At 37.4% G+C, this 72,089-nt stretch overlaps 2 protein-coding genes across 5 annotated transcripts; one reads left to right on the forward strand and one right to left on the reverse strand.

Annotated features, from left to right (window-relative positions):
- Positions 1-26,853: 26,853 nt before the first annotated feature.
- LOC126409886 (uncharacterized) lies at positions 26,854-28,217 on the forward strand. Its single transcript, XM_050076626.1, has 3 exons — positions 26,854-27,477; positions 27,555-27,904; positions 28,077-28,217. Exons 1-3 carry the CDS (start codon positions 27,351-27,353, stop codon positions 28,215-28,217), a joined length of 618 nt encoding a protein of 205 aa, XP_049932583.1. The 5' UTR covers positions 26,854-27,350.
- A 14,323-nt stretch (positions 28,218-42,540) lies between these two features.
- LOC116251528 (uncharacterized) lies at positions 42,541-45,224 on the reverse strand. Of its 4 annotated transcripts, none has more exons than XM_031625853.2 (2): positions 44,760-45,224; positions 42,541-44,641 (listed from the first exon to the last, which is right to left on the reverse strand). In XM_031625853.2, exon 2 carries the CDS (start codon positions 43,656-43,658, stop codon positions 42,882-42,884), a length of 777 nt encoding a protein of 258 aa, XP_031481713.1. In that variant the 5' UTR covers positions 43,659-44,641; positions 44,760-45,224; the 3' UTR covers positions 42,541-42,881. The 4 variants fall into 4 exon arrangements, with proteins under 4 accessions (XP_031481713.1, XP_031481712.1, XP_031481717.1 ...); XM_031625852.2 differs by having other exon boundaries at positions 42,541-44,649; XM_031625857.2 differs by having other exon boundaries at positions 42,541-43,704; positions 44,695-45,224.
- Positions 45,225-72,089: the final 26,865 nt, after the last annotated feature.

Genomic DNA, 72,089 nt, shown 5'->3' on the forward strand with positions numbered 1-72,089 from the left:
GGGCCCTCGACTCTAGTAAGGCGTCTGGCATTGATAGTTTCCCTATTAAGTTTTTTTGCATCTTTTGGGAGATTTGTAGCATTCACATCTTTGTATTTTGTGAGAATTTTTTCTCAAACTCTTTATTTTTAAGGAATTTAAACAAGTTACATATGTGTTGCTATCTAAGCGTCATAACCCTACGAACATCAGCTACTTTCGCCCAATCTCCATCTTAAGCACACCCTGCAAGATTATCACAAAGTTGTTTTCTCTACAGCTTACACCTGTTATACCTTCTATCAATAACCTCTTTCAGGTTGTGTTTATCAAGGGTTGATGTTTGCATGAAGTTGTTGTCCTAGCCAATGAGGTTGTTCATTTCTTCTACTGTCTGTTCCCTCCCTCCTTCATCCTTAAGTTGGATATTTCTAAGGTCTTTGATTTGATTAGTTGGGAGTTCCTATCTGATCTCCTGACTTGCCTTGCATTTGGTCTATCATTTTGGTAGTAGATCATTTCACTTGTCAATGAGGCCCAACTTGCGGTCTCTTTTAATGGGATGTGTGGTGAGTTCTTCTGTATCGGTCACGGCCTGTACGTTATCACATTGCTTTTTAGCTTAGTTTCCGATTGCTTGACTTCCTTATTTGGGTACACTGTTGTGGTTAGTTTCATCACACCTCATTCACTCCCCCACCTACAGGCCTTTTATACCCTATATTATGCTAATGACTTTCTCATGTTTGGCATTACATCTATCTAAAATATTGTAAGAACTTGGCTCATCCTTCAAGTTTTTGAGCTCATCTCATGTCTTTCTATTAATTCCTCCAAATGTTACATTTCTCTCATTCACGTGGATCCGACCACAATACTTTTTGCGGATGCTTGTTTTGGGTGTACAACTGCTGGCCTACCCATGGACTACTTGGGTCTTCAGATTACATTGTCTTATGTTTGTCCCCCTCCATGCTCTCACGGTCATTCTGCCTGCTATGGCCGTCTTGAGAAGGTTTGATAAGATCATCTGTAATTTTCTCTAATATGGTGATCAGTCATTGGATTGCCTTAAGCTTTGGGACATGGTTGCCCTTCCATGTCCTCTTATGGGTGTCAGAGTTACCAACCTTAGTTGAACGAGTGAGTCCTCTCAATGTTCGTGGTGGTGGCGTTTGGCAACTAAGCATTCCCCCTCGCTCTTTTTATATGTTCCAAATATGACCTGTCATCCCCGAGTGATTGACATGTTTTTCTCTCTCACACTTCTCTCTCTCACTTTTGGTGCAGCTTGTTATCTGCCATTCTCTTTTTTCTTTACCTTGCTAACCTCACCATCCTGGCTTCTTTCGCCTTCCTGTGGTTTTACTTTTTCTTCTTGCTACCTGGCCTCCTTTGGTTCTTCCATTACGTGGCTCTCAGCTCAGTCCTTTTGGTCTCCTAGCCCCTCTCCTCGTACCATTGCTTTTGCTTATGTTCTTCTTACTGGCCACATCAACACATTTGACCACTTATAGGCCTTTGGCATTAATTTAGTTAATTTGTGTCCTTTTTGCCTCGTCGCAGTTGAGTTTCGAGTTCATCTTTTTACCTCATTTCTTTCTTCTATAGTGTCTTGCCTCTGTATGACCTTTCATTATGCGTAGCCTTTCAGTTCATCTTTTTTTTTCTTTATTGTCCTTCCCCCCACTACCCTTTTCCTAGGGTTGTGTCTGGAAACAACAGGGTCTTCAGGGGCACCTCCTCATTACCAGATTTTGAGGAACATCTTATGTAGGGTGATGTCCACTTTGCTATTCGACTAGGACACTGTCTTTCACTTGTTACTGTGTGACTCTACTGCTCTGTCTATCTACTCTCCCCCCTCTCTTACTATGTTTTATTGTGTTGTTGTCATGTATATAAATATTTTATTCTTCTGTTTTGCTCTTGCGCTTTGTTCTTGTATTTAGGGGACTTTTTGTCCTCAAATTTTGTTATGCATTCCTATTTTATCAGCTCTTTTTTTTTTCTTTTTCTCTCCCTCAGCAAAAGGAAAGAGGGAGTGTCCTACTATACGTCTCTCTCAATCTCTCTCACTATCTCGCCCAACACAATGAGAGAGGGACTACTCTGCCCATAGATGTCTTCGCTCCTTTCCCATTCTGTCGGGTGGGCGATACGTCACTTTTCGCTCCCTCCCTCTCTGCCAAGCATATCTGATGCCGCTAGTTGTGTCAGGCAACACAACTCCATGTTGCTCCCTCCCTCTCTGTTGGGCATGCTATTATCTTCATCGTCAAGATTTCTTTTTATAAATTTTGGGAGTTTCTTATTTTATGCTAAAGTCAAATAACACCAAACTATTACAAAATGCTAACAAGAATATTTTATTTTTCACCCAGTAGTACTCCACCTGTTTTGAATACTACCACAGTCAAGGATTAGGAACTTCCTCAATTGAATGTCAAAAGTTGTTCATTCATAAAGAGATATATATTCTTTATGATTCAGACTAAGGTCTAGCCACGTCAGATTGACAAGGATTTAATTTGAATGGGGATTTGGAAGGCTCTCAGCCTTGGTTTGCAAGGTAATCACTTTTCTGCTTGCTTACCATTCTTTTTTAATAGGATGACTTATGTAGCATTTGAGGAAAGTTATAATGCTATTTATAGCCATTTACTTAGTGTCAAACAGAGACACATGGACCTTGAATCAACTGCAAATCTGAAACTTTCAAATTTTTTGCTGAAATCTACATGCCCACAAGATGTTGTCAATGAGTTGAAACCACCTGCTCTTTGTGGGCTCCCATCAACAAAAAGAGTCTCAGATGATCCTTTATGAATCATCTCTTAAGCCTGTTCAAACATTTTTTCGAGCCGCGAAATAAAGTTTAGGAAATTTAACATATAAAACATCTCTCTCTTCAAAGAAACTGCTGGTTTTGAACGTAGGGGTCTTCAACTTTATTTTACAACATTTTCAAGAAGAAATCGACTAAGGGATTTCAGGCTGTTGATTACCTCTTTCTAACTTTGTTTTGGTATTTGCCGTAACATAAAAAGGTAATCAAGCTACTAGTGGTGCTGAAGGTGGCAGACTTAAGATAAAATAAAGGCCACCATGTCTATGCAGACACTAGGATTTGAGAAAGCATGCATCCATGGTGAGAGATGAAAATTAATAATAAAAAAATAAAGAAATTGATGGAGCCCCTTTGCTGCATTGGGCACACCCACCTGATTTAGAGGATGGAGCTCCCTTTGCCCCTAGCTGCTGGGGTATGCCCACTGATGGGAGCATCTAGATCTCTCCCCTTCACTGTGACCCACACAGAGGGTGGCCATACCCTCCACAGTGAATGCTTCCTCGATGTGGTTGGTGCAAGAGGGAGAGACATATCTGGAGAAAGCCCAATCTTAGTGTAATCACCCCAAATTTTTTTAAAGGACTATGATGTTTTATCCAAGTGCGAAATTCAAATTTAGGCACAAGATTCAAATACAAAATACAACTCTTAGATCCAAATTAAATCCAAAATACAACTTTCAGATCCAAATTAAATCCAAAATACAACTCTTAGATCCAAATTAAATCCAAAATACAACTTTCAGATCCAAATTAAATCCAAAATACTACTCTTAGATCCAAATTAAATCCAAAATACAACTTTCAGATCCAAATGAAATCCAAAATACTACTTTCAGATCCAAATGAAATCCAAAATACTACTTTCAGATCCAAATTAAATCCAAAATACTATTTTCAGCTCCAAAACCCAAGTTCAGATCCAAATCAATCATTTAAGACTAATTTGTTCTTCCTTTTAACCAAAAAGCCTCCTTTTAACCAAAAAACCTCCTTTTGACCAAAAAACCTCCTTTTAGAGGGTAACTTTAGTCTTTTTGGGTGGACATGACTAATTTGCCCTTCCTTTTGACCAAAAAACCTCCTTTTAGAGGGTAACTTTAGTCTTTTTGGGTGGACAAGACCCATTTGCCCTTCCTTTTGACAAAAAAACATCATTTTAGAGGGTAACTTTAGTCATTTTGGGTGGACAAGACCCATTTGCCCTTTCTTTTGACAAAAAAACCTCCTTTTAAAGGGTAATTTTAGTCCTTTTGGGTGGACAAGATCCATTTGCCATTCCTTTTGACCAAAAAATCTCTTTTTGGAGGGTGATTTTAGTCTTTTTAGGTCAAAAAATTCAAATTTTGGGTTTTGACTTCAAAATCCTCTATAAATACCCCCCATATCCTCCCTCTTGGGCAAGATTGGTCCTTGAGAGAAACTCTAGTGTATTCTCACTTGAAGACTTAGGATTGACAATGGCTCTCTCTCTCTCCCTCTTCCTCTCTCAATTTCCCTCTCCAACTTGGAGCAAGCTACAACCCTCTTGGAGACATCATCTTGGAGTTTCACTCAAAGGGGATTTTCAAGTGAAGGTGTTTATCTTCCTTAGGTCATCTCTCATTAAAGGTATGTAATCATCATCCCTCTCATTTTTTTTTCTTTTCTTATCTTCATCTCCTCATGGCCAAAGGAGATAGCACTCAACCTTTTTTTAGAGACAAGAGGCTATGCCCAAGTGCACCGGTAGCATGAGAAGATGAGATGATATTTTATTTTATGATTAAATCATGCTTCTTTCAAGTATTCTTATTGTTGTTATTTTTCATTAACATGTTCTTATTATTGTGCTATTCCTTTTTTTTGAACATAGTCTTGCTGATTGTTTTCATTTTCTCTTCTCATCTTCATCTCCCCATGGCCAAAGGAGATAGCACTCAACCTCTTTTTAAAGACAAGAAGCTATGCTCAAGTGCACCGGGAGCATGAGAAGATGAGATGATATTTTATTTTATGATTAAATCATGCTCTTTTCAAGTATTCTTGTTGTTGTTGTTCTTTCCCTTCATGAATATATTCTCGTTGTTATTATTATTTCATTTCTTCAATATAGACTTGTTCTTGTTATTTTCTTTTCTCATCTTCATCTTCTCATGGCCAAAGGAGATAGCACTCAATCTCTTTTTAGAGACAAGAGGCTATGCTCAAGTGCATTGAGAGTATGAAAAGATGAGAGGATCTTTCATTTCATGATTGAATCATGCTCTCCTTTATTAAATATAGTATTGTTTTTCTTTCTACATTTTCTCCTCATCTTCATCTCCCCATGGCTAAAGGAGGTAGTACTCAATCTCTTTTTAGAGACAAGAGGCTATGCTCAAGTGCACCGGGAGCGTGGAAAGATGAGTTGATCTTTCATTTTAATCATGTTCTTTCTTTTCATGAATACATTCTTGTTGGTCTTTTGCTTCCTCTTATTTTCCCCTATTTCTTATTTCCCCATGGCCAAAAGAGATAGCTCTCAATCTCTATTTTAGAGTCAAGAGGCTATACTCAAGTGCACCGAGAACATGAGAATATGAGGTGACATATCATTTCATAGTTACATCATGTCGTCCCTTCTAATTAAACCTTGCACTTTCTATCATCCTCTTTCTCTCTTTCCTTCTTTGAATGTTGTCTATATATTATCCATGCATAGTTGCTTGGCTTGCTACTTATATGTGAACATATGGTGAGAATGAGAGTGTGGTTTGAGGACTCTTTATTTTATATTAATTTTTGAGGTTGGGACTTGTCCAACCCGGGATATACCCTCACGAAAATGTACATGTTAATATGCATTTGCATGTCATTTTGCGCTAATTTCCTTCTTAATCATCTCATTAGGAATCCTAACGAGTGTCTCGTTATGTTGCTTGTTTTCTTCCATACCCAACGGTGGAAGAAATATATCCCTTACAACAAACTAAATAATAACATTCTATGCTTATATAAATCATATTTTCCAAAACATTTTCAAAACGAACCTTCTAACATGACCTTAGGGACTTAGCTTAAACTCTTGCATGAGTCCAAGCTCCCCTCCGGTCCACATTAAACTTGAAGTTGGTAATTTTAAGTTGTTCCTTGATTTCTAATCTTGTGAAGGTATGGATGTATATACATGTTATATACATCAATGCCAACATGATGACCCCCCATCTTTCTCTCTCTATGCTTTGACTTTCCATTTTATAAATTTTCATATGTGCATGAATACGTATGTACATGTTCTCCATTTCCTCTCTTTCAAATATTTATTCTTCTTTTTAAGACAAATATCTTCTCTTATAAAATTTCTTATACCCATATATACGTATGATATTTTTCTTTTCCTCTAAAATCTCTTTTTTTTTTCAAATCAATACATCTTTTTCTCTTAAGCTTTCATATATGTGTATATGTTATGGTATGTACACATGTATGCATGTCTTTCTCTATCTCTCTCTTTCTTTTCATAAGAGTGCTTTTATCTCTTGTATTCTTCTTAACATTCTCCTCTGACGAACTTTCTATTTACCAACTTCATTAAGACCACAAACCAAGTAATGACTCAATGTTGGAATCATGCTTAACGGTCTACAATCCCAATCCATTTTCAAAAACTTTTCTTTCATATATATGATATTTACAAAAAACAAAAATCTTAGATATATGTTGTGGTAGGAATGACTTTAGATGAATGTTGTGGTAGAAATGTTTTACATTCTTTCAATCATATAGGGTAAATGAATCCATGCATTCTCACCCACTTTATTTCACTTATGATCACAAGCACCTCTCCAAAAAAACTTAAGCAAGAAGGGATGGAGCTCTAGCTAGGTGGTAATCGAATTAGAGCAAAATCTCAAACCTACTTAAAGTCTTAAGAGAACATTAAAGTAATTTCAAAATGATTTCACAAGCTTCTCAAATGATATTTACTAGTTCCACTTTTTCCTCAAAACATTTCACATTTTCAAACAACTCTTCAAGAACCTTTTCAAAAGTTTGAAACTTCAAACTTTCAATATTTTCTACACCGCATATAGAATCAAAAAGATGTTTAAGTTAAAACGAAATGCATCAATGATAAACATAGCCCTTGGGTTGATTACCCCCGGTAAAGGCGCCGGGAACGGTCGATCCTCGTACCGACGGGCGAGTCCCTTTCTTTCCTCTTTCAAAACAAAAACCTCATTTTTCTGGAGCACTCCAAAACCAACCAATATTTTGGGATGCAAACAGATGGCGACCTACCCGTCATTGTTTGGCTATGATTATAATTGATGCATTTTCACTAATTTGAACATCTCATATATTGCCAATGATAAAGCATGTCCCATATTTTGGCCTCATCCTCATTGGCATTTCATTGCATTGTTTGGTGATTGTGATTGTTTTCTTGCACATAGGACTAATTGAGAAGGATCAATCATGTTCACACATATCTATGATCACATACCACCCTTCTCAATTTAGGAGTTGTTTGAAAACCTTGTTTGCTCTTCTATTTTAATCTTCAAACTTAGGCAACATTGCATTAGAGACAACTCATTTTATATGATTTCTCATATTTCAAAATTCCTCATACCTATTTGTCCTGGTCATCATGTTGCCGGGCTTGGTATTTGGCGGTAGCACAAGACTAAGCTTTACAACTAGACCACACCTGGGGCGGGAAAGCCCCCTCGTTGATGAACTCTACCCTTAGTTGCCTAAGAAAGAATCTATGCTCGTACTAAGCCATTTGGCTAAGGTATATAAGCATAACTTGATATCGGATTATCGTGACACAAAATTATCTCAATTAGGTTCCTATACCCGATTTTCTAAAAAAAAAAAAAAAAGAAAATTATTTCATGATAGATGTTGATGTGCGTGAAACCTTATGTGATGATTTGCAACCTCATTCCACACATCTACCTCATATTGTCTTTGTCAACGTAGTCAATGTTTTCCACTAATTCAATCTTTATCTTTTAGAGTCATCATTCAAGATGTATTCTTTCCAATGTGGTGTCACATTCCCTTATGATCACATCCTCTTTGGGGAAGGTCCCAAACGGTCCACCTACATTTCTGTTGAGTCTAAACCTTTGGCTCCAGAATGGTATCGGACTTGGCATCCCACCTTCTCTCGGATGTTTCCTTCTTACTTTGAAAAATGTGGGCTAGAGACAGTGATAGCTGGAGGAATGCAGTCAGTTGATGGAAATTTGGTACATGCAATCGCTGAGCGTTGGAACCCAAGGACCTCCTCTTTTTGGTTTTCATGGGGAGAAATGATAATATTACTAGATGAATTTGCCGAAATACTAGACCTCCCTACCCCAACTTGTGACTCAAATGATCTATTGGAAAAACAATTCCTTATGAACCCAAACAAGGTCAATGCAAATGACCTCATTGCTCACTTTACTGGACAAAAAACTTGGCCTTTAGTAGAAAACCGTGAAAATCAAAGCATCAACATGAAAAATTTGTATGAAGAATTTGGAACCTATGTTGAACCTTCTACCCTACCTCGAAAAGCCATAGGGAGAATTAAACATTGTATGATGCTCTGCACAGTAGGAGTGACCCTTTTTATCGATGGAAGTGACCTTTTAGATGTCCGTATTGTCCAACTTTTCTGAGTATGGGGGCATAGAGGGACCCGATACTTGTCAGTAGCAATGACAGCCTTAGCCTTCATTTACCGAGGACTCACCCGCTTTACCATTGGAGATATCTACTTCATAGAAGGATGTACATATGCTTTACAATTATGGTTCCAGAAGCATGCGGGACCCCAAGCGAGTCTATTCAGAAACACTGATGGATCATTAATAACCTTGGAGCAATACCGCCGTTTGATCGAGCAATTGAATGAAGGAGAGATCATTTGGGATTATTGTGATCGTCGGCAGAGCCTACCCCGATACACTCACCATCATCATGGGCGTACCACACTCTTGGGCCCTTACTTCATAGTTGATTATTGTGCTGATAGATGTATGCGACAATTCTCTCAAAGGCAGAAGATGGTCTCTATGCATGCACCAATTGGAGCTATTCCCGAATTCGACCTTAGTTCTCCTCAATGGATGACATTGTTTGTAGTAGCTCGACAAGAATGGAAGACACAGATATCATACACTTGGTTCATAGGCCCAGTGGTGAAGACGGAATATGCTGAGTGGTGGGATGCCAACCGACCACCATCCATCCTTCCCTAAAAGTTTTATGTTGTCAACTTTGTATTCCTTCTGTCGTTGTCATCTTTATTAGTATCTTTGGACGTAACTTTTAAAACTTGTAATGCAATACGAACCTTCATTTTGTCATCATTTCCGTCCAATAACTCTATTTTCTTGTGTCATAAGGTGAATACTTGAAAGCCAACAAGATGGTTGAAACTAGATCGCAAACTCCTCAGAATGAGGCTTCATCTTCTGAACTCCGGCCATAAACACTTGGCCTACCAGCAATTGAGCCAGAAGCTTACCATATGTTTCGTTTGTTCATGGAGCGATTCATGAAAGAGCAAGAAGAGCAAAAGGCCTTGATGGTTACTCCAGAACCCGAGAATGAAAAGGCTGCCAAGCAGAAAAGAGAGAAGAAGAAGAAGAAGTCCTCTCCTACAGATCAGGATGAAGATTATTTGAGTTTGGATTCGGCAATTAGTAAGGAAGAAAAACCGGAACTGTTTCCTCTCAAAAAGAAAAAGACAACGAAGAAAAGCAAAAAGGGAAAAGAAATTATGATAGAAAGCAGCTCACCTAGTTCTATCACCACTGAAAGTTCGGAAGAGAAACCCAAAAGGAAGAGAAAGTCTACCAAGAAAGGCAAAAAGACCAAGAAGTACATCCCTAGCAGTAGCTCAGACAGTGATAGTTCTGAAGAAAAAGTAAAGGAGATCAAGGGCAAGAAGAAAAAGACCAAGCCAGAATTGGTCGAATCAAGTGATGATGAAAGTCCAACTAAGCGCAGATTCTATGAAATGGAGAAAAGAATGAACGCTTAGGGGGAAGGAAAAGCGTTCATATTCATGTGAGGACTATTACCTTGGCATTGAAGGGGATGAAGACGTGAAAGTCTTGCCCAGAGAATTCATCAGATATGATGGAACCACTTGCTCACACGTTCATCTTTCAACCTTTTTCAATGATTGCTACAAAATTTGGACAAATAACAGAGCTTTCTTTCGATATTTTCCAAGAAGTCTTGAAGGCATTGCCGCACAATGGTACAAAGAAAATGTCAATCCAATCGCGCTGAAGGAGTTTGACAAGTTGATTAACATGTTTGTTGAAAGATTTGAACAAAATGCTCCCATGGCTCCAACCCTCAGTACCATTTGCAGTCTTCATCAGAAACATGGAGAAAAAGCTCGGGAATTCATCCAAAAATGGAGAATTCAATGCAATAAGATGAAGGAGCCCATTTCTGAGACACAAGCCTTGTCACTTATCAGAAAAAATTTTGCCCAACCCTTGAAAAGTCTCATCCGCAATGCCCCGATCAAAACCTTTGCCGAGTTGATTGAACAAGAAAACTCGATAGAAAAAAGAATTGAGGAAGGAGATTTTGATGGAATTATTGCTCCTAAGTACAAAGAAGATGAAAAGAAAGAAGGAAGGACACAGTTGCCCGCACAATTCATAGCCAATGCTGGCATTAGAAAGGACCATGGCAATAACTACAAGCATGACAAGGAAGTCAGTTTCGAGAAGAACACACAGTTTCTCAAAGGCGACGATGAAAGGAAAAACAAACACCCAGGTTGGAGCTACGACCGGAAATTCACTCCTCTGAGCCAGTCTCGGGAGAAGATCCTGGAATACCTTCTCGCCAAAGGAACTATCGTCTTGCCAAAAGTATCAGAGCCTCCAAAAAATGATGGGAGGAAATAAAGAAAAACTGTGCAAGTTTCATCGTACCCCTGGTCATGACACTGAGGATTGTTTTGTCCTCAAAAATATTATTCAATACTTCATCAACAAAGATCTCAAGATTTGTGATGATAGCACCCCTGAGATACTAAGGAATCCATTCCCTGACCACGGAAAGGCGGCAGCGGCCATGATCACTACAGACACTCCACTTCCGTACCATCCACAAGAGCACATTCGACCTTATATTGAGAGCAGTTCACACAAAGTCATGGTGGTAGACCAAGGTAATGAACCTCTAGATTTTATTGCTATGATGAATGGCAGGATAGAAAGTTTGCCCAAGAAACTTTCCATGTTTCCGAAGACTTTTATCTTACAAGGCGACGAATCATCAAATGACTCCTCAGATGAAGATCCATGCTATTTGGACGTTCTCTCCTTGGAAGAGCATATGGATGAGGGAGACTCGGTTCAAGCTTCTAAAAATCAGTCAATTACCTTTTCAGAAAAAGACCTCTCAAAATGAGGATATTTCCATGAAGATGCACTTTACATCGTTGTTCGGTTCAATGGGATGACGGTGCCACATGTTTTGATTGATGGAGGAAGTGGTCTGAATATTTGTCCTGATCTCACGGCCAAAACATTGGGGTTTCGTGAAGACAAATATCACTTAAATGATATCAAAATCTATGGATATGATGGCCGAACCATGAACAGCAAAGGTACTCTCGATATGAACGTGACCATCGAAAATACTAGCCATCACATTGTGTTCCATGTGGTAGATGTTCCACCATCATATAACTTACTTTTAGGATGACCTTGGGTCCACCAAATACGAGGAGTCCCATCCACTATTCATCAATGTCTCAAATGGAATTTTGGCACATCAGTCATCACTATACGTGCTGAGGATCTAACCGAAAGGCTAGTGCAACCAATACTCCCTAGGCCAATTGATCCAGTGGATGTACCGAGCATAAGAACAACAAAGGACAGACCTTTGGAAATATGGATGCAGAACATGGAGATAGGGGAACCATCCAGGAATGCTTATACTATTTCAAGCAATCGTGCAAGTTACCGAGAACACCCATTGTATGTTTATTTCATGAAAAACCCTAAGGGTTTTCAATTGCTTCTGAAAGGCGGCTACCGTCCATTCACTGGTCTCGGAAAAAATGAAGATGGCATCTTGCAGCCGATTGGCATCCCTTTTCAGATGAACACGAGAGGACTGGGATATCATGAAGGAATTTGAAGAAGATCTTGGGAGCTAATAGTATTCACTTTTATTTCAAATCCTCCCATGAATTTTGTAATTTTTAAACATCTTTTTGTCTGGTCTCATGAGGGGACCCATTCTATGAACTAAGAACTTTTTTTATATGCAATGCAAGTAATCTTTTGTTGTCAATTTTAATTTCATCCAACTCTTTCCTTTATCCTCTTTACAGGATGTCAGAACTCAATATGTCTCAGTTTATTCTTTTTCCGCGGAAGTCCCCCAGAAAGCATTTATCAAACAAGTAGTTGGTGAAAGGGATTCTATGACAATACCCGAGTCAGAATTACCAGAATTCACTCAGATTCAAAAACAAGAACATCCCTCATCCTTGGTTAATGATCCAATTGAAGAAATTAATATTGGAACTAGTGAAGATCCTAAAATTCTTCAAATTGGCACCAGTTTGTCAGTGGATGAGAAAAAAAGATTGGTGGACTTTCTTATAAGTAACCAAAGAAGCTTTTGCTTGGACTTATGAAGATATGCCAGGCTTAGACCCCCAGTTGGTCGAACATCGTTTGCCCTTAAATCCTAACTGCAAGCCGATTAAGCAAAAATTGCGCAAGCTTGACCCTCGACTAGAAGGCCCTGTAAAAGGACTAGAGGACTTGCTAAAGGCAAAATTCATTCGTGCCATTGATTACCCCGAATGGTTGGCGAACATCGTTGTGGTCCCTAAGAAAAATGGTAAAGTCAGGTTGTGCATTGACTTTCGAGACTTGAACAAAGCCACACCGAAGGATGATTATCCTCTTCCAAACATTGATCTGTTGGTAGACAATACTGCGGGCCATGCAATGTTTTCTTTCATGGATGGATATTCGGGATATAATCAGATCAAATTAGCAGTCAAAGATCAACCTAAGACTGCTTTTACTACACCCTGGGGCACTTTTTGTTACACGGTAATGCCATTTGGGTTGAAGAATGCTGGAGCAACCAATCAAAGAGCCATGACCGCCATCTTCCATGACGAGATGCATAAAATCATGGATGCATATATCGATGACATATTGATCAAATCCAAGACAAGAGAAGATCACATTGAAACTCTTGCCCAAGTATTCGAGAGGCTTTTACAGTACAAACTTCGCCTGAATCCTCAAAAATGTGTGTTTGGGGTTGAGTCAGGCAAATTGTTGGGTTTCATGGTCAGTAAGAAGGGAATTAAAATGGATCTTACCAAAGCTAAGGCAATAATCGATATGCCACCACCTACCAATATCAAGGAGTTGCGAAGCTTGCAAGGACGAATCCAATCCATCAGACGATTCATTTCCAATCTGGCCATGAGATGCGAGCCATTCAACCAGCTGCTGAGGAAAGGTGTCAAGTTTGAATGGGGTTTTGAATACCAACAGTCATTTGAAAGGATCAAGAAATACCTTCTAAATCCACCAATTCTAAAACCACCAACGTTGGGTAGACCATTGCTACTTTACATCACAGTGAATGAGTCAGCATGTGACGGCTTTTTGGCACAATATAAGGAAGGAAGTCGCATCGAACATGCAATATATTACATTAGCAAGACTTTTATTCAGTACGAAAAGAAGTACTCTCCAATAGAGAAAACTTGTCTGGCATTGGTTTGGATGTGTCAGAAGTTGAGACATTATTTATTAGCTTGTGAGGTCAAGATACTCTCCAAACTAAATCCTCTCAAGTACATCTTGGAACAACCATTCCTTAACGGCCGTATCGCCAAATAGCAAGTTATGTTGATGCAATATGATCTTGAATATGTGTCTAAAAAGTCAATCAAAGGACAAGCAATTGCGGATCAGTTAGCAGACTTCCCTCAGTACGAAGAAATCAAAACAAATGATGAGTTTCCAGATGAACATGTACTAAGATTGGAAACGGTTCCGACATGGAAGATATATTTTGATGGGTCCAGAAATGTGATGGGAGCAGGCATAGGTATCTTACTCATCACTCCAGAAAGCGAAATGATCTCGTACTCTTTGAAACTTGATTTTCCATGTACCCATAACATGGCTGAATATGAAGCCCTCAAACAAGGACTTCGTTCTTTATTGAGTTTTCAAGTGAAAAGAGTGCATGCATTCGGTGACTCTCAGCTTATTATAAACCAAGTGAATGGAGAATGGCAAGTCAAAGATGAAAAGTTGGTGTCATATCAAGAAATTGCTACCTCCTTAATCTGTCAATTCGAAGAAGTACAATTGGCTCACGTAAAGAGAGAAGGTAACCCTATTGCGGATGGCCTCGTGAGCTTAGGATCGACCATCACTTTTCGAACCAATGAAGCAATCCGTTCTTTTGAGATCGGAAGATTAGAACACCCTACTTTTGAAACGATGGCGCATGTTCATCATATCTAAGGGGGAATACGCCTTGATACCATGACATCAAAAGGTATATTGAAAGCGGAGAATTTCCGGCTGAAATGCCTAAAAATGAACAAAAAGCAATACAACGTATGTCAGCGAGGTACTTTATCCTAGCAGGGGTATTATACAGACGTGGATTTAGCACTGAATACTCTCGGTGCCTTGACGAAGATGAGGTAAAGGAAGTAATCGAAGAATCACATCGAGGAGATTGTGGAGGCCATGTTGGTTACCAAACCCTCACCAAACAAATAATTCGAGCAAGGTATTATTGGCCTACCATGTAAAAAGATTGTCACCAATTTGTCAAAAGATGCAAAGAATGCCAACTGCATGCTCCAATGATTCATGCCCCAGCCTCTCACTTGCATTCTGTGACATCTCCTTGGTCATTTTCAATGTGGGCCTTTGACATAGTCGAACCGATATCCCCTGCAGCTTCTAACGGCCATAAGTATTTTCATGCTGCAACGGATTATTTTACCAAGTGGGTAGAAGTCGTCACACTCAGAACAGTGGAAGGACGTCATGTAGTGTCCTTCATTCACCAAAATCTTCTTTGCAGATTTGGAGTCCCTCATGATATAGTATCAGACAACGGAACTCATTTCAAGAATGAAAAGATGAGGCAATTGTGCAGCAAGTACCACATCACGCATCATTTTTCAGCTCCTTATTATCCCCAAGGCAATGGACAAGCAGAGGCTACCAACAAGATCCTGATCCGCATCTTGGGACAGACAGTAGAAACTGGAAGAGATTGGCATGAAAAGATGCACAACGCTCTATGGGCATATCGCACCACTATGTGAACTCCAACAAATGCCACTCCAGCAGAACTAGTCTATGGAACAGAAGTGGTTCTACCATTACATGTGTTGAAACCTGCTTTGAAGTTCGCTTCTCTCATAGAGCTCCCTCTTACTCAATATCAGCAGCAAAGGCTAATGCACCTCGATTTGCTAGATGAAAAGAGGCTAAAAGCGGCTGAACATGCTGAAGCTTATCGCCAAGGGTAGCCAGACAATTTGCCAAGTCAGTTATCGAGAGACAGTTCAAAGTGAATGATTCGGTCCTACGATCTGCAGTGTACCTGAGAGGGCGACCACGAGGCAAGTGGGCACAAAATTGGGAAGGCCCATATGTCATTAAGGAAGCTAGCTTTGCCCCACAATTCATACCGACTAATTGATGCTGATGGGGTGGAACTTCCTGATCCTGTTAATGCCCTTCACCTCAAGAAATTTTATGTCTAGTTCTCTTGTATTCATTTTCCAATCAATGTCAAACATTTGTGTTTCCACATCGACTATTCAATCTTGATTCTTCCTAGTCGTAAAACATGACAATTACACTGGGGTATTTTTTTTATTATTATTATCGCTTAGGGCTTGAGAGCAACCCGTGCAGGTAAAGGGTTAAACCTGCAATATGAGGGCAACCCATGCAGGCAAGGGGTTAAACCTGCAATGCTAGCCAAAGCAACCCATGCAGACAAAGGGGTTAAACATGTGCTACAAGCTAAAGCAACCCACACAGTTAAAGGGTTTAACTTGTGATGCAAGTCAAGGCAACCCATTCAGGGGGGTTAAACCTGAATTTGAAATCGGCAAACCCATGCAAGTAAGGGGTTAAACCTGTAATTTAAGCTCAAACAACCCATTCAGGTAAGGGGTAAAGCCTGAAAAATCTCTATGAAAATGTCTTGTTTAAAAAATTTGTGGCGTTTATCTTTGTCACTAAGCACGGCTAACACCGGCTTATTAACAAAGAGGGGCATCTGTAATCGCCCCAAATTTTTCTAAAGGACTATGATGTTTTATCCAAGTGCGAATTAAAAGGAAGAACAAATTAGTCTTAAATGATTGATTTGGATCTGAACTTGGGTTTTGGATATGAAAGTAGTATTTTGAATTTAATTTGGATCTGAAAGTAGTATTTTGGATTTCATTTGGATCTGAAAGTTATATTTTGGATTTAATTTGGATCTAAGAGTAGTATTTTGGATTTAATTTGGATCTGAAAGTTGTATTTTGGATTTAATTTGGATCTAAGAGTAGTATTTTGGATTTAATTGGATTAAATCCAAAATACTACTCTTAGATCCAAATTAAATCCAAAATACAACTTTCAGATCCAAATTAAATCCAAAATACTACTCTTAGATCCAAATTAAATCCAAAATATAACTTTCAGATCCAAATGAAATCCAAAATACTACTTTCAGATCCAAATTAAATTCAAAATACTACTTTCATATCCAAAACCCAAGTTCAGATCCAAATCAATCATTTAAGACTAATTTGTTCTTCCTTTTAACCAAAAAACCTCCTTTTAACCAAAAAAACCTCATTTTGACCAAAAAACCTCCTTTTAGTGGGTAACTTTAGTGTTTTTGGGTGGACAAGACTAATTTGCCCTTTCTTTTGACCAAAAAACCTCCTTTTAGAGGGTAACTTTAGTCTTTTTGGGTGAACAAGACCCATTTGCCCTTCCTTTTAACAAAAAAACCTCCTTTTAGAGGGTAACTTTAGTCTTTTTGGGTGGACAAGACCATTTGCCCTTTCTTTTGACAAAAAAACATCCTTTTAAAGGGTAATTTTAGTCTTTTTGGGTGGACAAGACCCATTTGCCCTTCCTTTTGACCAAAAAATCTCCTTTTGGAGGGTGATTTTAGTCTTTTTAGGTCAAAAAATTCAAATTTTGGGTTTTGACTCCAAAATCCTCTATAAATACCCCCATATCCTCTCTCTTGGGCAAGATTGGTCATTGAGAGAAACTCTGGTGTATTCTCACTTGAAGACTTAGAGTTTCTCTTGAGCTTTCTCTCTCTCCCTCTTCCTCTCTCAATTTCTCTCTCCAACTTGGAGCAAGCTACAACCCTCTTGGAGACATTATCTTGGAGCTTCACTTAAAGGGGATTTTCAAGTGAAGGTGTTTATCTTCCTTAGGTCATCTCTCATTAGAGGTATGTAATCATCATCCCTCTCATTTCTTTTTTTTTTCTTATCTTCATCTCCTCATGGCCAAAGGAGATAGCACTCAACCTTTTTTTAGAGACAAGAGGCTATGCTCAAGTGCACCGGTAGCATGAGAAGATGAGATGATATTTAATTTTATGATTAAATCATGCTTCTTTCAAGTATTCTTATTGTTGTTATTTTTCATTAACATGTTCTTATTATTGTGCTATTCCTTTTTCTTGAACATAGTCTTGTTGATTGTTTTCATTTTCTCTTCTCATCTTCATCTCCACATGGCCAAAGGAGATAGCACTCAACCTCTTTTTAGAGACAAGAGGCTATGCTCAAGTGCACCGGGAGCATGAGAAGATGAGATGATATTTTATTTTATGATTAAATCATGCTCTTTTCAAGTATTCTTGTTGTTGTTGTTCTTTCCTTTCATGAATATATTCTCGTTGTTATTATTATTTCATTTCTTCAATATAGACTTGTTCTTGTTATTTTCTTTTCTCATCTTCATCTTCTCATGGCCAAAGGAGATAACACTCAATCTATTTTTAGAGACAAGAGGCTATGCTCAAGTGCATTGGGAGTATGAAAAGATGAGAGGATCTTTCATTTCATGATTGAATCATGCTCTCCTTTATTAAATATAGTATTGTTTTTCTTTCTACATTTTCTCCTCATCTTCATCTCCCCATGGCTAAAGAAGGTAGCACTCAATCTCTTTTTAGAGACAAGAGGCTATGCTCAAGTGCACCGGGAGCATGAAAAGATGAGTTGATCTTTCATTTTAATCATATTCTTTCTTTTCATGCATACATTCTTGTTGTTATTTTGCTTTCTCTTATTTTCCTCTATTTCTTATTTCCCCATGGCCAAAGGAGATAGCTCTCAATCTCTATTTTAGAGTCAAGAGGCTATACTCAAGTGCACTGGGAACATGAGAATATGAGGTGATCATAGTTACATCATGTCGTCCCTTCTAATTGAACCTTGCACTTTCTATCATCCTCTTTCTCTCTTTCCTTCCTTGAATGTTGTCTATATATTATCCATACATGCTTGGCTTGCTACTTATATATGAATGTATGGTGAGAATGAGAGTGTGGTTTGGGGACTCTTTATTTTATATTAATTTTTGAGGTTTGGACTTGTCCAACCCGAGATATACCCTCACGAAAATGTACATATTAATATGCATTTGCATGTCATTTTGCGCTAATTTCCTTCTTAATCATCCCATTAGGAACCCTAACGAGTGTCTCGTTATGTTGCTTGTTTTCTTCCATACCCAACGGTGGAAGAAATATATCCCTTACAACAAACTAAATAATAACATTCTATGCTTATATAAATCATATTTTCCAAAACATTTTCAAAACGAACCTTCTAACATGACCTTAGGGACTTAGCTTAAACTCTTGCATGAGTCCAAGCTCCCCTCCGGTCCACATTAAACTTGAAGTTGGTAATTTTAAGTTGTTCCTTGATTTCTAATCTTGTGAAGGTATGGATGTATATACATGTTATATACATCAATGCCAACATGATGACCCCCATCTTTCTCTCTCTATGCTTTGACTTTCCATTTTATAAATTTTCATATGTGCATGAATAATTATGTACATGTGCTCCATTTCCTCTCTTTCAAATATTTATTCCTCTTTTTAAGACAAATATCTTCTCTTATAAAATTTCTTATACCCATATATACATATGATATTTTTCTTTTCCTCTAAAATCTCTCTTTTTCTTCAAATCAATACATCTTTTTCTCTTAAGCTTTCATATATGTGTATATGTTATGGTATGTACACATGTATGCATGTCTTTCTCTATCTCTCTCTTTCTTTTCATAAGAGTCCTTTTATCTCTTGTATTCTTCTTAACATTCTTCTCTCACGAACTTTCTATTTACCAACTTCATTAAGACCACAAACCAAGTAATGACTCAATGTTGGAATCATGTTTGACGGTCTACAATCCCAATCCATTTTCAAAAACTTTTCTTTCATATATATGATATTTACAAAAAACAAAAATCTTAGATGTATGTTGTGGTAGGAATGACTTTAGATTAATGTTGTGGTAGAAATGTTTTACATTCTTTCAATCATATAGGGTAAATGCATCCATGCATTCTCACCCACTTTATTTCACTTATGATCACAAGCACCTCTCCAAAAAAACTTAAGCAAGAAGGGATGGAGCTCTAGCTAGGCGGTAATCGAATTAGAGCAAAATCTCAAACCTACTTAAAGTCTTAAGAGAACATTAAAGTAATTTCAAAATGATTTCACAAGCTTCTCAAATGATATTTACTAGTTCCACTTTTTCGTCAAAACATTTCACATTTTCAAGCAACTCTTCGAGAACCTTTTCAAAAGTTTGAAACTTCAAACTTTCAATATTTTCTACACCGCATATAGAATAAAAAAGATGTTTAAGTTAAAACGAAATGCATCAATGATAAACATAGCCCTTGGGTTGATTACCCCCGGTAAAGGCGCCGGGAACAGTCGATCCTCGTACCGACGGGCGAGTCTCTTTCTTTCGTCTTTCAAAACAAAAACCTCATTTTTCTGGAGCACTCCAAAACCAACCAATATTTTGGGATGCAAACACTTAGAGAAAGAGAAAACGAGAGAGAAAGGCACTAACTTGCCAGTGAAGATGCCGCCGCCAGTCGGTAATTGCAACAAAAGAAAAGGTCATCTCTGTGTGAAAGATGAGATAGAGAAAGAGAGCAGGAGAGGAGGGAAACCAATGCCTTTACCCATCGGAACCTCTTCTCTTTTACAAGGGTGTATTAGTCAATCTCAAAACGCATCTCTTTCTCTTTTTTTTTTCAGATTAGTCATAATCATTGTTTCTAAACAAAATCAATGAAAGAGTTAATTCCCACCCAGCCTGGATGAATTTAATAAACTATGATGCACTGTGTCTACTCGCTACACTCATAGAACCACATATTTGAACTAACTAATTGTAATGGAGTATCAACATCATTGTCCTTCCAAATAGTTTCCTTATCTTTTTTGCTAAGTAATATTCACAAACAGGTATGTAAGATTTCTTAAGGGACCCTAGTAGTTCCTCATGCACGAGCCTATATCCATCTTTTGTTCAATATGCCCCTGGCAAGCATGTCAAGCATGAATTAAAACCAACATCCAACATAAAGAAACCATTAGATAAAACACTAGAATAGATCCCAAAGTTTTTAAACAGTATCACAATAGAATTGTCTTAACAAACAAGTGTATAACCAAAAGCCATTGAAGCAAAAACTAAAACAAGATTCCATCAAATATCATACACAAGTAGTACACCGTGCAGTAGCATGTATGGATCTAGCTTGTAGGTTCTTATTTCTTGAACCTTTGTACGACTATTGTTCCTTGGGAGCAACCATGTTCTTCCTGATGAGATATTCTCACATTCGACAAACATGCTACAATCATGTTTTACATGATCCACAGCTTCTGAGTGTACAATTATGAAGGATGAGAAATAATTAGAGCACAACTTCTGGGTCATAGAGATACAAACCTTCACTTATTTGTGTATCTTCCTATGTTCACTGCATTCTCTCACAAAATGACTAAGTTGACCACAATTAAAACATTTAATTTTTATTATCTTTTTGTTTGCCATGCTTTTTGCATCATCTTAGTTTTTTTTTTCTGCTTTTCTCTTGCCATGTTCTTTATTTACGATTGCCCATGGACATATTTGGACCAAACCCTCTCTTCTGTGTGCAACTGAGAACATTCCTAAAATTCTTGGCTACATAGGCCTAATTGATGGACTTAGCAGCTTCTAAGCGTTAATATTTTAGCTCTAGTGGGGAGCAATGTCATCAAAGGTTTTTATGCTCTCAATATAAGTCATATTAAGCTTCATGTGTTTTCAACTATTTGGCAATGACCTTATCATAGTCTGAGAATATATCTAACAAGAGATCTCTAATCATGTTATCATATTTCTAAGATGCTGACTAGTGTTGATTTTGCTTTTTTTTTATAAGTTAAATTTAATTGTAAGCTTCCTTAGTTTAGTGGCCAAAGTAGCTCCATACTTGTCTTTTATCTACATATGGTGAGCAATTTCATAATGTTTATATTAACACATGATATCATCTTGCATAGAGTGTACCATTGAGACACAGGCAATAGTGTTCATGTACTTCCACACAATGTAAGCCTCTATTTGCCTAAATGCTTGTAGACCATTTTCTTTGGGTGTAGTTATAGCATAGTTCAGGGCTTGAAGAACTGATACCAAATGTCATAATTATTTCCGCTCAGTTTTTCAATGTGGGTTAGGTTTAGTATGATCTTACTTGGTGTAATCATTTGCTATGCAAATAAGAAAATCAATATTCTTAATATGCTACCTAAGCAATTGCATGACATGTCAATATTCACCTAAGCAATTGCATGACATATCAATATTCAATCAGGGACGTACAATTAGAAAGATAATTTTTTTTCATAAGAGCAAAGGCATCTCCCACTATCCTAATGATCAAAAGCATATAACTAATTGTGAACCCTAATTTTAACACAAAATCAAAGTCATCTCAAAACTTAAATACTCACTCATGATGTCATCCATATGACATTAAAATAAAATAAGCATAACATGCATAAGCAATCTAAAACAAAAAAGAATATTTGTCATGCATCCATATATATGAATTTCATTAGCATCAAGTCGAAAGAAATAAGTCTACCACTATCAACAAAAGCAAAATAATAATAATAAAATCAAATTAGACACATGATCAATAACTAGACAACTATAACTATATCCAAGACATAATGATATAGCTCACATACTAACAAGCATTATCAAGAAAAGTTTGCACGTAAACAAGTACTCTCACAAACACTAGAATTTCTTGCTATTCTTCCTTGTGTAGCATCAACTGTGCCTCCTTGTCATTCCTTGAAGCTAGGTGTTACACCTTTCTGTTCTGAAGAATAGAATAGTGCATATGATCATCTTGAAACTGAGTTCACCAAAATATTTTCTTTATCAAGTGTTCAGGCTCATATTCAGCACTTAACTTCATATTAAACATCGATCAACATCCTGCACAGAGTGATTACTTTCCATGTCTAAACAAACAAGTTTCTTTGAACTCAATCATTTGGAAGACTGTGTAAAATGATTTTTTTTTCCTGCTCTGGGTCAAAAAGATCTCATTCTTGGCCCTCATGCATCCAATTTTGTCATCCATAATAGTAAAGTGATCATACATAGAATGTGTGGCACATTTTTTATAGTTGAAAAAATCGTCAAGCACAAGCTTTGAGAGGGATATATTTTTGATGCAATGAGCTCACTACGCTGTCCATTGATTGCAGTGATGCCAGTGGGTTGGGGATTTTAACATTATTATTTGAGCCATCTATAGTGCTTGACATGATTACTAACACACATATGCCATAAAAAAATGTACGACACAAGGACTATTGCATGCATTTTATTATCATGGTAAAATATAAATTATGCACTATTGTCATTTATTGTGCATGGGTATGTTATAATAAAAATATGTGGATACCCATAGTCAAATACGATATAATATAGTATAATATTGAACACCTTATTTAAGCATGCACTGAGTTCTAAAATATAAGTCCAAATTTTCTTTTTTGCATCCAAGAAGACGTGAACATGGATCTCATATACTATAAAAAAAAAAAAATTATGAAATGGATCCATCAATGCGGATATAAATGATACCCTTTCATGCATTATTTAGTCAAATAAAATGTATATATAAAATCATATCCAAAGAAGGGTCCAATAAGAGTTATCATGGATCTAAAACTTGGAGCCATCATACAATGAATGTATAGAGATCTGAACAAATAGGTCCAAATCAAATTGATGTATAGAAATCTGATCAAAAGCAAATGTAATAATTGGTATCAAACCAAATCTGAATTTGTGTGTGTGCGTCTCTCTCTCTCTCTCTCTCTATATATATATATATATATATATATATATATATATATATATATATATATAAGTTGAAATAGAACCAAATTCAAATCTAAGACTATCATTCATATTTGCCAAATCAGACATGAAATAATATGTGGACCTCAAACCGGATCATTGCAATTCTCTATCATGCCACATAACGAGAAAATAAATCCATCATATTTTCTTTTCTGTGAATGAACTGATAATAATCCAGATGTAAATATATAAGTATATATAATGTTGATTCTAAACATACATAAAAGAAAAGCAGTACAGGTGAAGGATGCTACTATACATGCCTTTTTAATTTATTTTAATAATAATTATATTTAACTCTTGTTAGTGGCTGACAAATTTACTATAAGTGGGACATGTAACTGTTGGATTTTACAATTTGAACAGTCAACTCAATATGAATAGAGAACAGATTATTTCTCAAAAAAAGTCGTTTATAATAAAACAAATATACACATGATATATAAAAAAATGAAAGGAATTAAAATAAAATTAGACAACTTTAAAAGAGAGTTGGAGTCAGCCCAAATGCCTTACGAGGGCATGCGAACTGATTTTCTGCACAAGCAGTGCAGAAATTCCTCATTTTCTATGCTCAAGCTGCAGTCATCTACGCTTGGCTTAGCCAATCGAATGTGGTAGAGCCTTCTTTTTATTTGGTGAACGGTTAAATCTCTTGATCAACCCTCATAAAAAAAAAAAAAAAAATGTCTAGTTTCTCATGGCACCAATGCATTTTCTTTGCTATCAATAATGAAACTGCGACTGTATTCCTGCTTATCTACTCCCTTTGCCATTTGGGACATGCATAGAAGTTAAGGGGGGCATTATACTCATGGGGGTTGGTGCAATAAGCTGGAGGCTGGTAAGTAGTCAGTTTCCTTTTTGAATCATTAGAACATTAACTCTTTGTGCTGTAAAAAGTGGTGCCACTGACATGCAAGTTGAAGCACGGCCAGAGTGGTATTCTAAAGCATTGAATGTTGACCCTATACCCTAAGGGTGCGTTTGATGCAGCGGGTGAACCCCGTTTTTTCGGAAAAATTCGTAAGGGCGGGTGAAATTTCACCCGCCCGACGAAGATTGCATCAAACGGGGTGAATTTCACCCCGTTTAACACATAACTCGAGCGGGTGGAATTCCACCCGCTCGACGCCTTACCCCGTGCTCGACACCCTACCCCCCCCCCCTCCCGACACAACTTCATTTCACCCCATCGCCCTCTCCCGCAGCTCTTCTTCGCTCGAAAGACGCTCGAACGGAATCACCGAAGCTCCTCCTCGCTCTGTCGCCTTCCCACCATTGCAACAGAGGTCGCTCCAACCGTCGCCGCCTTGACCATCACCGCTTCTCTGCTGGTGATCTCTCCCTAGCTTCTCTCTTGCTCTCTGGTGCCCTCTTATTCTCCCAAAATAGTGCCCTAATCACAGCCTTCTCAGAAATCTTGTTCTCGCTCGCAGGTTATATGCAATCTCCCTTTCTCTCTTGCTCTCTGAGGCCCTTCTTTTCTTCCTTTGTCTATTGCCCTAATATATTTTGATATGACATCTTATCGGCAGGGAAGACAGGGCATAGAAGGCTGCATTCTCCGATCGCCGGTCGCTCTGTTGCTATTGCCCTCGTTTTGTCAACTTCTGGTATATCTCAAATCCCCTAAGTTGCGATATTAGCCTCTGTATAGTGAAGACAGCGACGCTACCTGCACATTCCTTTTCTACAACATTTGTATATTTTCTGTAAATGTTTTGGATTTGGAATTTGGGGGTTTGCCTGCAATACATCTAACTCCCCACCTACTTCTGAGCCTGCTGTTGTATTGTTGAAAGAATCCCTTTTCTTTCCGTCATCACTTCTTCACATGGATGAATTTGGGGGAGCGACGCTACCTGCATACTGATGATGCTAGACAACAATACACCCATTGAAATGGCATATTTTTTGTTGGCCTTATTAGTTATGCACAAAAACACTGAATCTACTTTATTCAGATTGCACTCATCCGCTACCTGCATAATCTCTGTGCTATTTCTTTTCCACTTAAGCATGGATCGTTTATATGGCATTATGTACTTCTCATCCTTGATTTTGCTACAGATTCCGATAATTATACTCATCGGACAATTTCATACTATGCCCAGATTGATATGGCATCTTACAGCATTCTGTTTATATGGCATTAAGTAGGCATATGATAGATTGAAAAATTTTATCCCATAGCCTAGTGCTGAAGACCAATCTTCCAAATTTCATGAAGGAGAACATAGAACATGGTTCAAGTCGATTGGTTTTATTGTGTATATTTTCTTTCTTCCACATGCACTTCCTTTTCTTGTTATACATGAACCACAATGTTCTTGATTCTGCTTCTTTTCCATACAATGTTCTTCATTCTGCTTCTTCCCATATTTCATAGGAAATCATCATGGCCAAGAGAAAGGTTGAATCACAACTGCCCACCTTTCAGCCTCAGCCCATGTCATAGTGTCAAACACCTTTGGGGATTATGACTTTCACTTTCAAGCCCCTATAAAGAGTAGTACATCACCCCATTTATGCAGGTCTCCTAAAAGCCACAACAATGTAGATAGCTTGATGTTCATGTATTCTTTTTATTGACCATGTCATGTATGCCGTAAAGAAGTATTCTTGATTCTGTACCTCACGAAGGGGAGAAGGAGCTTTGTCCAATTTCAATTTTTGTGCGTTTTTATCAACTATGAAGAGTATTACTTAATTGTGATTAGTGCATTCCCAAGCTGTCATTAGCAACTAAATTGTGGGGGTTTGCCTGCAATACATCTAACTCCCCATATTGTGTTGTTTCACTAGTAGGTCTAAAAAGCAGAGGGCAAACAATTATGAGGAGTACTATAACTTGTTGAACGGTATTGCTCACAATGTAGATACAATGACACGTACTTCTAAAGGGGTTCAATTTGTAACATGCTGCGAAATCTTGCAAGAGATGGTTCAAACTGGTGATATAGATAGTCAAACACAAGTAAGGAGTATAGATATGATAGCAGAGGGCAGCAATCCCATGATATTTGTCAACCTTCCACCTTCAGAACGGGTGTCATGGTTGACGCGTAAACTTCGGAATTAGTAGGTAAGTTACTATATGTCTTATATTCAATAATTCATCATTTGTATACTTCATGTAATCCTATCTTCATGTGAATGGTTGTGTGTTAATAATGTAATCCTTTCTGTTTCATCATGTTGTTCTTCGTGTACTTCGTTTTATTGCCTTCAATTGCACACACCTTGTTCAACTTGAACGTACTATCGTAACTCTTGTTATACATGTATGCAGTTTATTGAAAATGGTAGATATTATAACAACTGACGAGGAAGATGATTTGCTTTACTTCAATCAGCTAGTTTTTGTCTTCATCTTCTCTTGGTTAGAACAATTTCCTCAATCTATGAGGATGGTTCATCCATTTAGAGAAGCGGGTACAACTTTTGTTCAACTTATGCTGAACGGTCATCCAAGAAATTGTACCGACTTACTCCGTATGGATCAACACACATATCAGACATTATGTAACACTCTTAGAAGTAGAAAATTATTGGAGGATGCTCGTGACATTAGCATCGAAGAACAAGTAGCTATTTTTTTGTTGACAATTGGACACAATGAACGGAATCGTGCCACGCAGAATACTTTTCAGCATTCTGGACAAACAATAAGTAAGTATGTCAGTTGTGTACTACGAGCAATATGTATAATGGGTAAAGATTTTGTCAATCGGCCCAACGATGACGTCCCAACTAAAATTCGGAGATCGAAGCGATTCAATCCATATTTCCAGGTATTTTCGAAATTGTAAAGTAAACAAAATGCATCCCACATCCAACATACAACATGACTAACTTGCACATATGGATCTAGGATTGTTTAGGAGCAATTGATGGCACTCATGTACCTGCATGGGTCACAACATCAGAGCAAGCAAGATTTCGCAATAGAAAAGGTTATATTTCGCAAAATGTCATGGCTGTAGTTGGATTCGACAGTCGATTCCACTACGTTTTGGCAGGATGGGAAGGAAGTGCGACAGACTCAAGGGTATTATACAATGCACTTGATCATCCAACGGACCCATTTGTGGTCCCCGAAGGTACGTACTTCAACCAACCAACCCATTACTTTTTCAAAAAAGGTGCAAATGTTTACGTAATGTGTGTTCAATTGTAGGCAAATACTATCTTGCTGATGGGGGTTATCCGAACATTGTTGGTTTCCTAACACCTTATCGAGGACATCGTTATCATATGTCAGAATTTGACACCCCGGGGGCACGCAGACCTAGAACTCCACAAGAATTATTCAACCATAGGCATTCATCACTTCGAAATACAGTAGAAAGAACTTTTGGCATGTTGAAAGCACGTTTTCCAATATTGAAAATGCAAGTGCCGTATCCATTCAAAAAACAAGCTCAAATTGTGCTTGCTACATGTGTATTGCACAACTTCATACTTGACCACAATCCAAATGACGAACAATTTGGTGATGAGGACGCACCTATAATTGATAATTCTGTCGTAAGCGAACCGGAAATTGCAAGCCAAACACACCAGCGGGGAAGCAACAATCCCTTGAGAACAACTACAACAAATCAAATGTTTGCAGATTATCAATTGAATAGTAAGTTTATTTTATCTATCTTTACCATTGTTGCATGTAGTTGTTTAACAGTTGTTTTGTTTTCGACAGGACAACGAAGATGATTCCTCGTCAAAAGTACTATGTCGTCTTCGAAGGCAGGTCACGAGGAATATACAACAGTTGGGAGCAGTGCCAACCATTAGTGTATCGCTACAAGGGCGCCCTGTTCAGATCATTTCATACCTATGAAGCAGCTCAATATCACATGAATGAATATCTGCACAACAAATACGGTGTGCAATTTTGTAAGCCATTGGATATTGTCGATGTCAACGCAACAGTAGAGGAAGATGTGATGAAGACAAATGGACGGATCTACATTCCACTTTTCTGCATTGCTTTTTTTGTTACTACTTGTTTTCTTTGTTGGATCTTTACTCGTTAAACTTATGTACTGAATGTGACACATATGTTATTTGGTGACTGCTTTAAACTTTATTGGATCTGTACTCGTTAAACTTTCATACAGGTTGTAGTCGTTCAACTTTTGTACTGGATGGGACAACAAGTTGTGGTGAATGTTTTTAATTATAGGTTCCAGTGTTGGATGAATATCAGTTAATCATTGTCAGGTTGATTACTTGTTTATAGGCTGGATTTCCATTACATTGATTGCACATGTTTATGATTTTTTCCCAATATTCTTGAAGGCCGCAATGTTGTCATATAATTTATTTCATTTCTGTCATGTTAAATTATCTATCATATGCATCAAACATGATTAAATTTACCAGGTTAAATTTGTCATTATGCATCAAACACGGTTAAAATTAACAGGTTAAATTCTTCCAGTGAATCAAACATGACATCAAATCGAAAGAGGGTTAAATTTCATCCTGTTTTTTTTTTCAAAAAAATTTGCCAGAAAAATTTACCACGTTAATTTCTTCCCTGTGCATCAAACGCACCCTAAGGGAATGAAGGGTTGGGTGGAAACTTGGGTTCTTCTCTAGGGGGTAAAATGAAATAATTTTTTTGCTCTCCCAATTAAAGACAGCATAAATATCACTTTTTTCCAAGTCATCCATAGATGTTTTTTAGTATAATGTACTCATGCATTTGTTTGCATACCTTTAACTTTTTTATACAAGATCATGAAGGAAAAGTTAGATGTTTGACTATGTACTCGACGGGAACGAGGTTCTCACACCATTTTTGAAAAAACTTCCACATTTGCAGATCCGTGATCACTCAAGGTTTTGTTACCACGTTTCTTGTTTTCTCTTCCAAAAATCGCATATGTACATCCACTGCAGTAACCACGACCTCAGTGGTTGGTCCATGCGGCTAGGCAACTTATTGGAGTTGCTATGTGAGATTGGATCTAGCCCATCATGGGCTGCTCTAGACCGAAAATCCAAGAGAAATAATTTTTAGCCCTAATCAATTTTAAACATATTCTCATGCCAAAATATTTGAGGTCTCATGGCATAAGCAGCATTCGGGCTCCTTTGATGATGACACACCCCAACAAACTTCTTCATGCATGTCGAACTTGCTCGGTTCAGGGTCATAAGCTCAATGAAACTGATGGTGATCGCTTTTGTACTGAAGAGAATGCAGCAAGAATCAAGATTTTCTGCATGAAAATGGCTCCACCGAAACGCCAATTCGGCAACATAAAGAATGCAACTAGTACCTGGTAGAAAGCTATTATTCCTTTTGAGTCTTTTCACTCTTTTTGATTTCCTTTTCTTTTCTTTTGGAAACAAATCAATCAAAATAGGGGCACAGGCATATGAAATTTTATATAACCAGGTTCGTCTTCCGGGAACTCATCTTTGCAAGGTTGGGCTCCACCACCAGCAGCATCATGGAAGTCGTTTCCCAGCCTGCCCGTGAAATCAACGTTAAGGCATAGAAGTGCAGCCCATTATTAAGAACGAGCAAAGCCTTCCAAACTTTACCAAGAGGCTTTTCCACCAAACCATATTTGGGTAATGGGTCAGAAAGTCCGGTGTGATTTCCATCCACCATCCCGAAATCTAAAAAAAAAAAGAAAAAATTACAAACAGGCACTCTTGTTTTGAGCGGCCCCAATCTTTGATTTTGCAGCAGCGTTTTCCAGCCCCTTTTTAGGTAACCATATCTCTCTCTCTCTCTCTCTCTCTCTCTCTCTCTCTCTCTCTCTCTCCATGCCGTATTCTCCTTTTCGATTCTTCAACCATTTTTCCTTATGAAGAGAGACGTTTTCATACTTTTCGAAAATTTACTGATGTATTCCATCCATATCACGTCCATATAAATTGTTGATATGAATATTTTTCAAGTTTGATGTCTTATGATTGTTTCGTTTGAATGCCTCCCATGTGTTCGTTCAAATGCCCTCAAGAACATTCAATATAGCAAACAGTTTCAATGGTTTTAAAACTAATGGCTTTTTCTCCTTTGTTGGGGCCTGTAATTACAACAGCTTTGGTGTTGCTACGGGCAAGAAAATCAACGAAGATGAAATTAACATTTTCTAAGTCGGCAAGTTGAAAATCATAAAATAAATAATTAACTAGGTAAGTTGCTTCAGTTAATGTGGCATAACTGCATCTCACATTTCTCATACTTGGCTACAAAATTATAAATATTTTGAATTTATGTTCAAGAGTTAGTTCAACTTTTCATAACTTCACAACTCTATTAGGATTCTTTTTAGTTACAAAACTTCTCCCTTGAGTCTCCTCCTCTTTGTTTCTTAATAACATTCTAGCATAGAACCGTGAATAAGGCTTGGAAGTGAATGAATTCCCAAAAATGGATGATATATTGGGGAAAATAGGAAATAAATTTTAAGAAAGAGATGGTATTGTTGTGTTATGACTTGTATTAGTGCCACTGCTTAAGAAATGATGTTATTGTATAAAAGGCCTTACGAAAAATGAAACTGAAACCATGGTTTAAAGAATCAACTATTTTTATTTACCACTAAATAGATTTGTTTTTCTCCCATTTTTTTTATATGTAGAAAATCAATGCCTTTGTGTTCAATTACCATCTGCTTTTATCTATACCCTGGTGTGAGGTGGTGGTTTACTCTGTGTGACTCGAACTGATGACTTCCACCACGTCAAGGTGACACTCTACCACTGAGCTATATCCCTTCCTTGCCTCCGTGGAGAAATAGAACTGACTAATCCTAAGTCAAAGGGTCGAGAAACTCAACGCCACTAAACAACCTTGATGTGCTTTTTCCTTCTCTAATGGTATATTATATATATATATATATATATATATATATATATATATATATATATATATATATATATATATATATATATATATATATATATATATGTCTTGTTACTATCATTTGCATGAACAACTTATTAACACCTCTTATTTGGTCATTTTTTCCATGTTTTAGATGACACCATACCAAGTAGTAAAAATGTTCAAAATAGATAGTGAGACTCAAGATACTCTTGAAAACACAAATAATGACTATGATCGTGATAGGAATGCAAGTTGTGATGACACTGATCGTGATGATGCTCATCATGTACTCACACTTTTGTGTAAGGAATTTGAAATGGGGGAGCTTTTTGAATGTAGGGAAGAGTTTAGAAGGCATTTGTGCAAATATGCTCTTGACTGGCGATGTGATCTACAAAATAAACATAATGAATGATCCAACACGAATTATTGCAAACTGTAAGCCTATTCCTAGGAGAAATCATGTTCATGTTTGTAAAGACGGACGTTCATTTGAAGTAATAAAAAAAAAAATGGGTAAGGCACACATGTTATCTTGTGTCATGTAATCACATGATTTCTGAAGAATTTATTGCTGAACTTTTTTTTAGATCAAGTTAGACAAGAGAATGATGTAAAGGTCAAATATATGATCAATGAGCTCTAATCTAAACATGGTGTTGAAGTGCAATATATGAAAACATGGAGAGTATGACTTCAAGCATTGACTCAGGTTTTATATGATTATGATGAATCTTTCAAATGGGTGCCAAATTTTTGTAGAGCTGTATATGAAACCAATCCAAATAGTTTCATCACATGGAGCAAAATTGAGACAAATAACCGATTCAAGAATATGTTTGTGTTTTATGGAGGAAGCGTTCAGGGATACAAAGATGCTCTATGAAAGTTGATTTATGTAGATAGATGCTTCTTATCTGAAAAATATAGGGATCAACTGCTAGTGGTTGTTGCTCAAGATAGAAATGGAGGAAGCTTTCCATTGGCATATGGTGTAGTGGGGGCAGACACACGTGAAAGTTGGATATGGTTTTTAGACTTTTAGACGTAGCATGGCAAATAAATAACGAAGACACTATTATTATGAGCTATCGTCAAAAGGGTTTGTTGTCTGCTGTAGATGAAGTTCTTCTACTTGTACAACAAAGGTATTATTTTGTTAGTTTTTTATTTGTATAACAAATTGTTACAGTAGGTGTTGAGTATTTTAAAATTATTATTTATTTGCATAGATGTTTGGCTTGTATTGACAACTAACGAAGGAACTCTACGTATAGGTTTGGTGTCATTCATTTGTTCAGAAATTTTAAAAGTGAATTTCTTGGTGTTCAACTACATAAACTTTTTAAAGTTGCAGCAAATACCTCAGAAAAGGTAGCACATGATCAAAGAATGGATAATATAAAAAAAAACAATGTTCATGCGTGGATTTGGTTGGATGGTATAGAAAGACATTTTTTAGCAAGGTTGACTGTACTGATGTTAATACTGATAATGTCAGTGAATCTTTCAATAACGTGATGAGAAAATATAGATCACTTCCACTGGTTGAAATGATAGATCGAATTAGGGTATACCACATGATGATGTTGGCGAGAAGGATATCAAAAGCAAGTACTTGGGAAGGTAAAGTTGTGTCAAAAGTAAAAGCAAAATTAGTGAGTGACATGATCGTTGGTGGAACTATGTTATGTTATACTGCTGGTTGACAATTGTTAATTTTATCATTTTTTAATGAGTATTGACTTAAATAGCTATTTTCTTTTGAATTAATATTGTATCATTATGTGAGATGATAATGTCTTTCACTTTTGCTATGCATAATTGTGCTAATGCTAGTTTTTATTTGCCAGTTGTGATTAGTAGCTCAAATACAATGACATGCCACACAAAATTACCTATACGTAAGGCAAGCTAATCAACAAGTGGAAGGCAAGGTTGATCTTATGGCACCCAAGCCTTGCAGCCCTAACACTATAAGTATGAAACGGAAATGGTTTTTTGGAGCAAGGCTTTGTGATCAAGAAAAACAACAATAAATATGAAGAGTTTTTTGGAGCAAAACTATAAATAAAATGTTTTTTTAGGAGATCGCATTGTAAATTATTTCGGTTGAGTAGTAGAATCTATTATTCTTTTGTGAGTTTGCATTGTAAACTTGATTTTTTGAGTGAGATTAAGATACATCATATTATTTTTTTGGAAGTTTACAAATGTGATTTTTTTGTTTTTTTTTTAGAAAAGTCTAAACAAGTTGCAACTTCTCAAATACAATTGCACAATTATGGAGATATGGAATGTCGTCAACGTGATCCATTTTTTTTTTCTCTTTAGTTTTTTCCAAAACTTGGACTTAAAAAATGGGAATAGTAATATGAATAGAGATGGACTTTAGATTAGAATCTATGAACATGTAATTCGTGAGAAGAACTGACCGCACTTGAGTTAGAGCCTTGCCATGCTTACTTGAAAAAATGTTAAAGTGGTTTTCAATTAAAGAGCTTTATACTGACTATAGGATTAACCATAGGCATGTCTACATCTCATCCCAAGAGAAAGGTTTCTGTTGTAAAAAAGTGTGAAAGAAGAAATTACATATGACATCTTTCATGGATCCTCTCAAAAAAGTCTTCATTATCTAAAAAAATGGAATTGCAGAAAATGAATTACCAAAGCAGAGAGGCCCTCTAATGCACTCATATACTAGAACAATGTGTTGAATACTGCGCAAGAAAGACACTACAAAATGGCCATTGGGTGTGAGTTCTCAATTCATGTAATGTTAAGATGTATGTTCGTGAAGCAATGCTGGTAAAAATTTCAAATGTTGAAGGCATAATAAATTGCAGAGATCGATCTTTTTTGTACATGATATAGGTGTTGGTTGGAAAAAAGAAAACCACTTTTGTTCATCTGGCTTCTATCACTTTCCTCTTCCTTCCTTTTAGCAAGGTATTCTCGTCGTTCAAATAAAAAAGCCACCGTCCGTCTGTCTCTGTGAGTATGAGTGGTCATTTGTGAGTATTGGCTAAAAGATAAGTGCCTCATTGTCAGACATCAAAACTTGAGGACTGATTTGTTATAGGTGCAATACATGAGTGCCCATTTGTAATTTTTTCAAAAAATAACATCTACAAGAAAAGTAATTGTGTACTCAATTTCAGCATTTATGTGATCTTATTTACCAGCTAAGAATATTGTCTCATATTATATGTTCATGAAAATCATAACTTGGCAAGTGGGCGTTTTGGCCCTCCATGTTAAGGAGAAAAATAAACAAAACCCACATCTTAAGTTGATGAACTTATAAGACTAGTCTTCATTGGCAGTTCCTGTATTGTATAACCTGAGAACAAGGGCTAAATATCACTTGTACTTCTTATTTTACTATCACTTGTACTTCTTATTTTACAATATAGAAGAGTCTGAAATGAAACAGATGTATCCGTAGCTTCTGAAAAATGTTATAGCTCACTATCAAAAGCACTTACAGGTAAACATAAAACAACTTTCCTTTGCTAAATTCATGTACATGCGTGTGATTGCTTTTCAGAGCATACTCCCCAAAAGAAATAATAGCACATGTGATATTATATGTCTATTTCCTTTTTGATGAGCTAGAGAAGTATTTTATCGTGCCACCAACCTGAGAATGGAAGCTCCTACCCTTACCCCTAAGGCAATAAGTCTGCCTTTAGTGCTTTAGGATACTGCCCCTAGTGCCCTTTTAACTTATGCATTGATGACCTCTTTTATAGCACAGGAGGATGATCCTCTTGATGCTCAAAAATCAGAGATTGGTTGCCTACCAGCCACTGCATCAAAGCCCTCGTGATCTATATTAACTTCTTTCAATTATAACAACCCAAACAACTTTTAAATATTTAAGAAGTTGCTCAATTTTTTGGATAATATATATATATATATATATTCTTTTTTAGAAAACCTACTTAATAATTTCTCACAACTGGTTGCCGAACCATTGAATTGGCTGATTTATTGAATCTTAATCTAATTTCATGTGCATATACATGCGACGCCTGACTTGTTCTCTCGCTTGTCTTCTACTGTAAAAAAGAAAGGGAAAAAAGTCATTGTGCTACTAAACAAGACAATAAAAACGTTTCAGTGAAATACTAGTCGAGGGAAACGATAATTATTTGATGAGATCAATAACCATATGAACGGTGAAATGTAATTAAAAACTACCATAAATGCCAGATACTTTCAGAAAGGTTTAAATGTGTACAATAAAAATGGATTCTACATGTACTAGGATATGAACATTATCGATACCTATGGGGACAATGCAATTAAAGATTCCGGAAATTGAACTCCTGCTAGGCTGTCGACCTTTATTTTCAAAAGTCTTTAATACATACAATAAAAAATGGATCTCAATTGAAGTATGAACATTGAATAATAAAAAATGGATCTCAATTGAAGTATGAACATTGTAAGAAATTCAACGTAAAAATGGACTTTATTTTCCTGGCAGTGCATTTTTAATATATCGGTCTGCTGAATCGGTGTGAATGTCAAAAATATGAAAAAGTCATATAAATAAACGAGAAAATGTCTAAAAGAAATTTAAAATGAGAAAAAAATTGTTGTGAATATTTTAAATAATAGTTAAAAGTTGACAAAATGGCGGCCTTGAATTGGCAAGGAATGGAATTTGTAGTAACGCCGAGTTAATCTGAACCAACAAACCAAGCTGATTCTTACAACTTTGATTCTATAGCAATTTAACTTTTCCCTCGAGAAAAGGAAGTGGAGGTGAGAAAACTGTAGGTTTCGATTTCCATATTCGCATTTTTCTCTCAACTCGTGTATTAAAAAGTCGGATCAGTCAGATTTAATAAATGACATCTAAGTGAATTTGGATCCAAATAAATATTCGATAGCATTCAGATTCAAATTCAAATTTAGATTTAGCTTTAAGTAAACATTTGATTGTTAACATATTGTAATGCGGTTCCGATTGAAATTAAAAATGAACTTTGGATTTGATTGTCAATTTAAAAATCAGATTCATGTCGCATTCAATTTATGAATTCAGATTCAGATGTGATATACGTTTCTTCGTTTGTACTGATAAATTGGATATAGTAACGAGTGAGTGCATTTTATCTTCCTACCATTATTTCATTATTATTTTATTTCCTAAATTATGTTGTCTTTATGAACCATTACTATGCAATTTATAAATTTGACTTCTTATAAACTAAAAAAATTCAAAATATCGTATACGTGAATACCTGATAAATTACATAAATTGGATATAGTAACGAGTGAGTGCATTTTATCGGAATCCGGTCCTTCGATATTTCTACCATTATTTTATTATTATTTTCTTGATTTCTATGCTAAACTCAAAGTATATTGTCTTTATGAAACATTACTATGCAATATATAAATTTGAATTTTTATAAACTAAAAAAACTCAAAATATCGTATTTCTCCTGTCCCATTTCGAAAATTGAATCTGCTCATGTATTATTGTGCAGCTCCCTCTCTTTCTCCAAACACTTTTATTTATTACAAATAAAAAAACATAATTTGACAAGTTCAACTTAATGTTAAGTTTCGTAACATTTTTTTGAAAAGAAAAATGAGAAAGATAAAAGCGTGAAGCTGCACGGAACTTTTATTGCTTCTTCTATGGAGAAGAGCATGATTGTGCTGCAAACAATGGGGAAGAAGTGCCCCCTCTCATGACATGAACAGACATTCTTTCTTTCACCAAGGAGATCCCCGTGACCCTCTTTTCTCGTGTGGGCCCTCATCCCCTGCATGTGGGTCCCACCACATGATGGTCACGTTTGACGACAATGATGATCATCGATAGCGCGACGTATGGATCATTATTGGAGCAGTATTTTTTTCCAATTTTTTTTTTTAATTTTATTACCAACCCCTAACGCGGATATAGGTCGACGTGTTACCTGTTCGTATCGGTTACGCGTTCCTGTCATTATTAAAATAAAAATTATTGTTGTTGTTTTTAATAATTTTTTTTAAAATAAAAGATTATACTATTGAAATTTGGTAAAAATAACCATTCAGTATAAGCACCTACATGTTTATAAATAAATTGACATTTTGCTTATTAAATTACTACATCGTTGAACAAAAAAGTTAAGTCTTAAAAGGCAAGGTTGTTGGGATCGATAAAAGTCGATATCCAGTTTAGATTTCTGATTAATGCGAATTATTTAACTCTAGATAATTGTATTTGTAGCAGTGAAGGAGCACATCTAGCTTAGCTAGGCATTGACTTGTTTCTTATACCGATCTTTGAATGTGTAATAATTAACCTCTAAATATGAATTTCAAATATGGCAATTCATCGGAAAAAAAGGAATTTTTAGATACAGAAATTGAAAGTGGCTACAGGATACACCTCAAGTAGTTTACTTTTAAAAACCCTAAATTTTTAATATATTTAACATTTAAGAATTAGCCAAGCGAATAAACAAAATTTCTTTTTCTTTTGCAATTAAAGGTGCACTTGAAAAATAAAAATATTAATATAGAGTTTCATGAATATACACCTCCTTTTGAAATACTGTGTTATAGTGTTTCATGAATGTATTGAGGTAGACCTGCTGGGGCCTTAACCCCACCTCAAAAAAGTTTTTTTTTAAGTTATATCTAAATTTTAGAAAATTTCATTTGTTTTATATAAAAATTTTAAAAAATGATTTTTGTCTCAAGTCAAAATTTAGAAACTTTAATTCGGCCTCCATCATAAAAAGTTTCTGGCTCTGCCCTTGGTGAGCCCCTATGATCGGTGTTATTAAGATCAGCTAAAGAATCAAATTGGCTAACCGGTTGTCAATCAACTAACTATATTTAAACAATTATGATTTTAGGATTGAGCTTTTCTTATGCCTTCTAAATTTCTAATCACTAGAGGAGAAGCTTATGACCAAATGCTTGGCAAATAGTTCGAAGCTAGGGATGTCAACCAATCGGATTCAAATCACATTCTTCCTTAATTATATTCGTTTTTTTCGGATATTCACATATTTAGATTCAAATTCGAATAAAGAAAAGTCATATCCGAATCCAAATCTGAAATCTAATTTTACAATGAGAACTCCGATCTGAATTCGATCTTTATATTTATACTTGTATCCGAATCTGAATTTTGAGCCGAATTTTACTAATTTTCAAAATTTAATAGCACTAGATACAGGGTATTTGTTTAAAAATAAATCTGATCCAAATCTGTATACAAATTCGATCGAATATTTATGTATATCTGAATCCGAATCCGATCAGATGTCATTTATTAAATCTGGTCTGATTTTTTAATCGGATATTAAACTTTTTTCCATATTTGATTTTTTCGGATTGAATCGATCGGATATTCGATTCAAATCAGATATATTGACATCCCTACTTGAAGCTACCCCTTATGTTTAAAGTCCTGGATTGCATCAGCGTGAGCGGTGGAAGCACTGTGCTCTTTAACTTAAGCATAAATCAAAGTAAAAGCATACCTCCTCGATTGCCCACCCTTACCAATACTTGTTAATAGTTATTTAAATAAACTCCTACTGATTATGCACACACATACAATTTAAAAATAAAAAATCATGAGTCAGAAAAGCTGATATAATGTGGTGATTTGGTATACCGTGAGCGCATGACTCATGAGGTCTACATTTGCTACCCACAGACATTTGAGATGACGTCGTCCTTCCACCTATATTGCACTATGCGCCATAAATGCCCGAAATTGGCTGTTAGTATGAATGCTTGTGCAGATTAATGGAGGCATTGGCTTACAAAGAGAGACACACTTGATTTGTACCGTCACAAGTCCCACATTGCTGTCAGCTTGATTTTGGCAGCAACCAAAGGCGCGGAGTTATGAGACCTCTCTCTTTCCTGGACAAGTCAATGCTACAATGTCCAATAGTTTTTACCACTTGCCAAACTCTTATCATTCAATAGTTTTCCATCAGTTGGGAAAAAAAAATGAAGCATTTTTTTAGTATCAATTCCTAACTTTTTCTCTTTTCATTTCTTGCAACCATTAATTTGGTGACACCCAAAGGCAACAGTAAGGGCTGCATATATATATATATATATATATGCATTGGCGGTAGCTGGCCCTATTGATCATTCTAAATGTACTTTTAAATATAACAATAAAGGGCACTTTTTCCCTTATTTTATTGAATATATCAACCGATACAAGGGCTGATACGGAGGACACGGAAAGATGCATAATGCATTCGGCACAGGACACCATCCGACGATGTTTGCTCGTAGCCGAGTGGGACAAACTGGACACTCCGTGACATATCACGTGGAGCGTACATTCTCCCCGCGTTCCACCGAAACGGGGGGACACGGAAAGATACAGCCCACGGGACCCACAGGATGCACCGGGGGAGTTCCGCAGTTCCTCTGAGTCCCGCGTTTCTATCGCGCGTAGTCCCAATTGGTTTTGGGGTGCGCCGGACAAATTAGCATGTCGATGGATCCAAGTGAACAACGGAAGCTCGATTCATTAAATGTAGGCTCGTGAGCAAGTTCGAGTCAACTTATTTGTTTAACCAGTTAAGCTTAAGTTCACGAGTGAACTCGTTCAAATAATCAAGTCAATTTGGATGCATTTTTAATGCATCTGTTTTTTAGATTACATACTCGAATTCGGATGTGAATGTTAAATTCATAATATATTTAAATCTAATTCGAATCTGATTTTTATATCCACAACCGAATCCAAACTGTGTAAGAAGAGTTAAATAGCCTATTTTGATGTTTATTATCTGACCAAATGCTTGTATTAAATGAAATCCAAATCCATATGGGCTTTGAAAACTAAATGTGATTCAATTTGTGAATTAGATATTAATTTTTTTTTAACCACATATCACTTAATTAAAGCAGTATGGTCTGATATACGATCCAAATCCAATCCATTGAATTCTCACCTAAGATAGGAGGCTCGAGGGGTCTTATAAGAAATCCAAGCTTGTTTAAATGGTAAGTCCTCTAAACCGCATTATGATATCATTAAGAACCAACATCTTCAACGCCTATGGACGTTGAACATAGCCAATTGAATTGGTCATATTGTGCTTATCATCATACTGGATGTTTGTTTAAAACCAAATTGAAATTAGAATCCAATCAGATATCCGTTTTGAAAACCAAATCCACTAATTCAATTTCTTAATCAGATGCTAAGTTTTTTTTACCATATCCGACTTATTTAAAGCAGTCCAATCAAACATCTGATCTAATCCAAACCATTGGCATCCTTACAACGCTATCAAACACCTCTTAATTAAGAAATTTAATTGCTTGACTACATAAGTATGTCTTTAAAAATCTTCCTCCTTTGTTATTTTAACCATAGCAAATTTATGTTGCCAAAGAATCAAACACCTCTTGCAAGGAAAATGTATTATAAGTTATGTGAATATTATTTCTTAAGGGGTGTTTGATTCACTTGGAATGCATTGGAATTCTGGAATCATTATTCTCATTTTTTAAAAATGAAATTTGTATTATGAAATAAAGAATTTTGATTCAGGAATTACAGGCGCCTTCTTGAGTCACAGTTCTAGAATTATGGTCCCCAACCTAAGGGGTGGAATTATGGTTCCAGAATTCTGAAAACTTTTTCATTTTCTTTGAGGCAAAAGGCATGAAAACCTTAATTCATGCATTCTAGAATTTTAAATCTTTTTTGGTCAAACAAGTTATTTTTAACTCTAGAATCAAAATTCCATACTATCAAACTCAAAGGAAAATTGGAATTAGAATGTCATTTCAATTTCATGTTGAGATGATGGAAATTTGATGCTGGAATTTTGATTTCCGAATCAAAATTCTAGTCCACCAAACGCCCCTTAAAAGAAAAATAATTGCTAACACCAGGATTGGAGGCAGCGATTCATCAACCAAATTTGATCTTGCCCCTTTCTTTTGCTTTTTTTATATGGCATAAAAATACTATTTCCAATTGTATGAATTAGTTACAAAATTTCCTTAGTAAATTTGATTTTTTTTTTTGAGAGAATAAAGGGTATAAACTCGAAATACTCCTCTTACTTTGAAAGAATAAATTTGTTTGTAATGCGCTTAAGTCCCGAAACAGCTTTGGATCAGGTAAACTCTATTGCTGACTTTACAGATCACATTTTAAAGTTAAGAACTTGGCGTCGAACTTTTGAAAAAAATTCACAAAGAACCGCTTATCTTCTCACAAAAAAGATTCGTTTTTCGATATAAAATAACAAAACACCCTTTTTGCAAACAAAAACATCTTTGATCAGCCAAGGAAGGAGGGGGGGGGGGGGGGGGTTCTTTGTAAGTAGTAGTTTGTCATTTTAAAGTTAAAAATTAAGGTCTTTTGTCGGTAAGCCGCTGTTCGAAAATTTTCCTTAAAAGTTCAATGTACGTTTGTTAGTTTTTAAATGTTGAGTTGCAGTTTGATATTCATTTAAATGTAAGACACCTTTTTGTAATATTTTAATTATAAAAATCACAACACTAGAAGTGGAGTAGGAGAGAGGGATTAGGTTACAATCTAACCTCCCCACACCGTCCATACTTGGAACGGTTACCAGAACACATTAATTGGAAATTGAAAAAAAATGAAAACAGAAGGAAAAAAAAAGTATGGAGGAGAGATCACTTTACTACGTATAGCCCATTTTCAAGAAACATTTAACTTCTATCATCAAATCAAGTCCAAGAAAATGTGAAATGGCTAAGCAAAGGAAGGGTGTCCAGCAAAGAGTCGCTTGTATCCATTCGCATCTATGAAATGATTTAAACAAAAAAGAGCTTGCGGATTTATTGTCTCTACCGCTATGAATTGGTTACGTTAATGAGAGACGTGGAGTTGTCAATTTCTATCCATAAAACTATTAAACTAAAGAGAGCTGCAGCTTTTTTCAATCTCTGCAAACAACGAGATACTTCTTGAGAAAATCTTTTCCTTTTCTCAGTAACATGGTCGGTTCATGCACGAACTAAAATCCAATTTTGTTCTTTCGTGCCCAACGATTCCAGTTCCATCTCAATAAGGCATATCAATAATTGGCCGTCGAGTAGAGAGTGAACACGTCAACGGCAGCTCAGGATAGGGATGATCAATAAAGCAAAAATAAAAAATAAAAAAAATTCAATCGACGAAATCAACACATGTGCCGAAGAAAGAGAGAAAATTTTTTTAAAATCTAAAGAGACAGAGAGAGAGAGATTGATGATGGTAAGAGAAGAACAGAGATTTCGAGTAAAACTTGTAGAGATTGATGATGGGAGTTGCTAATAGTAAAATGGAAAGTTGATCATTATGTTTCAGAAACCAGAAACAAAGAACAGTTTTCCAACAAAACTTGTCAATCTGAACACCGAACAATCAAATTTTCTCTACACCAATTTGCTCGCCTTGGCACCATCGCCATCTATACAGTGCCAGAGGAAGACGGCTAGGCAGAAGACGTATACATCTACCACCATTCGTTCATGTCGACTGAAAGCGACTGGTCTAAAAAAGGTGAAGGTGGAAAAGAAAAAGAGCCAAAAAAGAGAAGAGGAAGAAGAAGAAGCAGCTCGCAGTGGATGGAGGGCGTAGACTTGACCAATGAAGAGGCGCCACACGCTGGAGACTCAGAAGATATCGAGGATCTCGAGGATGAAGACGTTGCAGCGAGGGCAGGAGCCTCTGTTCACCCACAGCTCGCGGGAGCAATCCCTGCAAAAGGTGTGGCCGCAGGGGATGAAGGCCGCTCCCTTCTGCCGCACCATGCACACGCAGCAACTGTGCCCCTCGCCCCCCTTCTCGCCGGCGCTGTCTCTGTCGCCTTCGCCGTCGCCGGCGTGGTCCTTGCCGCCGCTGGCCACCCACTCTCTCAGCATCGCCGCCGCCAGAGAGCTCGCTGGCCCCATCACCACCTCCCCTTCTGACGCCTCCAGCAAGGCCATCAACGTCATCCTCATTGGCTCCGAGCCGTCCCCGACCGCCGGGCCCACGTCGGGGTCCTCCCTCTCCGTCTCCGCCGCTAATGCCGTTGCCAGGCTCACGCTTGTCCGCTGAACCGTCTCCGCCCGCGGCCGAGCCTCCGGTGACGCCGCTGTCTCAGCCTCGTCTGCCGCCGGCCGGCCGGTGGGAATGTGGCAGGGGATCGCCGAGGCGCGCAGGAACCCGAGGCATTGGACGAATGACTTCCACCCGAGGCGGTGACCGTTGGGCGACCCGTCGCTGTCGAAGACGTCCATGAGGCTGCGGCCGTGGTGGCTTCGGGCGTCGTCGATCTTGAGGACGGAGCCGAGCGTCCGGCGTTCGCGGGCAGGGTCGTCGTCCGGCAGCCGGAGGAAGTCGCGTAAATTGAACGTCTGGAGAACGGCCATCTGGTCTACAAGCGTCGATCTTCTCCTCTTTTGCATACACTTTTCTGCAACTTCCCTCCCTTTTTATATTCCTTCTTGGTTTCTGTGGAAAGAATTGATGTGGGTTTTTCAAGAAAGAGGGAATTGGCCGTTTGGGGATCGGAAAAAATGGAGCTCTCCCTTGTTGAGTGGTCCTTTTCCCCTCTCTTTTTGTTTGTTTCTCTCTCTGAGGTCCTACTGCTAGTGGGGAAGCGTTGGTTGTTTATTTAAACCCCTAAATTGACGGAAACTGACGCTCTGAAATTAACTGAACATGAAACCGGGAAATCAATCAAGATACGAAAGAATTCGGCTATAGAAAAAGACAATCGTCACGAGGAATTGTAGCTGGATGGAAAAACGATCACAACTGTTGAGAAACAAACAATTCGATGCTTTGTCACAGAAGGGAAAAAAAGCTCAGAAAAAACAACAGAAAGGTAAAACAGGGAGACACAACCGAAAATTATTGATGAACTTCAGATTAAACACAAAGAAGACGAACATTTTCACAGGAGGTGAAATCGGCCGTTCAGTGTAAAAAGAAAAAAAGAGAACGAAAATCTCCAAGGAAAAGTTTCACAAAAGGCCTATTTTCGTATGGAATTCACACAGAAGAAAACCTCCAATTTATGATAGATCCTCCAATTTATCCATAGAACAAGAATAAGTGAGGGTTAGTCTCAAGTGTTTCCATGAAGGACAAGATTTAAAGGACTTTCAGAGTGCAAATGCCAGGTGCTGGATGACACTCAGGAACGACCAACGAACCAAAATGAAAGGTACGGCTACGACAAATCACAAGAAAATCAAGAATTTAAAATGGGCAGAATTAGGAAGAAAACCTCCAATTTATGATAGATCCTCCAATTTATCCATGGAACAAGCATAAGTGAGGGTTAGTCTCAAGTGTTTCCATGGAGGGCAAGATTTAACGAACGCCAGCAACAATTGAGAAGCCATCGCCGAGATCAGAAGGAACAAATGACACCACAGTCTCACTGAAAATCTAAAAAAGAAGAATAAGAATAAGGCACGATCAATGAGAAACAACCTCTAAATGAACTCGGCAAGCAAGAAATTGCTCCACTGCTCCACGTCTCTCGGCAAAAGACTTACTTCGCCTTCCCCCTTTCTGTCTCTCTCTCTCTCTGCCTTCTCTCCGAGCTGCGGAACGCCAGGGAAGGCGCTGACGAACCTATGATATGAAGTCGACGATGGCTGTCGTGTTCGGCATCTAGTTCTTTCCGTCTCAGCTACGTCTTCTACTCTTCTTTCTTTCGATCACTCTCTCTTTCTCTCTGCAGAATCGAGCGAGAGAAGCAGAGGCTCGGACCACGAGGAAGCGCCTTTTGCAGCTCTGAGATCCTCTAAGAGCTGCCCATCTGATAAAAACGCGGTCCAAGAGAGCCGCAGAGAAAGGCTAAAAAAGTGCCATCGCCCTTTTCCACATTGACCTTCTCTTTCTCTCTACTCTCTGCAACATTGCTCTGGAACGAAGGCAGTCCACCGAAATTGACGAAAGAGAGAGAGAGGGCCAGAGGCAGTCGATTGTAATCGAGAAAGCGTTTCCGAGCACCCGACGAGTATTTTGGAAAGTTCAATCCGTTAAGTATAAATACGACTTCCACATATTTGCCGGCGGGAATGTGGGGTGCAGCTGTAAACTAACCGGCCTCGTCGTTCGTGAAGAATCTTAATATATTCAAGGATGAATTTGGTAATATAATTCAATGGTCAGCAGTTAGCGTTGCGTTGTTTTAACTTATGAGGTGTTTGGACGGAAGAAGATGACGGATGGAAAGGAAATGATTTAACAACTATTGTGCATAGTTGTGTTTGATGAAATGGAAAAGATAGGAAAGATACTATTTTATAAAAGTGACCGTTTATAAAAAGTGGCCGTTTTGCCCCTTATCGTTTTATTCTTTGTAAACGTTGCAAGGTTTTGCAATTCTTATTTGGAACTGCGGGCTGTAGGTTGCAACCGTGCAATTCCCTCTTGTTTCTTCGAAAAGGACATAAGTCCGTCCGTCGAGAAGGGGTCTGCTATTGCTGCCGATCGAGGGGCTTGGACTGGGCCTGGTGGCCTATTGGCCTACGCCCTCTCTCTAGTTCTCTTTTCCTGTTTTGTTTTGTTTTTCTTTTAGAACAGACTAACTTCGACACATAAGGGATCCATCTATCGATTGAAGGCATGTTGATGTGTTGTGCACTCGCTTTTTATAATTTTTTTTTTGGAGAGGCTTTTTTATATAATTGTCAACACAGTCTTTTTGTTTGCTAGATCATACTAGTTTTGTAGTAACGTTTGATGTAGTAATGAGAGAAAGAGGGCTATTACAATTCAAAATGAGGGATGTTAGAGGCATTGTCGTAAACTAACTTAAATCCTTTAATTTCATTTCAATCTTATCCTAACAAGCCTTTTGTAGTAGTTTCTTTCCTTCTCATTCATTTCCTTGCCTTTCCCTCTCCATCAATTTCTTCACATTCGAAATCCATAGATCTGATGTGAATTCAATGTGACATGCTTTTGTTGATATGGCGAAAGATCCATGGTTTATCAAACTTATCAGATCCACATTTAAGGTCCTCTTTCACCTTTTGCACTGAGAAAATGTTGTTTTTGAGGTTGGAGGGGGGAGGGTTTGATCTTAAATCCATGATCTTCAAATCATAAGGATTTTAAAGCCGGAGCAATCAAACACCCTTAAAAAGAAAGTTCAGCAATCACTAAAATAAGTTTAACCATCTCATTTTGACACTATTTCGCATTATGATATTGATTAAACATAACAATAGGATGAATCTATTTGTCTTTGTTTGTTGAATACTCTATTTAATGCTTAATGAAGAAGGAAGTAAGTTGTTGTGTCATCATGATCTCCAAATCAAAAGGATTTTAGAGCTGTAGCAGCCAAACACCCTTAAAAAGAAAGTTAATATTACCAAATGCAGCAATCACTAAAATAAGTTTGACCCTCTCAGGTTGACACTATTTTGCATTATGATATTAATGAAACATAACAATAGGATGAATGTATTTGTCTTTGTTTGTTGAATACTCTATTTAATGTTTAATGAAAAAAGAAGTAAGCTGTTGTGTCATATTTCATAAATGTAAAGATCTAATTTCTTTTACACACACACACACACACACACACACACACACACACACATATATATAAAATTCAGGAATAAAGCATAAGTAGAGCATATGGAACCATGCCTTCTACCATATCTAGAATCGATCATTCAGTTGACTTCAGTAATTAGGGTTTCATATCACTTGCTTGGTTCACCTTCTTGTTGTCTGCATTTAGCTTCTAGTTCAATCGCAAATTTATCTATCAATGCAATTGAAACTAAGTCAATTTAGATTTATGTAGTTAGATCTAGATCGACACATCCATTATTTTTTATTTAAAGATACTATTTATGAAAGGTAGAAGTTGGACTTTTGTTCGACTTGTTGTTTGTTGTTTTCTTTAATTTTGTATTTCCCTTTGTTGGATAAGTTTTAATTATCCTTTTTTAGTTATTTGGCAGTCCAGGGTTGAGGGCCTATCCCTTTATAGATTTTCACAAGAATCATCATTTTCCAATTTCTCCTTTTCTTTTGTCTATTCAACAATAGAGTTTTAAGTTAAAAAATCCCATTAGTTGTTACAGATATAGTATAAAAGTAAAGTTATTCCTCAATTTATTTTTGATGGCACAAAAAGTGAGGGAAGATCTTATTGAAGGACAACAAAACTAGAAGTACATATTGATGATTATACGATATGCATATCAAAATTGATGACCAAATTTGAATTAACAAGGTGAATTTGATGCAACCATGGTACCAGGCCACCAACCCCTTGCACATGGCAAAGTAGGCAAATGCCTGGGGTGTTAAAGAAAATGACATGAAGAGTGGTTCTCGGTTGAGTGTTGATAGTGTAGAACATGGTTTGTGTAGTGGTGCTCGATCAATTGTTGATGGAGAAAATCATGGCACACTTTCAAAAGTAAGTATCTCAATTAATGGTGTAGATAGTGGGGAGTTACCCAAAATAACCTCTCCCATATGTGTGCTGGAGTGCCCATAATTTTTGGTTTTAAAATGGAAGGTAATTGATCCTAGAATCATGCACATGAAGTGGAAATGTAGAAGTGGACCAGTCAAGTAAAGCCAATTATTTTATTTTTCTTTTTTTCTTTTAATGTAATTCTAGTAATTGTACAAAATATTGTGTTTGTAGGCATATAACTTACATACCTTGATGTCAATGTGAGATTGAAAGAAGAGAGTGTTTTTTTGCTCCTCCATTCTCTCATGCCACCCTTTCTCTCCTATTGACTTCTTTTATGGTAACAAAGCCATTAATTTTTCCTTTTAAAAGAACAATGGCTGCTACTTAGCTACTCAATGGAATGCAATCGCTACTTTAGTATCGGTAAGGGTCTTTTTTTTTTAAAGGGCGAGTGGTTCATTCCATCGCCCCTAGTAGAGGCCACTGCTCCATCCCCCCTGTGCCTTCACCCCCAGAATACACAAAGCTTGGTTCAGGACCTATTACGGTTCAAAAGAGGAGCGCACTAGAACATGACAATGACCACTTTAGGAATAAAACACGAGTCCCTTTAGAGGCAATTATCTTCTTTGGAGGCATTATCTAGAATCAGTGATGTTGTCTTATGACCTCTTACAATATGTTGATGGAACACACTCTACTTCACCAAAACAAGTAGTGAAGAATGACATCAAGGAACTCAATCCTGACTTCGTTAAGTGGCACAAAGCTGACGAATTAGCCTTGAACTAGATCAAATCCATAATTTTTGAGGCTGTTCTAAGCCAAATTGTGAGGACTAAGTTGGCACATGAAGCATGGCAGGTTTTGGAGCAGTCATATGGATCTCATTCCCCCTTGCAAGTTATGCTAATGCGCAAGGAATTGCACTTTATAAAAAAAGAGTCTAATTCAATGCAAGTGTATTTGGAAAAGATAAGACTCCTCGCCGACTCTCTTGAAGCTGATGGTGACCATACCCTAAGTAAGTTCTTGTTCAAATTAATTTGACAAACTCTCCATGGATTATAAGGGCTTTGTAACAATTATAACTATAAGATTGATTGCTCATACTTTGACATTTGCTGAATTTTTTTATCTTGTACTAACTTAAGTCAAACAACTTGACATGCTTAAATGCAAGTCATTCAACTCAATAGTCAGCCGGTTAAGTTTCTTTTCATGAAGTTGCTTTTAGTGCTTTGCATGGTCGCAATCGTGGTCATAAAATTAAGGGTCACCTGAATGGCCCTATAGCTAGATACAAAGCAATGTTGGTTGCTTATGGATGACATAGAATACATGTTGACATTTAGACCAACAATTAAGCCTACTATAATTTGGGTGTTACTTTCTCTTATTGTCTACTTTAATCAGCCATTATAGCAATTGGATTTTGATAATGCCTTTTTGGATGGTTCTCTACATAAGAATGTATACACGTCTCAACCAGAAGGATCTCGTGATCTTGTGTATCCACACTATCTATGCAAATTAGACAAAGCCATTTAGGGTATGAAACAAACCAACCCCCCCACCACAACCCCCCTCCTATGCCTAATACCACAATTGAGTTGCTTTCTTCAAGAGTGTAGATTTCATATTTCTTAGTCAAATTCACCTCTTTTTATCTATACTAGAAGAGCTGATCGATTATACTTGCTTGTATATGTTGATGACATAATTTTGACGAGATCCTCTATTCATTTTAACTATCACCTAATTAGTTGATTACAATTTATATTCTTAGTAAAAAAATCTTGAAAATTTATCATATTTCTTAGAATAAAGGTCAAACGACAATTTACTATCATCTCTTTGTGTCATATGCACATATTGAAAGCATCTTATGTAAGGCAAAAATGACAACCTCTAAGCCGACACCTACTCCTATAAGCACATACACGGCTGACATGCCTTTATTTATTCCTTTTTATAGACCTATGTTATATCTTCATGTGGTGGGGCATTTTAATATTCTATGGTCATTTTCCCTAATATCAAGTTTTCTATCAATAGGGCTTGTCAGTTCATGCATTCTCTATGTCATGTTCATTGAAGTAGAGTCAAATGTACCTTAAGATACTTAAGAGGCACTAGTGGTTATGCTTCACTTATTTAAACTATCATCCTTCTAGTTGAATGGTTTGCAGCTGCCAATTGAGCTGGTAGTAGTGAAGATAAAAAGTCAACAAGAGGCTTTGTAACCTTGCTTGGCTACAATATTATTCCATAAGTATCAAAGAAGCAGCAAACTTTAGCTTGTTCGAGAACCGAAGCAGAATATAAATCTTTGGAATATGTTGCGGCTAAACTATTATGGTTGAAGACTTTACCAAAGAAGCTTAGATTTTCTAGAACTAAACCACCAACTTTGTGGTGTGATAATATAGGTGCTCTTTATCTTGCAGCTAATTTTGTTTTTATGCTAAAACTAAGCTCATGGAAGTATATTTTTATTTTGTTAGAGATCATATGAATCAAAGAATATTCAAATTAAATTTATTCGGTCTATTGATCAAGTTGCGGATGAAATGACCAAACCCCTCGGTTCAATTATGTTTGAGTCATTCAAAAACAAGCTTAATGTGTGGATCCCACGTTAAGCTTGAGGGAGCCTATTAAAGAGAATGACATGAAGAGTGGTTCTTTCTTGGTTGGGTGTTGGATGGCGTAGAACATGGTTCATGTAGTGGTGTTCAATCAAGACTTGGTGGAGAAATTCTTAGCACACATTTAGAAATAATTTCCTCAATTAATGGTATAGATAATGGGCAATTATCTAAAATAACCTCTGCCATATGTGGGGTGGAGTGCCCATAATTTCTAGTTTCAAAACAGAAGGTAAATGATCATCGAATCATGTACATAAAGTGGTAATGTTGTAGTAGACCAGTCAAGTAATGATAGATATTCTCTTTTCTCTTTTTATTCATTGTAATTTTAGTAACTGCACAAAATTGTGTGCATGTACACATATAAACCACATACTTTGAATTCAATGTGAGATTGAATGAAGTGAATGCTTTGTTTGCTTCTCTATTCTCTTGTGTTACCCTTCCTCTCTTACTATCTTATTGTAAGAGGGTACTAACCTCTGTGTTTTATGCTGCCAATCAAGTGGAAAAGCCTATTGAAAAAGGAGCAGTTTCTTAAAATGAGAAACAGAAAAAAACAAACAAGCAGCAAGGCATAGATGAGCCAAATTCATGCTGAGCTAAGTTAGCTCAAACTAGGCTCGAGTCTCAAAAGGCCAAGATTCTACTCTGCTCGAGCTCAAGGAGACTAGCTTGAGCTCAGCTCAGCTCAGCTTAGCTCCTCAAAAATTTTCAAACTTGGCTCGATTTGTTTTGGCTAAGGACAAGACCCAGATTTGGCTTGAGCTGTCGGTGGAGCTTATTGGAGCCATTGTTAAAAAGATCAATTTTAAACATAAGCAGGGGGTTTGAATTTCAAGACTAACCATGCTAACAAGAGGGGAAGGCAATGGAGCTATTTTTTTGTTGTGATGATATTGTGAATTATGTACTCTTTCATGAACTTTCTCGAGTTTAAACGAGCCAGCTAAATTAACCCGAACTTGACTCATTTATTTAACCGACTCTAGTTTTAGCACAAACTCCAACCATTTATTAAGTGAGTGAAGCTTGAGTCGAGTTTAACCAAGCGAGTATGAGTCGAGCTCGAGTTGGCTCAACTCGTTGAATATCCTTAGTGAGTAGGGATGTTGCACCCATGTTAGAGATGGTTCAACTCAGGAACAAACTAGTGGAGTAAACATAGCATCACTTTCTATATAGCACTGGGTTCTACTAATAGTGACCAGCTAGGCTCCACCAACAGTGGTATCCTTCAATGGTGGGTGGGATACCTGGTGAGAACCTAGAAGTCACTATGGGTGCAAATATTGTAGAGAGAAAAGCAGCACAGTCAATGGCAGCTGATGAGGAGAGGTTTGCAGGAATTGGCACGATGTTGGTTTCCCTCTTAGGGGTTGTAAGAGAATAAATTATGCTAACTCATGGGTGATTGGACTTGTTTAGGGAGATTCACAAGGCTATTTTGGCAATCGGCCTTGGCCAACCCATTGCAATGCAAACCTGCCGACAGATGGGAATCCCTACCTATATTATTAACAAAAAATGAACATTTTCAGAGTATGTACTGATTCACAAAAAATTAGCCCAAGCAGCCTAATAACAAAGACTAGAAGCTCAATACAATCAGGTAAAGAGTTTCAAAGAAACAATGTGTTAGCAAGAACATTAATTGAGAAGAGCTGTAAGGTTTGCAATTTCAAAACCATGAACTTTTAATAATACAAAAAGGAGGCTAAGGTTAAGGTTTCGAACGTATGCCTGTACTCATCCACATTGAAATCTCCTTAGTTGCGTTTGCCCATTTCACACAAACTATAAAAAAAGTTTTTAATTTCTTACCATAGACACTTGGAAGTACCTGCAATAGAAAGCATTACTTCATTATGAAGCATGGTATTTCTTGTCTTCCATATGTGCTACACTAGCATTGGGAGTGACAGCTGCTAGCATTTCTTTATCCAAGAAGCTTTGAATTTGAGATTCCACTAGACATGCCTCTTGAAAAGAAGTTGCTAGTTTTAAAACACGTAAACTGGTGGCTGGGAGTCTTTATATAGCTTTAGCTTTTTCAAATTTGAAGAATAAATGAAAACATGCTTTCTCTTCATCTGTACAAAACCAACATCTCGTAGCTAAACTGACTCCCATTTTCTATAGTATATTCAAAGTTAATACCATATCTTCCAAACCGATCAATATAAAAAATCCACTTCACTCTAAGAATGGAGTGATTTTTCTCATATCATCAACCTGTTTTTTATGTCTGATTTTGTTGTATATACCACCCCTCGTTAGATCCTACACATCTTCATTCCAGTAGAGTTAATCTACTTGTTCATTCAATTGCACAACTCTCGTAACATAGTTGAGCCATGAAGAGCAAACAAAAGTTGTTCTCTGGAGACTGAGCCATTGATGGATCTGGTCATACCTCACAAATGTTCTCTGATTTTCAGTCAAAGAAATATAGGCATGAATCCCCCTACCCAAATTGTCCAACCATAGGTTAATTTTATTACAATTACCTCTTTCCATTTAATTTTATTTAATTCTTCACATCCCCATAAAAGGCTTTCCAGCTCCATGACATAGTTGATTTCACTTTGTTTGGACATAAACTCTGGGATTTTAGATATTTTTGCTTAAGAAAAATAGCTCATAAAGAGTCTCTTCCTGAGAAGGTATTGAAAGCAAGATAAATCATCTTCGTCCGATTTCAACTTACTAATCCTTTTAATCAATACCTCCCTCACCTATAGGATGTTACACATGAGTGGGAATCATCTTCTCCCTATAAAAATCTGTTACGAACATTATCTACATGTCATATCATAGGAATTGGTAGTCTAAAACACATAAACCAAAAGCCTATTAACTGGTTAAAACATGATTGATAAGACAAATCTTGCCGAAGTAAGATAGTAATTTGCTTTTCCATGATGCTAATTTCTTAGAAGTCTTTTCTCTCAATGCAGATCAGTAGTCCATCTTCAATTTTCCTGTGAACAAATGGTATATCAAGATAAGTAATGGGAAGGTTATCTGGACCCCATCCCAATATGGTGGTGATATCTTCATATTTCTCCTGCTGCACGTCCAAAGGAACAAAACAAGATTTCTGGGTAAGGCCAGATTCAGATGGGCAAAATCATGGTGATCTCAAACGATGGGGAGTGGATGAAAAAGATGAAGAGTTGGCTCTTAATCCGAATTTGCTTCAGTTTGGTAATCGTAGATGTGCAAAAGACTTGAAACCCAGACTGGTTTTCACTAAGGACTTCCCTGCGCCAGAAACTTTCTCTTTGCTGATTAGCTTTGATAAATCATATGCTTGTAAAGTGTGGCGCCAGCATAAAGAGGACTGGCAGCCGTTCCGGTAATGCTTATAAAGGGACTGGGGCCACGCTTGTGATCCCATGTTTTGTTTTGTAAATACTTTCTCATTTTGTTTTAATAAAGTTAAGGCCTCGCCCCAGAAGCAGTGTTCCACAACTGAAGGCAGTTTTCTTTTTCTTTGTTTTCCCCCTTTTAAAAGGGTGTAATGGTTCATTTCACTATCTCTAAAAGAGACCATTCATTACCCTCCCCAAGGGTTCACAGAGCTTGCTTTGAAACAAGACAGTGACTACTCTAAGATTTGAATGCAAGTCCCCTTTAAAAGGTAGACCATGTTGCTGCTCAGTGTGCTGTTAGCCTGAATCGACTTCACCATTGCGTTTCATCAGTTCAATTTAGCTTACCCGGGATTCAGTTGAGTTCAAGTCACTAGGCTCAGTCACTTCAATAGTGATACATGGAGTTCTGTTTTGAGCTAATTTTACTCCCATTTTCCAGGTCACTCCAACAGTGTCTTTTTCCAGAAACTGCATCGTCAATTTCCCAAATTCAATTTCCGGATACACCGGGCAGAATTTTTTTCAGAAAATTTCAGACAAAAGTATATTTTTGTGTGGTCTACGATGTACTATCGTTTACATCACAGATGCATATCAAAATTGGGTCGCGACTGTAAAGGATAAAATGGCCATTTTGTAGGTGACACCAGGGGCATTTTGGTCTTTTTCAGATTACATATTTTCAAATTTACCAAAATTCTAAATGTAATAAATTTGGTGTTTAGCGTGTAGATTTAAAATGCACATAAGTCTACACCCAGCCAACACTAGACCCAGTCAACTGTGCTGACTGCACTCGGCCTGGGGCTAGTCAGACTAGGTCACTTTCCCCTAGGCCAGTGGCACACCCACTCTAGCCCATCTAGGCATATTAGAGCCCAAGTAAGCTCGTGCCAGGTCAAGTAGACCTAGTGCATATGCCTCTAGATCCTAGTGTACATTCAAATTCAAATTTAGTCAAGCTCCGTCTAGGGCCTTTACACATAGTCAAACCTACAATGGTCATACTGAGCAAGTCTGACTCAAGCATCGGTAATTCTGGTTCAGGCCGAAGTGAGCTCTAAGGGACCCAGATATGACACACCCGCTTCTTTTACAATTTGGGCTCATGATTTTGAACTTTCTATTTCGATCCATATCCAGGATCCAAACCACCATTTTCTTCGGATCTAGGATTTTGATCTGAGGCTGCAAAATAAATTCAATATTCATGATCCATTTTTTTTAAAAAATTTCAGATCCGAATCATGATTCCAAATCTCAACTTAAATTTTTGTTTTAACTTCAATCTAAATCTATTTACCTAAGTCCAATCCACTTTGGAGTACGGAATTAGACCCAAGTCCACAATATGGTTCAGCGTTCACAACTTTACTTTGCTCTATTTTCGGTTTGGGATTGAAATTCCAATTCAAACCCAACTCATCGAGCAGAGTTTAAGTTTATACAAATGAACTGACCGTCCATTTCTAGATCCAGATCTGGATCTCAGAACCTTATATCTAAACCAATTATTAAATCCAGATCGAAGCATATCAGCTGCTGACAGTAAGCCTGAACCGTTTATCATAAGGTCAAGTTTTTTTTTTTTTTTTTTTTTTTTTTTTTTTTTTTTTTTTTTCCCGGTGATTGGTATTTAGCTGGAGGGGTAAGCCTGATGGAGATCCCAAGCATCTTCAAGGGTGAGCCAATTTCAGTGGGGAGGAAACTAAATAAAATATAATAAATCTTCCCTTAGAACCAGTAAATTGTGGTCGTAAGCCTTGGAAGAAAGACCCGGTAAGCTTTATGAGTGGGATCCAAACGCTAACGGAAAGGTCTAAATCAACAATTCTAACATATGCCATAATCCCCACTCTTCATTTCTATATAATTTTTGTAGAATTTCATTTAATCAAATATCCAATAGAAACCTCATCTGGGCAGCAAAACTCTGGTTGTGAAAGTATGGGAGCCTTTGAAAATATCAAGTGGTTAGATCCAAATGGAAAGCTAGAACTTGGTAAGCTCAATGCTTTGGATCCAAATGATATCCTCAAGGACCCAAATTGACAAGATCATGACACATGGCACTCCATCATTCCAGACCGCCAATCTTCTTCAAATTACAGAGTGCCATGATTAAAGTATATAAATGGGGGACGGCATCATGATCTCACCCTCTTCATTTTTTCAGCAGTTGAGGAAGAGCAATTAGTGTGTGAGAGACCCCATTTAGGGCTTTCAAGATTGAGCTTGAAGGAGAGTTCACGCCATCCTCAAGCTTCACAAGCTGTCGTTAAGGAAACGAAGAATCAAGGAATGGCTGCATGTTCTCAAAGGTCTCATATAGGGGTGGAGCCTTTTTTATTTTTTTTTTCCCTTCAATGGAGCACTAACTAACTATATGGTTAAAAAATTATTAATTGACCATGGGGTAGTGAATCGGAGCTTGTGAGACTACCCATATAACTGGACCTAACTTCAACACTAAATTAACCTTCTAATAAACCGATATCACTTGCCTGCGCCCCTGGTCTGATAGAAAGCCAGCACGTGACCCAGACCATTAAAGTTGAAATATAGGCTGATCAATTTAAGGCTAGAAGGCGAGGATCTCGCTTCAGCCGCCGTAATCAACGCAAATTTTTTAAAGTCTACTTTTAACATTTTTCAAACATTTTAGAGGGAATTTACAATAATTTTTAAAAATTTTGGACCTAAAATGTTTTGATTTCCGATATGAGACCAATTTGGATCAAATTTCAGACCTTAGCCATGTCAATCAAGAGCAAAGCTAGAAATTTTTTATCAGGGGACTCTAATTAATTTTTTTAAATTTTGACACCATGAAATATCATTTTTCAAAATATTTATATAGAACAAGTTAATTTTTTAAGAATTTATATGTAATTTGTTTTTTTTAAAATTTGTGGTGTCAACATTTGTCAAAGGGATTTGACATGGCTAAAGGCCAATCCCTATGAGTCAAAGCCTACTATAAAAAAAAATAAAAAAATTGAGAAATTCGTAATAATTCTTAAAAGATTTAAAATTTGAATTTTGGTTCCATTTTTGCTTATAATTAACCTGGATTTTCCACTCTTGGGTTTGGGCTAATTCAATAGAGAGTTTTTGAACCTTCTGAGTCTCTCTTCTTCTCTCAACTCAATTTCCTCTCTACCTTCCCCACCTTCTCTTTCATCCTTTTCATCGTTTTCCTCTTTTTTCAACAACTTCTAGCCCCCATTTCCAGCAACAAGAGGCCTTGAAAGAGCACGTGGGAGACCCTTGGTGACTTTCTTCAACTAGTTGGAATCCTCATTTTGAGGCCTTATGAAGCACAGGAGCCATCTCTTCATCGATTATACCATCACAAGGTATAATCACTCTCTTTTATTTGCTTTCTGTTTAGTTTTCTCCTCACAGCCATACAAGGGGGCTCTTGAAACATCGTCTGTAATCTCTCTCTTATGTGCATTGGAGCATGAACATGGAGAGCTAAACCTCTTTCTTCTAAATCTAAACTGGCATGATGCGTGTTTCTTTCTTTATATCTCTTCCCAAATGATTGTTTTGCTTATATCTCTATTAAATAAGTGGTGTGCCCATGTGAATAACTAATTTTCCATTCTTGAATGATTGAAGGAAGATGGTCATAGCTTGAGAATGAGATTTCCATTCATTTATATTGATTTGAACTTGAGGTTTGCTCAACCCAAAAAAACCTTGCAGATATGTATGTGTTGATATGCCTCTTCAAGTCATCTTTACAACTAGTTTAAAAAAGACCTTTTTGACAATTTTTTAGTTCTGTTTTCTTCAATAAACCACCTATTGACCATCCCGTTAGTGGGTCCTAAAAAGTATTTCCTAAAGACGCAGCACCCATTTGATATAATTGGAGCAAAACGTGAGGCTTCTTCATCAACTTCTTCTAGCATGGATGATTCTCATTCGTAGTTTAGTCGTCATCCTATACTTAATGGTGAGAGGGGGCATATTCTTGCTACTCATATGATTAAATGGGATATTTTCAAAATATTTCCAGGGAAACACCTACTCGGGGATTCGCCAGATTTATTCAAAAAAAAAAAAGGAAAGTTAGATACAAAAAGACTACACAAAAATGAAACTTGCACAAAATTGACAACCCCCATAACATAAAACAGAGAGAAATCATCAACTCGCACCCCAGTGCTCCCATTCCTTATAATAACTTCTGCCGATATCTGAAAGCAGTAACGCCATTAGTTCTGAGGACATTTCACCGAGAACCATTTTCAAAACTCGCATCTTTGAAGGCTACAAAATTAGTAAGGACTTGAACTATATGTCATGACGGTTGCACCAATGCGCCCACCATTTACAGTTCGAGCAAACCTGAACCTCATCTGGCTCCAATGAAGAGAAAGAGTTTAAACCCCAATCAAGAGCCCAAGCATTCTAGTTCTATTATGTTGTGCATGCACACCACCTGAATGGAAACACGGTTGCCAATTCCCCAGAACCATGGCGCCCAAACAATGCCGGAGTGCATCCAGACGCCAATAGCTTATCAAACCATTGGCTCCCACCTGAGCTTTAGAAAGTGCTGAATGCATGTGTTCCAGAGGTCATGATGCGTGGCTCTTACACCCTCCCCTTGGTGCCGGAGTAGATTCTTTTTCTACCAAATCCACCAGATGAGAAGGTGGAAACAACACCAACATTTAGCAATGACATCATTTGTAATTCTTTCCCCCATCCATCAATTCAAGGCTCGGACAAGGGAAGAAGGGAGACTAACAAACTCTGAATTTATCAAGTAAAGATTTCTACACGTCTTTAATCAACCTACAACCAAAAAAGATGTGATCCACACTCTTAGACTGAGCATGGCAGAAATTGCTCATAGATGCAAGTTAGAAGCTGAACCTTTGAAGGCGATCATCCAAAAATAGTCTATGCCCGCATCTTAAAAAGAGAGCAAAATTAGTCCTAGGATATGAATTCACATCCCATGTATGATTCCTCTATTGCTCAATCATGTCTTTCTTGCGAGTGACCTCTCAAAGCAAAGGTCGAGTTATAGGTTGAGAGTTTTTGCCTGTCAAAGCTACACGGTCCTAAGTGGCACTGGTTAATGAGAGAACCTGAGCCCCTCGGCGAATATTGGAGAAGGCACTCCTTCTCTTTAGGTTTGCATTAAGCATGTCTTTTCATATGGAGTCCCACATAACATGCGAGGCTAGGGACAAATAACTACATACAAAGTTGTTAATGAGAGGCTCTCCACATCAATGATTTGTCCACAGTTAAACATTGTTGCCATTACGAGGAATCCACATGATTTTATGCTTAACATTTTGTCAACTCTTAAAAATGACATTCCAACAATAAGATTCATGTTTAAAGGACCTAGCAATCCGAAGACCCATGCGCTTCAAATATTTGGTCCTCATAGGTTCTGCCCAAAAGGATTCTGACTTTGAAGCCCTTACTACAAGAATTGCCAAAGTTGAGGTGTTAGTCTCCTTAAATTTTTGGGACCCCAACTTAGACAAGTACACGTTGTCCCACTTAATGAGGTGCATGGCTTTCTTGACCTTCGAGTTTCCTTAGATTAACTTGCTACATGGAATCTCAAGATGGGAAATGGCATTTCTGGGGAGTTTAAGCACATGCTGTAAGATCATTTGGTGGGCCGGCATATGTCTATGAGGAATTTCAGACATTATGGCTGTCTTAATGTAAATATCCGCTTAAGTGATTGCATTTCGAGATATTACGTCATTTTAGATGGTATGAGGTAATTTTGAAATGTATAGATACCAGTACGCAATTACGGACTTTTTGATGGGTTGAATCTGTAATTGTCCTCGTTATATAATGGTAGTGGTCCCTGGGGTCGTGTGAATGGTTGCCTTTGGATTCTAGGGTTTTCTCTTCCCCATTTGAGAGAGACCTCAAACGCACCGCACGTACCCTGGAAGACCCTGCTGCGATCTTCCCGTGCACCAGATCAGATGGATTCAGGTACGCTTCCGCTTTAAGTTTAAGGTATTCAATGATTTAGCATGAGCATGATCCTGTTTAGGGTATATACGTTTGGTTTTGTATATGCGTTATGGGGAGAAGTCCCAACACATGCATCCAATATTGAGGGATACTCGATAGAACATACTGTATGACGCATGCTCTGCTTGCATAGGAGAGAAGTTGTTTCAATGATGCAAGCCAATCCTCTACTTTGCCAAATAGGAATAGACATTGCCCTTTAGATAAATCCTCCAATTGCAAAGCGAAGCCAAGATACTTGATAGGAAGGATTCCCTGTTCCACATAAGAACATGATCCAATAGTTGAAGATCCGTCAGAATCGTATTGAAAGGAACAATTGAGATTTTGTCGTGGTTTACCTTCATTCCTGCAAGACTCTCAAACTCAAGAACCTTAAGGAGCAGTGTTTCTAACATCTCTTTTATTGCTTAGAAAAAAGAAAACTATCAACAACATAACATATATAACGCATCACACGATGACCACTTCTAAGAGAGGGGAGTGATCAGCTTATTCAGAACTGCAGTTTGGAAGCTTCGAGAAAAAAATTGCACAACACCTAGAAAGAGGTAGGGAGAGAGAGAGAGAGGGAGAGAGGATTCCATTGGTGAAGTCCTTTCTTAAGAAAAAAAACTAGTTACCATTTGTACCATTAACGGGAATAGCCATGGAGACTAAGGAAACAAACATCATTAACTTCTAAATCTTTTGTTTTGTGAATCCCAAGTGCCTCAATGCAGTTTCAAGAAATTCCCAACTCACCCTATCATAAGCTTAGCTTAGTTCAATTTTTAAAGAAGCTACCTTCTCTTTCTTCAGGCTCATGGAATGAATCCGTTCATAAGCAAGCAGAAAACCTCTTATATACTGTGGCCAAGGAAAAACGCATGTTGGTTGAAAGAAATGACCACACAAGATGAGCTTCAGGCGAGCAACCATGATAAGTCTAATGAACTTGACAACACTTTTGCAAAGAGACGTTGACCAGAAGTTGAGAATATTCACCTAGCTTTGGGAATAAGAACAGCATGTGTTTTATTAATCCTTTTGACTATCGTACCTTGAAGAAAAAAATCCCTAATCACTTTAGATATGTCATCCTTTACTAAAATTCTGGTTTTCCTAAAAATTTATAATGGGGGAATCTATTAGGGCCCGAGGCTGCATCATTGTCAGGATTGCCCAACTAATTTCTGCATCGGAAATGGGTGCTAGCAGCTTAAAATTATTCTTCATGGAATCCATTGGTTCCTCAGCCATATTTGGGAGAATATCACCCAATGCATTTTCTATACATAGGAGCTCCTCGAAATGATTGTTGCATGCCTCTAGAATAAGTTCATGATCCTCTAATCGAATGTCTCTAACTTCCATTGCATTAGTAGTTTTTCTCCTCATGTGTTTCTCACTAGCAATTGCATGAAACAATTTGGTATTTGCATCACCACTTTGAAGCCACTTGACTCCATTTTTGATGCCAGAAAGTCTTCTCTCATAGTCAGGAATTTATCCACCTCCCTTTTCCTATTTGTCTAAGAGATAAGCACATCAGGATTACCCGTTCATACATCCAATCGAAGGAGTTGTAGCTACTTTTGATGCTTCCCTCCTTAGCCACTTTTCCATTTTCTAGCCTCCAATGAACTCCTTCAAACTTGCGAACATGAGCTATCATAGGGCAACCATCAGGCCCCATGGACCACACTCTATGAATGTCTTCAACATGCTTTTCATGTTCCAGCTAACAAGAATAGAACCGAAAACATATTTGCCAAGGGGACTATCTAAAATGCATTTAGAGGAAAAAATAAGAGGCCACTGTGATAAGAAGAAAAGCACGATAGGAAGGTGAGATCAACTGAACTTTGAGTGCTTTCCATCTACACCTTATTTATAAAACATCTGCCGATCTTGCTCATTACATTATTTGCCCCCATGCCCAATTCCTAATTTGGTCCAAAGGTAAAAAATAACCAGTTACCTAAAATTCATCAAGGTATCTACAACATACATTTTGCCTACACAAGCAAGTTTTGGATAAAACTCTAGAATTCATTTATTATTATCTAGGGTGGCTTGCTTTGGATTTGGCAAGAGAAATGTATATAGATATATTTAAGATCTTTTGTCTCATGGTAGCCTGCTCCAACCCCCTTAGTGGCGTTGAGTTTCTCGACCCTTTGACTTAGGATTAGTCAGTTCCTTCTTAAGTTCAATTTCTATTAGAGGGTGAATGGGTACACTCGATGATACGAATCACTTGAAAAATAAACGAGAGAAGTCCTATTTGTTCAAACCTTATGGCACAATCTGATGGTAGACTTGCACCACCTGTGTCCACATTCCTACAACTTTGAATGGCCTAAAGTCATATCACCTCAGAGGAAAGCCCTCTTGTTAAGAGTGCTTATCTTTTGTGAGCTCATATTTTTCATTGATTTAAGGAAGTGAAATCATAAAGCATTGGAATCAGAAATTTCATGCAATTCACTGTAGTTCATAAAATTCATAAAAGCAACGTAGGCAACAAAGGCAAACACTTGACCCAATTTCTCTTCTCCACTACAAATCAAATCAAAATCCCCACGTAAACATAGGACTTTTTTTATAAGAGATCTTTCTAAATATGATACTCGGTATTCATATAGACTTTAATAGCATCACGATCAAAGTTAGCACCCAAGAGAGAAAACTTATAGTCAACTTAGTATTTATAGGTTTGAGCCCAGATCAACGAAATGGTAGAATCCCTCCATAGAATGATCATATGGACCCAAAAATATTCTGCCTCCAAATTAAAACAAAAGGAGTAACCCGAAAAATTGAGTTCAACTTAAAAAAAATATTCATATGAAGCATTGAATCAACCATTACCAATAAATCTGGTTTGATGCCCTAACCATGAAGCAGAGCTCCCTTCGGGAAGCTTTGCCTACCAAACTGCAAGCATTCCAACTAATGCACTTCCTTGAGAGCTGAAGATGGAAAGAGTTCTTGTAACTGATGCACAACAGTCTCTGCATTGCCCTAAATTTTCCTTATCATCAATCATCATCTCTAACGCATGCACAAAGCCAAGAGCTCTGCGAACTGCCACTCCGAATCACCACCTCTTGGGTCATCCAACCACCTCCAAAGTCCAAACCCCCCATCTCATCTCAATAGTGGGTTAGGCCGTCCATTTGTATCCTTGAAAGAGGCTGATTGATATCCACCTTATCAAGCAGAACTTGACTTACCCTTGCTTTCCTTCTTCTTGAAGTTCAAAAGCTCTTTGCACTTAAGGGAGAACTTCCTCCTCTACTTGGGGAGGACGACTTCTTCACTTTTCAATACTCTTTACTAACTTCAACCCTCCCAATAGCAGCCTTTACACTTGCACTCCTAGCTTGGAGACATGTACCACCTTGTAATTGGGAACCCCTCCGTGGCATGACCAAAACTGTTGGTACTAATGACCGACATACCTCTTGCATCCAAAATCACCTTTTGGGCACAATTTTTCATCTTTTCATTGTCTTAAGAATATGCTTCAACAGATGTATGCCCTTCAACCATTTTTTGTTGCACTCCGCTCTACGGCCGTAGTTTATGGTTGGCTTATTTGTCAGCAACTTTAGTTTCTGCATTTTCCTTTTCAACATCTAACACCTTGAACTTGTTGAAAGTCTATCCATCATGATTCTACCTGGGATGGGATTTCAACTCCCTCTTCTTGGTGATTTTATCCTCAGATCACTCATTGTGAACATTTTCTTGCTTCCCCTCCACTCGAAGCTCTACATAGTGTGCATAAAGTCAACTCACTGATCGACATACAGATTACTTACCATGAACTCATACTCTATAACTTGGGATAGGACCCACCCTTCTTCAACCTCAAGCTCCACCCTGTCCAATTGGGACGAATCCCAGCTGAACCTCCAACTAGATTCAGCCGAAACCAAATGTCTTCATGTGCACAATATACTGATCTATGCCCACCAATTGAGCTTCAATCATGCTTGCAAAAGTGGAGAAGGTTCATTGGTCCCATACCAAAGATGGGAAGCCTAGGAGCCAGATCTAAAGCCACTCTGTTGCCAACACTTCCATCTTTAGCTCCCTCCCTAGCCACCATCAGTTTCCAACAAAGTTATTGCTGCCAAGCTTCCATATGGCCAGCTAGATTATGTAGTTTGTCTCATCCTCAGACGACACTGAAAACAAGAAACTTGTCCTTTCCAATTGAAGAAAACTTAACCGAATGATGAGTAGACCACAAGTTCCTTAAGTTCTTGAACACGTATTGATAGTCAAGACAGATTGACCATTCCCCTTGCATTAACAGCAACCACTGAGAATTGAAAGGGTTGCTTCATAATTTGATATGAAGACCTAGCGATGAAGAAACACTTTTTTCTTCTAACTTTCTTGACTTCCAATGGGGGAAGGTCCATGCAGCTTATGTCCTCCATCTTACCCTCCACAATGAATCCTATGAGCGGGAGGCAAAACCCTCCTTCAAACTGCAAGCGAGCGTGCCACACTCAGCATATATATATATATATATATATATATATATATATATATATATATATATATATATCACACTCTCACAGTGCATAGATATCAACCCCTAATTTTCCTTGGCTAAAAATTTACTCACATCATCAAGCCAAAATCAAAGCAGTATATTCATCATTGGAGCTATGCTCTGCAGCTGATAGACCAAATTTATTTTCAAGAAAACTTTTAAATTGAGGAGTCTCATAATAAAAATATTTTCTAAATTAACATTGAAAATGTCCCTCAAATGGATTAATATCTAGATATATGCAATGGTAGTAATGTTTTTAGATGAATGATTTGGTATGAATGAATGATACATTTTCAAGAATGCAAAATTTAGGCAATAATATATGTACAAGTATTTATGTGATTCAAGAATGCTCACAAGTACTCCTCTAAAAAAGTTTAAGCAAGATGAGGTGGCACTCTAATTGTTTTAAAGTTTTATGAAATGAAGAAAAGAGTAAGACTTAGAAAGAAACATATTTTGAATTTAGTTGACAAAACATATAGAGTGACATTTTGAAAGCCTGTTAAATGAGGAAGTTTAAATACTTCGAAACTCCCTAGAGATAAATAAAATTAGATTTGGTCTTTGGAAACCTTGCTAAATATGAAATCAATTTGGTTGGATGGTGTTTCCCTTTGAATCTTAAGTAGATTCAAGATTTTACTCTAATTTGGCACTTTGTCAAAGCACTTAAGATCCATATCATGCATTGCACCGTATATAGTTTGAGAGTAATGTTTAAGTGAATATGAAAATGTAACGAAAATGAACATAGCGTTGGACTTAAATGCCCTTAGTAAAGATGTCAGGAGTGCTAAGCCTCCTACCGATGGGTGGGCACCCTTTCCCCAAAAAAACTCTTTTTGGCATCCCAAAAGAAATGTTGCAATGCAAGCAACCATAAATTTGGAGAGAAGGAGGAGGAGGAAGGGAATCAGTTTGTTCCTTATGAAGGAGGCAGGTTAGGCAGGTCAACTCTCAAGTTCACTTTAGGTAGGTGTCTTCTTGCTCAAGATTTCTCCTTAGCTCTCATTGTTCTTTCATTTTTCCTTCTTCCCCTTCATCTATTTATCTGCTATTTTCCATCCACGTGTCTCTCATGGTTCTACTCTCATGGTTCCTTCACGAACTCGTTTTGTTATTCAATGTCATCTCTTTTACAATCATCTATCATTTATGTCCAAATGGTGGTTGTGTATTCATTTCCTTAAATTAGTTAAAGGTTGAATATGTATATGCAAGACATGTTTCATGGTTGTTTGTTGCTTTCAGTTCTAAGTTGATGGTTGATTAATGTTTCTAAAAATCTATATCTTCTACTCAGCTATTTAGGCCCACATTTTAGCTTTATCTTATGCAATGAATGTGTTTTTGTAGTTGTTGACATTATTTTCTCATTGTCATGTTGTGTGCATGATTTCAAGCTTGGAGTGATGCAATTAGGTCTAGGGTCCCATCCCTTGTTATTATGAAAAGAATGCAAAAACTCTAAACAATGAAACAAGTAGCCATGGAAACCCTTCTAATCCAGCCTAGAAAAGGCAAATGGGTATCCTAAATAACAGAAACAAAAGAAACAAGGCAAAAGACTGGACTTCCAGCTTCTAAATGAATTTAAGGGGATATCTTCTTGAAGAAGAGCTACAGTTTCAATTACGTGATTATTGTCCCTAAAAATAATGCGTCCTTCTCGGCACCATATACCACATCTGCCTCCTCTTCTATTGAAATGTGATTTAATCGATGTTGTTGGATTGATTCGCCAATGAGACGGAGCTGCAATCAAGCATATGGTATTCATAGATTCAGCAAGCTGACAGACACAATATTGCAAGAAAGAAATTGCATCCCATTTATTTTTTATTTCTGCGAACCTGACACCAACTAAAATATTCAGGTCATCATTTATTGTCCTATTGAATACAGTTTTCTGGGTTTTACCATCAACCTTGCATATTGTTTGAACAAAAATCAAAGGCTGCCTAAAGGAAGGCCAAGGGTCTGAACGAATACTGAAGATAAGACAAATATCCTCCCAAAGGCCCTTACTTAAAACACCATCAGCAGTCCTCCTTCCTTCTTGCCTACAACAATTCCTATTCTTCCAAAACATCCAAACCATCATGGAGAAACAAAGAACCCACCCAACACTGCTTAATCCAATGGAGCCTAAACTTCATATTCTTTCAAGAAAGAAAGTCATTCTTGAGTGACTGAGCAGGTGTAATGGATACATTGAATTTGTCTGCATTGAAATTGCCCATGTGCCGTGCAAAGCTACAGTCAAAGAATAGATGGTGGGCTGATTCTACACTTCTCTCACATGTATAACATCTGCTAGCTAGTGGAATTCCAAACCTTTGGATACGATCATCAATTAGGAGTTTACCTTCCATAGCTAAAAATGCACACCACTTGGCAAGAGGAATAGCTTTGCAAAGCCAAATTCCTTTACTTGACCTTTCAACTTCCCTCCTCTCGCTAGTACAATAAAAAATTTCACCAACTTTTAAAGAGGTAGCATCCAATGAACCCCACTGAGAGAATTTTTACTGTTGTTAAGACTTGTATTATCAAGCAAATGCTGAGTCCATCTTGAGACAGTAGATCTACCTCTGACTATTCCGTAGTCATGAACAGCTCTTTCGACTGACCAGTTAAGAAAAATGTCATTTCTGCTGCTTCTATGAGAACCACTTCAGTACCAACAATAAAGCCCAACCCCAATTATCTAAACAGAAGCTTACTTTGTTGGAACTTTGCGAGGAATCTAGATAGCGCACAAAACGAAAATGCAGAAATCGAAAGAGACATTCATGATTCATGTGTTTCATATAGGGCGGAAGAAGAACCTGTAGAGGCGACCGCCGACTGAATGTCGGTGGCTGTGGGAAGAACGGCTACAATCCCCATAGAGTCGTTCCCCAGCGGAGGTAGCGGCGGCGGTGGCGGCGGCAATGGGTTTCTCTCCTCAGCCATAGCAGCCCAGTGATGGGGACACAAGTCACATATGGCTAAGGGGACCGATTACCCAGACCGTAAAACTTGATGTGTCTCACACCATCACAAGACACGAGTATTTATACTTACGGTCTGAAACGGATATGGACCCGTATCGACGCAGGACTATCCAGATGGGGAAATCCCAACAATCTCCCACTAGTCCAAGTCGATATCAAGGGTAAACAAAATGAATGGATTAGCCTTAAAATCCATTCCAAGGTCCCACCTTGTTGTCTTACAAAACTTCTCAACAAACAAATGAGAATACAAAATAAATAGACAACAAACTTAATGAGAATCAACAAACTGTATGTGATCACATTCATAAATGTTTGCATAATAGTGTGTTTACATTGAACTACACAAACCCATCCTCTTAACATGTTCAAAGAACATACCAGATGCTAGCGCTTTAGTAAGAGGATCTGCTACCATATCTGTAGTTTCAATGTGTTGAATACACACTAGTTGATTCTCTGTCCTTTCCTTAACAACAAAATACTTAAGTTCCATATGCTTACAAGAAGTAGTACTTTTGTTGTTGTTGGAAAAGGACACTGCAACTTCATTATCACAGTGAACCTTAAGTGGTCTATCAATAGAATCCACTATTTTGAGCTGTGAAATGAAATTCTTTATCCAAATTGCCTGTGATGTAGTCTCATATAATGCAATGAATTCTGCTTCCATGGTGTGAGCAGTAGTCACAGTCTGCTTTTTGCTCCCCCATGAGATGACACCTCCTGATAGAAGGAAAACAAAACTAGTAATAGACTTTCTACTATCGGTACATCCTCCAAGATCGGCATCAGAATAGCCAATCACTTCTAAATGGTCCACCTTGCGATATGTCAACATGTAATCTTTTGTCCCTTGCAAGTACCGCATGACTCTCTTTACGGCCTTCCAATGTGCCATGCCTGGATTAGATTGAAATCTACCAAGCATGCCAACAGCAAAGGAAATGTCAGGCCTAGTACAAATCTGCGCATACTGCAAGCTGCCAACCGCAGATGCATATGGAATGTTGATCATTTGTGCCTTTTCAAATTTGTCCTTTGGACAATCATTTAGGCTCAATTATCCCCTTTAGCTATGGGTGCCGAAATAGGAGAACAATTCTCCATCCCATATCTCTTAAGAACTTTATTGATATATGCTGATTGGGAGAGACTTAAAACACATTTAAATCTGTCTCGACGAATCTCAATGCCGATAACAAATGAAGCCTCACCCATGTCCTTCATCTCAAAATGAGATGCGAGAAAATGTTTGGTTTCTGTTAGCAATTGAAGATCATTTGAAGCAAGCAAAATGTCATTTACATATAAAGTCAAAATTATTAACTTACTCCCACATGTCTTAAGATACACACATCGATCAATGATGTTTTCTGTAAACCCAAAAGTCGTAATGACTTCGGAAAACTTAATGTACCATTGACGTGAGGCCTGTTTAAGTCCATAAATCGCTTTATTAAGCTTGCAAACCAAATGATCTTTACCACTCTCAGAAAACCCTTGAGGTTGATCCATATATACCTCTTCATCCAAATCACCATTCAAGAAAGCCGTTTTCACATCCATCTGATGTAGCTCTAAGTCAAAATGAGCTACAAGTGCAAGGACAATCCTCATTGACTCTTTAACAGGGACATGTGAATATGTCTCATTATAGTCAATGCCCTCCATTTGTGTGAATCCTTTAGCAACCAATCTTGCCTTGTATCTCTCTATGTTGCCTTTAGAGTCCCTCTTGGTCTTATAGACCCATTTACACCCTACGGGTTTGACTCCTTCAGACAACGACACAAGACTCCATGTCTGGTTTTTAGCCATAGAGTCAAGCTCTTCTTTCATGGCATTAATCCAGTGCCTGTATTGTTTGCTTTCTACGACTTCATTGAATGTGAAAGAATCATCATCAACATCTATGAAATCACTAGGCTCTTGTAGGTATACCACATAGTCTGATGATATGGCAAAACTCCTGGCTCTTGCAGATCTATGAACAAGTATTGATCATTTTCAATTTGTATGTCTACATCCTGTTCGTGTTCATCAGTATGATCTACATGTAATTCATCTGGATTTGATGCATTGCCTGTATGATTTGCATTCATGTCATCCTGGGAGACAACATAATCATACACATTTATATTCTCTTTATCAGGTCTACTTTCAGTATCCTATATTTCTTAAAAATTGAGGTTTTGTAATGCATCTAACCCAAACGAGCCATCTTCCAGGAACTTAACCTTATCTGTTTCCACAATATGTGGTGTATGAGATGGACAATAAAACCTATAGCCTTTCGATCTTTCTGGATAACCAATAAAGAAACCACTGGTTGTTCTAGGATCAAAGGCTTTTATGTAGGGGTTATACAATTTAGCTTCAGCAGGACATCCCCATATGTGCATATAAGAAAGAGAAGGTTTCCTACCTGTCCATAACTCATAAGGAGTTGTAGGAACAGCTTTAGTAGGAACCCTATTTTGGATATGCACCGTTGTCCTGAGAGCTTCACCCCACAAGGCTAGAGGGAGAGTATAATAATTTAACATAGCTCGAACCATTTCTTTAAGCGTACGATTTCTCCTTTCAGCCACACCATTTTGGTAGGCACTGCCTGGCATGGTGTATTGAGGCACAATGCCTTCTTCCTTTAGAAATCGCGCTAATGGTCCATCCCTTTGTCCCATTTCAATAAACCTACCATAATATTCACCACCTTTATCTGATCTGACTATCTTGATAACCTCACCGGTTTGTTTCTCTACTTCTTTCTTATATTCTTTGAAAACTTGACACACATCAGATTTTTCAAAGATTAAGTAGAGATACAAATACAGAGAATAGTCATCTATAAAGATGACAAAATACTTTTCGCCTGTGTAACAAGGAGGAAAAGGTCCACAAACATCTGTGTGAACAATTTCTAATCTTTCAGTACATCGTTTGACACCTTCTTTATATATGTTAGTTTGCTTTGCCTTTATGCAATCTACACATATGTCGTTATCTGTAAAATCAAGAGATCGTAAGATCCCTTCATTTATGAGTCTCCTTATTCTCTTTTCAGAGATATGACCCAAACGGCGGTGCCATAACATGTATGAATAATCCTTTATGGTACTACGCTTATTGCCAATTATATTATGACTAGAAACCAACAATTCAGGAGATTGGATCTTCACATTCAACTTGTATAAACCATCACACAAAATAACAGAACCAATTTCAACAAGATCTTTATAAATGAATGTCTTTGAATTCTCAAACTTTAAACAAAAATCAAATTTGTCCAATCTTGATACAGAAATTAAGTTTCTACTATATGATGGAACAAAGAAAACATCATGAAGATCCAAAACAAAGCCAGTATCAAGCTTAATCTAGCATTCTCCTACAGCCTTCACATGTGAGCGCATTTTATTTCCTGAGAAAATACTCGTCTCATGTAGTGTTGGTTCCCTTTTGATCAGAAAGTCCTGTAAATTATTGGTAATATGCACAGTAGCACCAGAGTCAATCCACCAGCTATTAATAGGAACATGTAATATATTACTTGCAAGTGAAACAAATCACATGTTACCTTTCTTCTCTAACCAATTCTTGTACTTGATGCAGTCTGACTTCTTATACCTCTTTTTCTTGCAAAAGAAACACTTTATAGGAGCTAAGTTAGTCTGCGCAGTTTGAGAAGCAGGTTGACTTGATGACTTCTTCTTGGCACTCCTTTTCATTAAACTTTTCTTTATGCCAACTTTACCAGCCCCAGAGTGAGAAACCATATGTGCACTTTGCAACTTCTCACCTTTCATTCTTTCCTCCTCTTCAACACACTTAGACATCAATTCATTGAATGTCCATTCAGTATTATGTGTGTTGTAACTGATCTTAAAAGGAGTATATTCAGCTGGTAAAGAGGTCAAAGTAAAGAATACCAAGAAAGATTCAGAAATAGTCAACTTCATGTCATTCAATTGAGAAGCAATGTTCCTCATTTCTAACATATGCTGGCGAATGTTATCCCCTCCTTGATATTTCATAGATATTAACTTTGACATTAGGGTACTAGCTCTGACATTATGAGAGCTGACAAACTGAGCCTCAACTGCATCCAAGAACTCTCTCACCGATGTACAAGGTGGGATAGCACCACGTATGTTCTTAGCGACCCTTGATTGCAAAAGCAACAAACTTAGTCGGTTAGAACGCTCCCACTTGTCAAAATACACTATTTCATTATGTGTACTTTCTGGTGTAAGAGGTGGTGACTCAGGTCGCCTCAAAGCCATATCCAGATCCATATACCCCAATGTAAACACAACATTTTCTTTCCATTCAGCATAATTTGAATCATCAAGTAAAGGGATAGAATTTGAGCCATTAAAATAAATAGATCCAGGCACTGTAGACGACAAAAGACATCTATAAGTTGACATGCATTATATGAGACAAACCATATGGAACAGTAAACCAAATAAAAGGCTCTTTATGTCTACTATTTCCAAGACAAATACCTGGGGTCATTAGGATACTACTTTGGTAATATACCTAATACGCACATGTATTCTGTCTTAACTTTATCTAGTAAAACTAGGAAATGTAAATCCAAACTATAGTTAAGCATAACACCTTTGGGTGTAAAATGACAGAACTATGTAAGGATCTATTTTCCTATTTTACTCTACTTATTCTCCTGAACATAACACACTACCTTTGGGTAATTATGCTACTTCAAATGAGAATAAATACAACATGAAACACTAATGTGCCTTTAAATCATGCGTAGTCACTTTG

This window comes from Nymphaea colorata, chromosome 3, assembly GCF_008831285.2.
Source record: "Nymphaea colorata isolate Beijing-Zhang1983 chromosome 3, ASM883128v2, whole genome shotgun sequence".
NCBI lineage: Eukaryota > Viridiplantae > Streptophyta > Magnoliopsida > Nymphaeales > Nymphaeaceae > Nymphaea > Nymphaea colorata.

Excerpts from the sequence above, each read along its gene's own strand:
- LOC126409886 (XM_050076626.1), top strand. The coding sequence starts at position 27,351 with ATGGCTGTAGTTGGATTCGACAGTCGATTCCACTACGTTTTGGCAGGA. Across the intron at positions 27,478-27,554 it reads CCCATTTGTGGTCCCCGAAG|GCAAATACTATCTTGCTGAT; the intron begins GTACGTACTTCA and ends GTTCAATTGTAG. Across the intron at positions 27,905-28,076 it reads CTATAATTGATAATTCTGTC|GACAACGAAGATGATTCCTC; the intron begins GTAAGCGAACCG and ends TGTTTTCGACAG.
- LOC116251528 (XM_031625853.2), bottom strand. The coding sequence starts at position 43,658 with ATGCAAAAGAGGAGAAGATCGACGCTTGTAGACCAGATGGCCGTTCTC.